The 72,089-nt window shown below is 37.9% G+C and overlaps 1 protein-coding gene across 1 annotated transcript; it reads left to right on the top strand.

The window, feature by feature from the left end:
• Nucleotides 1-753: 753 nt before the first annotated feature.
• LOC128661522 (zinc finger protein GLI3-like) lies at nt 754-32,380 on the top strand. The gene is given in 11 exon segments (XM_053715771.1): nt 754-768; nt 23,642-23,716; nt 23,719-23,774; nt 24,689-24,854; nt 25,929-25,982; nt 25,984-26,044; nt 26,047-26,225; nt 28,200-28,314; nt 28,317-28,481; nt 28,484-28,525; nt 30,096-32,380. Coding segments are annotated over 11 exon segments (3,183 nt in total). The 3' UTR covers nt 32,351-32,380.
• Nucleotides 32,381-72,089: the final 39,709 nt, after the last annotated feature.

Below are 72,089 nucleotides of genomic sequence, written 5' to 3' on the forward strand. Positions count from 1 at the left end.
ACCTACACCTCTCCTCTGCATACAAAGGAAACCAGAAGTGTAGTTATTTTTCTTGAGAGGTTCTGGGCTGGAGGATATGGCCTTAGATGTCGATAGGATCACTGCCGCGCCAAACTTCAAAGCAGTGTTACCGGCTACTTGAATGACCCCAGCTGAAGTGGCCGATAAACGTCCAGTGCTAGATACTACCGTCGGCGGCATAGCGCTGTAAGCTTCTGCTGTGAGCTCCAAAGAGGCTGCAGCCTCAGCAATACCCATACACGGGACTTCTTCATTAGGACGCTGCTCTCCAGTCAGCGGTGTGAAGTTAGGGGGTAGCGACATTTTGTCTCGCCACTGCTTATCTATGCCCAATGGAGCTGGAAAGCACCTCTCCAGAGTGATGTCTGTGTTTGCATGCAGATGAGTCTCGTGCAAAGGGAACTCCACATGAGCCGGTGCCGTGCATGTTATCTGCCCCACGGGGACAGTCAGCTGCCCCGCAGTAGCTTGCTCCGCAGATTCAGCTCCCGTCTCAGTGGACAGTATTTTTTCAGCTAGTAAGGCGGTCTCACCATTTTCATAGGTAATTATGTCCGCCATCTGTTTAATATCCGATCGTACGCCTCCTCCAAGCTGATCTCTGATTACCAGCGTCAAGTCAGTAAAGTTAGAGCACATCTTCACCTCCAAATCCTCTAGGCACTTCAGCACCATTTCATATGAGATTGCCATATTTGTTTCAATAGTAAATGGTTCCGTATAAGGCAAGCTATGGATATAGTTCAAGTACTACTCCTACCTCGTGGTCGCGATAGATGATACAGGCCCAGACCAAAATTATCGTAGGAAATGTCTAAGATCACATGTAACTAATCTTCCAGTAGACAGCACACTCCTTTCATAAATAGAAGTCCAGCACTTAACCCAGAAATATAAATTCTGTGCCCTTATTAATCTAATATTCATAAATTCTGCAGGAGCACACAAGATATACGTCTTGGCTCCTCTGTAGTTGGCTCCGTCCCCTGTAAATATTTTTTTATTTTTTGTACTTTAGTTAGTTTATTTCATTGTAGTTATTTGTAGGTATTGTATTTAATTAATGTATTGATAGTGTAGTGTTAGGTTTAATTGTAGGTAATTGTAGGTATTTTATTTAATTAATTTATTGATAGTGTAGTGTTAGGTTTAATTATAACTTAGGTTAGGATTTATTTTACAGGTAAATTTGTAATTATTTTAACTATTTTAGCTATTAAATAGTTCTTAACTATTTAATAGCTATTGTACCTGGTTAAAATAAATACAAAGTTACCTGTAAAATAAATATTAATCCTAAAATAGCTATAATATAATTATAATTTATATTGTAGCTATATTAGGATTTATTTTACAGGTAAGTATTTAGCTTTAAATAGGAATAATTTATTTAATAAGAGTTAATTAATTTTGTTAGATTAAAATTATATTTAATTTAGGGGGGTGTTAGTGTTAGGGTTAGACTTAGCTTTAGGGGTTAATACATTTATTAGAATAGCGGTGAGCTCAAATCGGCAGATTAGGGGTTAATAATTGAAGTTAGGTGTCAGCGATGTTAGGGAGGGCAGATTAGGGGTTAATACTATTTATTATAGGGTTAGTGAGGCGGATTAGGGGTTAATAACTTTATAATAATAGCGGTGCGGTCCGCAAGGCAGATTAGGGGTTAATAAGTGTAGGCAGGTGGAGGCGACGTTGTGGGGGCAGATTAGGGGTTAATAAATATAATATAGGGGTCGGCGGTGTTAGGGGCAGCAGATTAGGGGTACATAGGGATAATGTAAGTAGCGGCGGTTTACGGAGCGGCAGATTAGGGGTTAATAATAATATGCAGTGGTCAGCGATAGCGGGGGCGGCAGATTAGGGGTTAATAAGTGTAAGGTTAGGGGTGTTTAGACTCGGGGTACATGTTAGAGTGTTAGGTGCAGACGTAGGAAGTGTTTCCGCATAGCAAACAATGGGGCTGCGTTAGGAGCTGAACGCGGCTTTTTTGCAGGTGTTAGGTTTTTTTTCAGCTCAAACAGCCCCATTGTTTCCTATGGGGGAATTGTGCACGAGCACGTTTTTGAGGCTGGCCGCGTCCGTAAGCAACTCTGGTATCGAGAGTTGAAGTTGCGTTAAATATGCTATACGCTCCTTTTTTGGAGCCTAACGCAGCCTTTATGTGGACTCTCAATACCAGAGTTATTTTTATGGCGCGGCCAGAAAAAAGCCAGCGTTAGCTTTTCGGGTCGTTACCGACAAAACTCTAAATCTAGCCGTTAGGGTTTATTTTACAGGTAAGTATTTAGTTTTAAATAGGAATAATTTATTTAAGTATAGTGTAGTGTTAGGTGTTATTGTAACTTAGGTTAGTTTTTATTTTACAGGTAATTTTCTCTTTATTTTAACTAGGTAGGTATTAAATAGTTAATAACTATTTAATAGCTATTGTACCTAGTTAAAATAAATTGAAAGTTGCCTGTAAAATAAAAATAAATCCTAAAATAGCTACAATATAATTATTATTTATATTGTAGCTATATTAGGGTTTATTTTACCGGTAAGTATTTAGCTTTAAATAGGAATCATTTATTTAATAAGAGTTAATTTATTTCATTAGATAATAATTATATTTAACTTAGGGGGGTGTTAGTGTTAAGGTTAGACTTAGCTTTAGGGGTTAATAACTTTATTGTAGTAGCGGCGAGGTCCGGTCGGCAGATTAGGGGTTAATACTTGAAGTTAGGTGTCAGTGATGTTAGGGAGGGCAGATTAGGGGTTAATACTATTTATTATAGGGTTATTGAGGTGGGAGTGAGGCGGATTAGGGGTTAATAACTTTATTATAGTAGCTGTGAGGTCCGGTCGGCAGATTAGGGGTTAATAAGTGTAGGTAGGTGGAGGCGACGTTGGGGGCAGCAGATTAGGGGTTAATAAATATAATATAGGGGTCGGCGGTGTTAGGGGCAGCAGATTAGGGGTTCATAGGGATAACGTAGGTTGCGGCGGTGTACGGAGCGGCAGATTAGGGGTTAAAAAAATATGCAGGGGTTAGCGATAGCGGGGGTGGCAGATTAGGGGTTAATAAGGGTAAGGTTAGGGGTGTTTAGACTCGGGGTACAGGTTAGGGTGTTAGGTGCAGACATAGGAAGTGTTTCCCCATAGGAAACAATGGGGCTGCGTTAGGAGCTGAACGCTGCTTTTTTGCAGGTATTAGGGTTTTTTTCAGCTCAAAATGCCCCATTGTTTTCTATGGGGGAATCGTGCACGAGCACGTTTTTGAAGCTGGCCGCGTCCATAAGCACCGCTGGTATTTAGAGTTGCAGTTGCGGTACATATGCTATACACTGCCTTTTTGGAGCCTAACGCAGCCCTTCTGTGAACTCTAAATACCAGCGGTATTTAAAAGCTGCGGGGGAAAAATACACGTGTAGCTAACGCACCCCTTTGGCCGCAGAACTCTAAATCTAGCCGATAGGCAGCTAAGTATATATAGCCCAAGAAATGTAATATACTTTATAATATTTAAACCTCTACATTTCTGCTTGTTACTAAGCTACTACAGACAGCCTCTTATCACATGCTTTTTTCTCCAACATTGGTGTGTCCAGTCCATGGCGTCATCCTTACTTGTGGGAATATCTCTTCCCCAACAGGAAATGGCAAAGAGTCCCAGCAAAGCTGGCCATATAGTCCCTCCCAGGCTCCGCCCACCCCAGTCATTCTCTTTGCCGTTGCACAGGCAACATCTCCACGGAGATGGTTAAGAGTATGTGGTGGACTCACTCCGTTGGTGGCTAACCCAGGATCACCTATCCCAGGGAATGAGCTTCTGCTGTCCAGAGTGGGTCATCGTCACGACCGACGCCAGCCTAGTGGGCTGGGGCGCGGTCTGGGAATCCCTGAAAGCTCAGGGACTGTGGTCTCGGGAAGAGTCTCTTCTCCTGATAAACATTCTGGAACTAAGAGCGATATTCAATGCTCTCAAGGCTTGGCCTCAGCTAGCAAAGGCCAGATTCATAAGATTCCAATCAGACAACATGACGACTGTTGCGTATCTCAATCATCAGGGGGGAACTAGGAGTTCCCTGGCGATGAAAGAAGTGACCAAAATAATACAATGGGCGGAGAATCACTCCTGCCACCTATCTGCGATCCACATTCCAGGTGTGGAAAACTGGGAAGCGGATTATTTGAGTCGTCAGACATTCCATCCGGGGGAGTGGGAACTCCACCCGGAGATCTTTGCCCAGTTGACGCAACTATGGGGCATTCCAGATATGGATCTGATGGCGTCCCGTCAGAACTTCAAGGTTCCTTGCTACGGGTCCAGATCCAGGGATCCCAAGGCGACTCTAGTGGATGCACTAGTAGCGCCTTGGACCTTCAACCTAGCTTATGTGTTTCCACCGTTTCCTCTCATTCCCAGGCTGGTAGCCAGGATCAAACAGGAGAGGGCCTCGGTGATCTTGATAGCTCCTGCGTGGCCACGCAGGACTTGGTATGCAGACCTGGTGAATATGTCATCGGTTCCACCATGGAAGATACCTTTGAGACAGGACCTTCTTGTTCAGGGTCCATTCGAACATCCAAATCTGGTCTCCCTCCAGCTGACGGCTTGGAGATTGAACGCTTGATTCTATGAAAGCGTGGGTTTTCAGATTCCGTGATAGATACTCTGGTTCAAGCCAGAAAACCGGTAACTAGAAAGATTTACCATAAAATATGGAAAAGATATATCTGCTAGTGTGAATCCAAGGGATTCCCATGGAATAAGATAAAGATTCCTAGGATTCTTTCCTTTCTACAAGAAGTTTTGGATAAAGGATTATCTGCAAGTTCTCTAAAGGGACAGATTTCTGCTTTATCTGTCCTACTACACAAACGACTGGCAGTTGTGCCAGATGTTCAAGCATTTGTTCAGGCTTTGGTTCGGATCAAGCCTGTTTACAGACCTTTGACTCCTCCCTGGAGTTTAAATCTAGTTCTTTCAGTTCTTCAAGGGGTTCCGTTTGAACCTTTACATTCCGTAGATATTAAGTTGTTATCTTTGAAAGTTTTGTTTTTGGTTGCTATTTCTTCTGCTAGAAGGTGTTTCTGAGTTATCTGCTCTACAATGTACTCCACCCTATCTGGTGTTCCATTCAGATAAGTTTGTTTTGCGTACTAAGCCTGGTTTTCTACCAAAGGTTGTTTCCAACAAAAATATTAATCAGGAGATAGTTGTACCTTCTTTGTGTCCGAATCCAGTTTCAAAGAAGGAACGTTTGCTACACAATTTAGATGTAGTCCGTGCTCTAAAATTCTACTTAGAAGCTACGAAAGACTTCTTCTCTGTTTGTCGTCTATTTTGGTAAAAGGAGAGGTCAAAAAGCATCTTCTACCTCTCTTTCTTTTTGGATTAAAAGCATCATCCGATTGGCTTATGAGACTGCCGGACGGCAGCCTCCTGAAAGAATCACAGCTCACTCCACTAGGGCTGTAGCTTCCACATGGCTCTTCAAGAACGAGGCTTCTATTGATCAGATATGTAAGACAGCGACTTGGTCTTCACTGCACACTTTTGCCAAATTTTACAAATTTGATACTTTTGCTTCTTCGGAGGCTATTTTTGGGAGAAAGGTTTTGCAAGCCGTGGTGCCTTCCGTTTAGGTGACCTGATTTGCTCCCTCCCTTCATCCGTGTCCTAAAGCTTTGGTATTGGTTCCCACAAGTAAGGATGACGCCGTGGACCGGACACACCAATGTTGGAGAAAACAGCATTTATGCTTACCTGATAAATTACTTTCTCCAACGGTGTGTCCGGTCCACGGCCCGCCCTGGTTTTTTAATCAGGTCCGATGAATTATTTTCTCTAACTACAGTCACCACGACACCATATGGTTTCTTCTATTTTTTCCTCCTGTCCGTCGGTCGAATGACTGGGGTGGGCGGACCCTGGGAGGGACTATATGGCCAGCTTTGCTGGGACTCTTTGCCATTTCCTGTTGGGGAAGAGATATTCCCACAAGTAAGGATGACGCCGTGGACCGGACACACCGTTGGAGAAAGTAATTTATCAGGTAAGCATAAATTCTGTTTTTATTTGCTTTTCACAAGACACTGCTAATTCATGTGGGATATATAGATAACATTGTGCTCACGCCCGTGGTTTGTGGATAACACTGCACTAATTACACTAAGATGTAAGTCAATAGATAATAAATAAATAGTCATGTGATCCGGGGATGTCAAAAGAGGCATAGATACAAGGTAAAAGTATATTAATATAACAATGTTGGTTATGCAAAACTGGGGAATGGGTAATAAAGGGAGTATCTATCTTTTTAAACAATAAAAATGATGGAGTTGACTGTCCCTTTAAGTCAAATGGAAAATATAAATATAATTAATTTATTACGGCTATATTTGAAAATCAGCATTTGTTAGTATAGTATTATAGCACATTAGCTCCCATGAAGCAGTGACTCATGATAGACTTGTAAATTGGACATTTTGAGTTGCATGATCTTAATTTACCAGCATGTTGTATTTGGACTTAAATTGATATTAAACAGTAAGATTTGAATGCAAAATGTTTAATTATGTGTAGTAAAAAAACAACTTTGCATTATACTATCATTATTTATTTTGCCCCCTTTTCCCATTGTATTAAATGTAAAAAATAGATCTTTTCTATTTGTGTTTCAGCTTTACGCAAAGTCAGTGTACAAAGTTGTAATCTTGCAAAGTTTAAAATTGATTTTTGTTTAAATGCAATCTAAAGGTGGATAGTGCAGTTATGGACTGACTGAAAGGCTGTCTATAAATAACCTCATACAACTTTATTCAACTATTATTCAGTCAGTGTTCAAGTTTCAGCTTAATCATAGAATTGTAGAATCATCTGATATTTGCTTTCATTTCTCTGTGTGTTAATTGAACTGATTGATATAACTATTAATTTGCCACTTCATACTTACGTTATGGAATCGAAACAAAAAATGTCTCTAGATTTTTTTTTACATTTTTTTGTTTGGAGATTAACTCATTCCTTATAAATAAAATTATGCATAACAAAAATGGTATTTAGAGAAGAAAATATTTACATAGGACAGTGTGAAACATATTTCCACATATAACGAAACTTCAAATTTCACGATAAAAGAAGACTAAAAATGTTACTTGGCAAAAATAGCTATTTTAGCTACATTGTGCCACCAATAGGTGAGATGGAAATATTACTAGTATATAAGCTATTTCTAAACTTCTGGCCTAAAATTCTTCATTTACTAATTAAAAACTATATTCTGTAAATATCTGTTGATAGTTGGACTTGCCCAATGGACAGTCCAAGAAAAAAAAATAATTAAGAACACATAGAAATTATTTTAATTGTATCTTCTAGAAACCACAATTAGAAACTATTGCATCATGAACACCAGATTTTTTAATACCGAGATGGTTAAATAAACATAACTGACTGAAGAATACAAAACTTGTTTCTTTCTGTTAAAGTCATAAGCAATGAAAATTGCATGTTTAATAAACAATATACTGAAAAAATACTGTTATCTTTAAATAATTTGATGATTGGAAATGGAAACAGACACTAAAACTCATTTATATGTAATAATACTCATCATTAACACAATAAGACTATGTTTACATAGGAGGCCGTTTTTAATTAAAGGGACAGTCTAGTCAAAATTAAACTTTCATGATTCAGACAGAGCATGCAATTTTTTTGTCATCAAATTTGCTTTGTTCTTTTGATATTCTTTGTTGAAAGTTAAACCTAAGCTCTTGAAGGCAGCATGTTGACAGTTTTTAACAGCTAGACAGCGCTAGTTCATGTGTGCCATAAAGATTACATTGTGCTCACTCGTGTGGAGTTATTTATGAGTCAGCGTCAATTGGGTACAATGCAAGTCTGTCAAAAGAACTGAAATAAGGGGACAGTCTTCAGAGGCTTAGATACAAAGTAATCACCAAGGTAAAAATTATATTAATATAACCATGTTTGTTTTCCAAATTTGGGAATGGGTAACAAAGGGATTATCTATCTTTTTAAACTATAAGATTTCTAGAGTAGACTGTCCCTTTAAAGGCAGAAAAACCTGGGGTTAGAATATACGTTAAATCACTAATGTATCACTAGTGTATTAGATCCCTTTATTATTGTACTTTTGTTTGCAGCACAGAACCATAAACCCACACAACCTGGTTGAACCTGGTTGCTGGATGGTGGCTACACACATTTGCCATTCTTGATAGGCTCAGTGGGCATATTCAGCTAAGTGCCATTAATGCATTGCTTCTCTGAAAGTGACATTTTTTTTTTTTTAATATCTTTATTAATTCCAGCAACAACAGAGAAAAAAAAGTAAATACATGTCAAGTTGTATTTCATTGTGCCATGCAAGGCCTTCATACATATACAAAAACAGAAATATAAAGAATAACAATAGTGAGTGATACCAAGCAAACATAACAAGACAAGTAAATACTAATACCTGACTTTTAGGATCTGATCAATTATATCGCTGGAAATTTTATAAATATTTAAACCACTAATGAACCGGGGGAAAGAAGAAAGGAGAAAAAAAGAAGAGAGAAGAAAAAAAAAAAAAAAAAGAAAAAAAAAAGTGGAAAGAAAGAAAATTAAAAGAAATAATAATAAAAAAAAAATAATCTATACTATACACTTTCTCTCTCTCCCCCCCCTCCCACCCCCTCTGCCCACCCCCCACCTCTCTTACTAGCCCCACCTCTTCTCTTTCTCTACTTATTATTTCACAATTACTATTTCATAATGTTATCTCCTGGGGACCCGATATCCATGTTGACGGGAATACTTCTAATATAACCAATTCCAAGAAAGCTATAGAATTTAAGAAGGGTTGTAAAATACGTCTTTGAATCTGTAATGGGTAAGAAATAATTAGTGGAGACCAATCCAGAAGAAAGGCCCTGACCTTACGTTCAGCTATAAATTTAGTATGAAAGGATTCAAATAAAATTTGGAACTGGATTTCTTTAAGGAACCCTGTGATTCTAGGAGCTGTATGATCTTTCCAGCCTTTAGTGATTAACTGTCTCGCAATTATAATAATTGTGTTAAATATCTTTATCACCCTCTTAGGGCGTAACTCAGCATTAGTTAGAAAAACTACCTCATCAGCCGTGAATGGTGCCATATCTCTATAGATTTTACTATACCAGAATCTTATCTTTTGCCAATATTGTTGAATCTTTGGACAAAACCAAAACATATGGAGAATATCCGCCCTATCCATGGAACATCTTGGGCAGGCATAATTCTGAGAAGGATAGAATCTGGCCATTTTATCTGGGGAAAGATAATAATTATTGACTAATTTTAAGTGCGCTTCTTTCCATGATATGGAAACTTGTAATTTTTCTAACTCTGTGAAGCTTCGCTCAATCCTGTTCTCCTCTAATTCTGGCAAATATTTCTTCCAGAAGTTATATAGTTTATCTACGCATAATTCACCCTGTCTAGCCAGAAGGATATCATAGATCAATGATATCGAAGACTGACCCAGAGAGAATTGCCGGATAATATTTTTAATGTCCATCCAATCCCTTAGAAATTCAGAATTCCATTTTTGTGTAAATATATAATGCCGTAGTTGAAAATAAGTAAATAGATTCAAACAATGTAAATTAAACCTTTGAAATAATAATTCTGAGGGTAATAACTGATTATCATCAAATAACTGATAAACATAAGTCAGTCCAGCTTCGGCCCATAATCTAAACACTCTCTGATTTATGCCCGGAGTAAATTCAGGATTACCTACTATAGGGAGATATTCCGAAAAAAATGGGGAGATTTTTAATATTCGACAAATTTTTTGCCAAGCTATAATAACATTTTTAAGGGAAATTAGTTTACTAAGATTTGAAGGTAACTTTAGTACCGGGCAATGGAGAACAGCTTTCAATGAGAAAGGGGAGATCAGGAATGATTCTAGCTCTGTTGTCACGAACTTATCTACCCCTGTGATCCAATCGAGGGCCAGTTTGACTAAGCTAGCCAAGTTGTAAAGCCTAAAGTCTGGTAAGGCCAGCCCTGCCCTAGGACGTTTCTGCATCAGTTTACTAAGACTAATCCTTGGCTTCTTATTACCCCATATAAATTTAGATAACCAAGACTGTACATTACCAATATCTTTATTGGTCATAAATAGCGGGAGATTCTGGAGAAGATATAGAACTCTAGGGAAGATAATAGTTTTAATCAGATTGATTCTAGCAGTCAATGAGATAGGAAGCGAGGCCCAGTTTTCAAGATCATTTTTAATTTTTTGTAATATCGGAGGAAAATTTAACTTGTACCAGATTGTTGGGTTTCTATGAAAGGTAATACCTAGATATCGAAAGAACTCAACCACTTTAAAAGGCTGATCTTCCCAGTTGGATCCTTTCTTATCTACCCAGAGGAGTTCACTCTTATCGAAATTTATTTTATATCCTGAGAAGGAGGAAATTTTTTTAAATAATTGTAACAATATAGGGATGGAATATTGCGCCTTATCCAAGAATATTAACAAATCATCCGCATATAAGAGGGTATTTAAGCTAAAGGAACCGAGTTGAATCCCTAATAGCCTATCCCGCAATAGGATAGCAAAAGGCTCCAATGCTAAATTAAAAAGCAAAGGGGAGAGGGGACACCCTTGTCTTGTCCCTCTTTTAAGTGAAATATATGGGGAAGAATGGCCATTGATGCAGAGAAATGAAATCGGGTTTTTATATAAATTCCTGACAAATTCCAGAAACTGATTCTTGAATCCAAACCGTTCCAATGCTGTAAATAAATAGTTCCAGTTCACTGCATCAAAGGCCTTCTCAGCATCTACTGTTAAAATAGCTGCTTCAGAAATCTTTTTAAATTGTTCGTTCTTGGGATCTAAATTCCATGCATAATCTAGAAATGTAGTCACTTGACGTATATTCTTAAGAGAATTCCTATCCCTCATAAATCCAGTTTGATCTGGATGGATAATCCCATCTAATAACTTGGCCAGCCTAATCGAGTTAATAGCAGTCAGCAATTTATAATCAGCATTGAGTACTGATATAGGCCTATACGACCCTGGATCTTCCGGGTCCTTACCTTTCTTTAACCCCTTAAGGACCAGCGACGTACCCTGTATGTCGCTGGCCTTTTTTTGGGACTTGATTGTTTTATATCACGGTCTTGCCACCAGCGTTGAGACTGCTCTATTCCACAAAGCCTGCTGGAGGGAGGGAATTAATACCGTGTTCTTGCTAGACTTGTGCCATTATGTCCTGAAAAAACCCTTAACGACCAGTGACATATAGGGTCATTGTGGTCATTAAGGGGTTAAGATCAGGGATATACGCGCAGCCGAAAAATAATTAGACATTGAATTACCAGCAGAAAAATAGTAATTAAAAAGGTTCACTAATGATAATTTTACTTCTTCCTTCAGAATTTTGTAAAATTCTATCGGTATAGCATCCGGTCCTGGTGATTTATTAAGATTAGCTGATTGTATAGCCTCAAGAACTTCCTCCTCTGAGATAGGTCTGTTAAGCTCTGATAAATTCTCCTCCGAAATATTGGGGAGATTGACACTCGCCCAGAAGTTTAATGCGTTGTCCGCATTAACCTGTGTTTCTGCGTAAAGCCGTTGAAATACGTTAAAAAATGTCTGACTAATATCCTCTGTATTAGTATACTTTATGTTCCCCATTTTAATAGTCGAGATAATATTCTTACTTTTTCTCACCTTGGCTACTTTAGCCAGAAATTTGGCTGAGGCCCCATAATGACCTCTAAATTGATAATTTATTTTCAATTCATCTTCCTGTGACCTTTGTTTGAAAAAGATATCTCTTTCCCTTTTCAATTTACAATATCTATCCCAGTTATCTCTTGTCTGATCGACATAGAATTTTCTAAGAGCATTTCTAACTTGTGCTGTTAACTGTGATTCTTGCTCCAGCTTTTTCTTCTTCCAAGTGGATAAATAAAGCTTAATTTCCCCCCTTAATACAGCTTTCGCTGCTTCCCAGAATACCTCTGGTTTACTAAATTGCCCTATATTGAAGGTAACATAGTCCTTCCACTTCTGTTTTAACCAATTGCTGAACTTAGGACTATCCGTCAAAAATCGAGGAAAAAAAAAAGACGTATTCTGGGCCTTAGGGGGGGAGATGGCCACCAATATGAAAGAGATTACCGCATGATCAGAGATAACAATATCATAGATATTTGCTTCTGATCTACATAAGGCAAGTGGTTTAGAGATTAAGAACATATCAATTCTCGAGAATGTCATGTGGGATTTAGACTCACATGAAAAACTACGCAATTCTGGATTTTTAAATCTCCATATATCAATTAATTTTAATTCATGACAAAAAGACTTAAAATATTTTGCTACTTTGTTATTTTCACGTAGGTTTTTTGAGGACAATCTGTCTAAAATGGGACATAACGTCATATTAAAATCCCCCCCTAAAACTAAATTAGCTGCTGAAAACAGAAATAATTTACTTCTAATATTTTCCCAGAAAATAGGAGAAAAAGAATTGGGACCATATATATTGCAGATGACAAAATTGCACCTATTAATCTGAATATGTAGTATCAGGTATCTTCCCTCTGGGTCAATCTCCTTCTTCACAATATTGTAGTCTAGATTTTTATGAAACAAGATAGCTACCCCTGATTTTCTTTTAACTCCTGGAGCTGCAACACATTCCCCTACCCATTTACACTTTAATTTCATAGCTTCTGCCAGATTCAAATGTGTTTCCTGCAACATCACAATATCGGGATTAAACTTCACCAGATGTTTAATAATCAATTTGCGTTTTCTAGGCGACGTAATGCCCCCTACATTCCAAGAAAGCATATTAATCCTAACTGCCATTAAATATATTGAAAATATAGGTGCACTGATAAGCTATTTTTAAGCTATGGTCTAAATTAACTTAACCCCAGAGGTGGGAGGGGGAAGAGAGGGGCGAAGAGGGCCGGCGAGAGAGAAAAAAAAAAAAAAAAAGGGGAAACCCTACATAATAAAAAGAAAACTGCCCATCCTATACCTGTGAAATATTCAATTTTAAAATAATAAGTGCTCAACAACAATATAAATTCTTTTTTCCATTTAACGCTATCAGTGTGCACTGCAACCCTCAAGGACATATCTATAATCATCATAGTAAGCACAAAAAAAAAAGAGAAAACACACAAAAAATCAGCGCATACCCAGACACATAGCGCATCTATCTTACTTAACATAGTTTCAATTTTAAAATAGTAAGTGCTCAACAACAATATACATTCTTTTTTCCATTTAACGCCATCAGTGTGCACTGCAAACATCAAAAACATATCTATAATCATCATAGTAAGCACAAAATAAAAAAAATAAAAAAAAAACGCACAAAAAATCAGCGCGTACCCAGACACATAGCGCATCTATCTTACTTAACATAATTTCCCCTATCTAGACCTAAATTAATTTCCCTAGTATATTACAGGGTACTAATAAATTCGTGGGCCTCTTGGGGATTATTAAGGATTCGTCTAACCCCATTTTCTTCTAACATAATCTTTGCGGGGTACACAACCCAGGCTTTAAACCCTTTATCAATAATCTTAGTACATAGCGGGATCATCTGTTTTCTTTTGGTAGATGTTTCTATTGAGAAATCTTGAAACATTAATAGCTTGTTTTTTTCAAACACAAATTCCCCCATCTTTCTATATGCTTTTAACAGGTTTACTTTATCCTGGAATCTAAGCAACTTAAAAATGCACATTCTGCTTCTATCGCCCCTAGCCATATTTGTTCTACTGTATCCGACCCTATGAGCTCTTTCTACCTCTAAGGGTAGTTGTTGTTCAGGGAAACCTAAAGCTTTGGGTAATAATAAAGAAGTGACCTTTATAAGATCTTCGTACTCAGGGGACTCAGGAAGACCAATGATTCTTATATTATTCCGTCTGGAGCGATCCTCAAGATCCTCCAGACGGAATTGTAGACCAGTAATCTTGCCATCATGATCTTGGATTACTTTATCTTGGACATTGACCCGGTCCTCTAAGTCAGAGATCCTATTTTCCGCCTCTAGTATCCTTGAGGCGAATTGCTTGACCTCGTTTGATAGGGAGATAATATCTGTTGAAATACTGCTGAGCTCCTTCTTAATAATATCAAATTGAGGGGTAAAAACATCGGTTAATTGAGACACTAAACTACCAATGTCCACGTGGGATATAGCCCCCTCTGATACGGGGTCCAATGAGGTATCCGCACTCCTAACCTTTCTATCCTTGCCTTTGGGTGGCATTATGGGGGAACTCTGTTTCGTGTGTATAATATATCTTTCCATATATTCTGTGAATACTGATAGTGGGTGTGAAAAGCAATACAATAAAAGAAAATGTGAAAAAAGTGAGCAAATCCAAGGGGGACTAGAGTCCCTAATAAGAGTAAAAAACTGTAAGTTAAGCTTAAAGTTCAAGTGTATGTGTGTGTTGTTTGTTTTTTTTTGTTTTTTTTTTATTATAAGCGTGACTGTGTATTAAACTATAAGTGTGTATTTATAAGAGTTAGTGTAGTTACGGCCTAATATCTCACCCAATTTATAATTGTGGAAAGCGGGCACCTGTGAGGATCAGCAACTAATATATATATAGAAATTAATTAATAAGGGCTATATCCCTTAAACATTCATAATTTAACCAGGATATCTTAAGCATTATAGTGAATCATTTCTCAAATGCAATTAATAAACTTATGCTAACAAAAGAGTAAAAAAAATTGCATATACCCAACTATATCAACAAAAAAAAAGGGTCAATTTATTTAACTAAATTTAAGCAATTACTCAGCCGTCTAAATCCCTCTCTCTCTTCTCTCCTAAAGAGGGAGACTGTTAAACAGAAAATAAATGCACCATTCTTGAAACGTGTAATATATCATATAATATGCCACGTGAGGAGAAAAGCCAGATTGCCCAGGCCTAGTCTCTTAGCTCTCTATAAGCCTCCAGGTAGCGTAGAAATAACCTAGATTATGAGAAACACCATTTTCAAAATGGTCAGGAACCGATGTACTGTTGCGCCTTGTATCTTAGGGTAAAGTTCAGCTTTATGAACTAATTGTGGCAGTTCTAAATACCATCAGTTGTAATCAGTCCTGCTATACTTTGGCACCTTGATGTAAGAAATACTCCTAATTCTTCTTTAGGGAACACTTCAGGCTCTTGTTACCCCTAGACCATCGAAAGGGAAATAGGTGAGTAGGAGAAGGGGGGCGGAAAGAGAGTTCACCAAATAGAAGAAATGTCACTTCTCCCTAGCTTATGTCAATTCAGTCCCTCAAATGGGTCACTTAGCCTCATCCACCTCCTGTGAATCTTCAGCTCCCAGGAGCCAAGATACCCCATATATGTACGCTATGCCTGTAAGCCAGGTGTGCCTTATTAGGTATAAAGAAACATTTGGCAGTCCGCTTTGAAAACCTTGTAGAGGTAAAGCCGGGGTTCCTTCCCGCTATCGGTCAGTCAGGCCAAACAAACAAGCAGCTGTGACGCTCTTCACCGCGAGGAGGGCACGCTCCCCACAGATCTCTCTGCAGGCAGACTACCCCCTCCTACAAGCGGCTACTCCAGTCAGCAAGGCCAACCACTTCACGGGTAATATCTCTCTTACCCGACTTTACTGTCCTTCTCCTTCAATCTGACGGTTTTTCTCTGCGGTAGTTGCGGTATCCACTGCCGGGCTTTACCGCCAGTAAAGGGCTTCCTCTGCTCAGACCAGGGACGTGCAGTCATAGGAGGCAGGGGAGGCACTGCTTCCCCTGCCATATGGGGCCAAAGTTTAGTTAAATTTTAATTAAGAAAAAATTGTAAAAAAAAACACAAAATTTTTTTCCACCCATGTAATGCTATGGAGAGGCATAATACAGGACTGCATCTCTTCATAGCAAAACATGGATACATTTCTTCAATAGCAGCAGCGCCACCCACTGGTGGTAACTTCAAACTACCTGAAGCAAAAATAATGACCAATAGGAGGCATCCCTCATGATGCCTCTTAGGGAGAGAGCCAATCAGAGAAGTAAAACTCTTCTTGGCATTATTAGTTATGCAGGATGCAGGGCTGGCCCTCTCTGATGTTCACTTCCTGTTACTGTGATCCAGTCTGGGACCCTCCCACTAGCACAGGCTTCACTAGAAACAAGAGGGGAGAATAAGGACTGCAGGAAGAAGTGCACAGTAAGGGATAAGGTTTATAGCTTTACTCATTCTGTTAAATGATAGTGTTAATATTAATGCTTTTATTGTGATCTGTAAGCTTTCTGCTTATTAACAATGTTGACTGTTGTGACTGAGGAGTGCTGGTAATGATTATAGCTTCCCACATTTTGCTGGCAGTTTATTTTAACTTTTTATTGTGAATATTTTGTTTTTAATGTGATCTGGTAATTTGCTGCTTTTTAACCAGTTAACAACATTGACTGCAGAGCCTGCTTTATTACTACAGCTCTCAGTAAGTATTGTGTTGTCACTAGCTGGTGCCCTTGTGCAGAAAAGAAAAGCTAGTGCCTTTTTTATGCAGGAACCTCTCCTGGTCTGTATAATAAATGCTTTATTACTACAGCTCTCAGTATGTATTGTGTTGTCACTAGCTGGTGCCCTTGTGCAAAAAAGCAAATGCTAGTGCCTTTTTTATGCAGGAACCTCTCCTGGTCTGTATAATAAATGATGCTTTATTACTACAGCTCTCAGTAAGTATTGTGTTGTCACTAGCTGGTGCCCTTGTGCAAAAAAGCAAATGCTAGTGCCTTTTTTATGCAGGAACCTCTCCTGGTCTGTATAGTAAAGTATGCTTTATTACTACAGCTCTCAGTACGTATTGTGTTGTCACTAGCTGGTGCCCTTGTGCAAAAAAGGAAATGCTAGTGCCTTTTTTATGCAGGAACCTCTCCTGGTCTGTATAGTAAAGTATGCTTTATTACTACAGCTCTCAGTACGTATTGTGTTGTCACTAGCTGGTGCCCTTGTGCAAAAAAGGAAAAGCTAGTGCCTTTTGTATGCAGGAACCTCTTCTGGTCTGTATAATAAATGCTTTATTACTACAGCTCTCAGTATTGTGTTGTCACTAGCTGGTGCCCTTGTGCAGAAAAAGAAAAGCTAGTGCCTTTTTTATGCAGGAACCTCTCCTGGTCTGTATAATAAATGCTTTATTACTACAGCTCTCAGTATTGTGTTGTCACTAGCTGGTGCCCTTGTGCAAAAAAGTAAATGCTAGTGCCTTTTTTATGCAGGAACCTCTCCTGGTCTGTATAATAAATGATTCTTTATTACTACAGATCTCAGTAAGTATTGTGTTGTCACTAGCTGGTGCCCTTGTGCAAAAAAGTAAATGCTAGTGCCTTTTTTATGCAGGAACCTCTCCTGGTCTGTATAATAAATGATGCTTTATTACTACAGCTCTCAGTAAGTATTGTGTTGTCACTAGCTGGTGCCATTGTGCAAAAAAGGAAATGCTAGTGCCTTTTTTATGTAGGAACCTCTCCTGGTCTGTATAATAAATGCTTTATTACTACAGCTCTCAGTAAGTATTGTGTTGTCACTAGCTGGTGCCCTTGTGCAAAAAAGGAAATGCTAGTGCCTTTTTTATGCAGGGACCTCTCCTGGTCTGTATAATAAATGCTTTATTACTACAGCTCTCAGTAAGTATTGTGTTGTCACTAGCTGGTGCCCTTGTGCAAAAAAGGAAATGCTAGTGCCTTTTTTATGCAGGAACCTCTCCTGGTCTGTATAATAAATGTTTTATTACTACAGCTCTCAGTATTGTGTTGTCACTAGCTGGTGCCCTTGTGCAAAAAAGGAAATGCTAGTGCCTTTTTTATGCAGGAACCTCTCCTGGTCTGTATAATAAATGATGCTTTATTACTACAGCTCTCAGTAAGTATTGTGTTGTCACTAGCTGGTGCCATTGTGCAAAAAAGGAAATGCTAGTGCCTTTTTTATGTAGGAACCTCTCCTGGTCTGTATAATAAATGCTTTATTACTACAGCTCTCAGTAAGTATTGTGTTGTCACTAGCTGGTGCCCTTGTGCAAAAAAGGAAATGCTAGTGCCTTTTTTATGCAGGGACCTCTCCTGGTCTGTATAATAAATGCTTTATTACTACAGCTCTCAGTAAGTATTGTGTTGTCACTAGCTGGTGCCCTTGTGCAAAAAAGGAAATGCTAGTGCCTTTTTTATGCAGGAACCTCTCCTGGTCTGTATAATAAATGCTTTATTACTACAGCTCTCAGTAAGTATTGTGTTGTCACTAGCTGGTGCCCTTGTGCAAAAAAGGAAATGCTAGTGCCTTTTTTATGCAGGAACCTCTCCTGGTCTGTATAATAAATGATGCTTTATTACTACAGCTCTCAGTAAGTATTGTGTTGTCACTAGCTGGTGCCCTTGTGCAGAAAAAGAAATGCTAGTGCCTTTTTTATGCAGGAACCTCTCCTGGTCTGTATAATAAATGCTTTATTACTACAGCTCTCAGTAAGTATTGTGTTGTCACTAGCTGGTGCCCTTGTGCAAAAAAGGAAATGCTAGTGCCTTTTTTATGCAGGAACCTCTCCTGGTCTGTATAATAAATGCTTTATTACTAGGGATGGGCGAATGTTTCGCAACATTCGAAAAACGGCACGAATTTTAACACATTCGTTCGTTCGAATCGAATTTCGAATGTTTACATAACATTCTAACATTCGATTTTCGAATATTCGGTTTCGAATTTCACGATTACATTCGAAAATATTCGAATTCGAAAAATTCGAATTTAGATTGTAATAGTATTTCTAATGCTTTTTCTTTAAATGTAATATTCGAATTATGCAATATTCGAATTCGAAAAATTCGAATTTAGATTGTAATAGTATTTCTAATGCTTTTTCTTTAAATGTAATATTCGAATTATCCAATACGTGTATTCGAATTCGAAAAATTCGAATTTAGATTGTAATAGTATTTCTAATGCTTTTTCTTTAAATGTAATATTCGAATTATGCAATATTCGAATTCGAAAAATTCGAATTTAGATTGTAATAGTATTTCTAATGCTTTTTCTTTAAATGTAATATTCGAATTATGCAATACGTGTATTCGAATTCGAAAAATTTGAATTTAGGTTGTAATAGTATTTCTAATGCTTTTTCTTTAAATGTAATATTCGAATTATGCAATACGTGTATTCGAATTCGAAAAATTCGAATTTAGATTGTAATAGTATTTCTAATGCTTTTTCTTTAAATGTAATATTCGAATTATGCAATACGTGTATTCGAATTCGAAAAATTCGAATTTAGATTGTAATAGTATTTCTAATGCTTTTAAATGTAATATTCGAATTATGCAATATTCGAATTAGAAAAATTCGAATTTATATTCGAATTAGAAAAATTCGAATTTATATTCGAATTCGAAAAATTCGAATTTCGAATGTAGACATTCGATATAATTATAAACATTCGAATTCGAAAGTGACATTCGAAAACTGTAAATAACATTCGATTTTCGAATTTTTAAGAATATTCGTTCTTATCGACATTCGAATTTAGAATTCGAATTTCGGTAATAACATTCGTTCTACATTCGAAAATTTGCACATTCGCCCATCCCTATTTATTACTACAGCTCTCAGTAAGTATTGTGTTGTCACTAGCTGGTGCCCTTGTGCAAAAAAGGAAATGCTAGTGCCTTTTTTATGCAGGAACCTCTCCTGGTCTGTATAATAAATGATTCTTTATTACTACAGCTCTCAGTAAGTATTGTGTTGTCACTAGCTGGTGCCCTTGTGCAAAAAAGGAAATGCTAGTGCCTTTTTTATGCAGGAACCTCTCCTGGTCTGTATAATAAATGATTCTTTATTACTACAGCTCTCAGTAAGTATTGTGTTGTCACTAGCTGGTGCCCTTGTGCAAAAAAGGAAATGCTAGTGCCTTTTTTATGCAGGAACCTCTCCTGGTCTGTATAATAAATGATTCTTTATTACTACAGCTCTCAGTAAGTATTGTGTTGTCACTAGCTGGTGCCCTTGTGCAAAAAAGGAAATGCTAGTGCCTTTTTATGCAGGGACCTCTTCTGGTTTGTATAATAAATGATGCTTTATTACTACAGCTCTCAGTAAGTATTGTGTTGTCACTAGCTGGTGCCCTTGTGCAAAAAAGTAAATGCTAGTGCCTTTTTTATGCAGGAACCTCTCCTGGTCTGTATAATAAATGCTTTATTACTACAGCTCTCAGTAATTATTGTGTTGTCACTAGCTGGTGCCCTTGTGCAGAAAAAGAAAAGCTAGTGCCTTTTTTATGCAGGAACCTCTCCTGGTCTGTATAGTAAAGTATGCTTTATTACTACAGCTCTCAGTAAGTATTGTGTTGTCACTAGCTGGTGCCCTTGTGCAGAAAAAGAAAAGCTAGTGCCTTTTTTATGCAGGAACCTCTCCTGGTCTGTATAATAAATGATTCTTTATTACTACAGCTCTCAGTAAGTATTGTGTTGTCACTAGCTGGTGCCCTTGTGCAAAAAAGGAAATGCTAGTGCATTTTTTATGTAGGAACCTCTCCTGGTCTGTATAATAAATGCTTTTTTACTACAGCTCTCAGTAATTATTGTGTTGTCACTAGCTGGTGCCCTTGTGCAAAAAAGCAAATGCTAGTGCCTTTTTTATGCAGGGACCTCTCCTGGTCTGTATAGTAAAGTATGCTTTATTACTACAGCTCTCAGTAAGTATTGTGTTGTCACTAGCTGGTGCCCTTGTGCAAAAAAGCAAATGCTAGTGCTTTTTTATGCAGGAACCTCTTCTGGTCTGTATAATAAACAATGTACATTCCCTCCTGTAAAACAGTCAGTGCTGAGTACACTCCTATGTCACCCAAGATATAAGGTGAGATCTACTGGGTCTAGACACTTCTGAGTATCTTAGTTATGTGCACTGAAAACTAAAGAGAACAAAACTGTGCTGATTTTGTTTCTATGTATGTGGATTAGATAGACTGATTGATTTAAGGTCAGCACTTCACTCTGTCATCCTAATGTTGTTTTCCTTCAATAAATACAGTTTTTTAATGCAGTTTCCCATGCTTTTGGGTTTTCCTGTTTATAACACCTCATCTCATCTGTCTGTCATTTATTAAAAAGCATAGTTTTTATATTTTTAGTATTAAAAAATTATTTTATATGATATATTATTATTAGTGGTTTTCATATTAAATCCACAAGTGAGCTGTGATATCTCTCAGTGAATGTATGGGGGCAGGGAGTCTTGCATCTTGCCTGGTATATTGTGGCATTTAGCTGGCATTCATGTGAGTAGGGGAACTGATTGGAAGATTTAATATGGTATATGATGAGTGGCATAAATGAGGGAAGGGAGTCATGTGGCAGAAAAATGTAATAAGTGGTTGTAAAAGGCCCTTAATCTTAATCAAATGTAGTGTATTACTGGCACACAGTAAGTAGGAGCAGGGGGGCACTCCATCTTGACAAGTACAACTGGCATATAATATAAATAAAACATTTTATTCAACTATTATATATTTAACTCATGTAAAAGTCACGTGGAAGTGTGTATGTGTGTGTATCTGAGTGTGTGTGTGCTTGTCTGTATATATTTGTGGATTAGCCAGCCTCTTAGTGTGTATTCCTGTGGGTGCTTGTGTATGTGTGAGTGATGATGTATGTGGCTTCTTGTCTGTGCTTTTTGGGTGCCTGTTTGTGTGCATGTGGTGCCTGGTTTTGTGTATGTTGTTTCCTATGTGTATATGGTATCTGATAGTGCTTGCGTGTCTGTCTGTGTGAGTCTTCTTGTATATCTGAGTGTATATTTCTGTGTGTGATTCTGTATGTGTCTGTTTCTGTGTGTGTCACTGTGTGTGTTAGTGCCTCTGTATGTCCTAGTGTGTTTCTGTGTGTTTGTGAGTGTGTTTCTATGTATGTGTGGGGGCCCTGAATAATGGTTTTGTAAGGGGCTGTACAAGGATGTCAGTAGTATGTTAGGACTGTACATGGATGTCAGCAGTTTTCTGGAAATGTACATGATGTCAGCAGTATGCTAGGGCTATGCATTGTTAGAAAAAATAAAATATATGTTTTTTTCCATTAAAATTCTTTTTTTATAGCGTTATTTCTATCATTTTCTTAGGTGCTTTACTTCCCTTGTAATTTAACTATTAGATATAGAATTTCATAGTGGGCAGGGTTTTAGTACTTGGGCCACTGAATTGTACTCGCCCCCTGGTTCCAAAATTGCCAGTCATCCCCTGCATTTTTATGCATAAGTTGCATTAGGGCAGTGATTTTTAACCTTTTTTTTGCCGTGGCACACTTTTTTACATTAAAAAAATCCTGTGGCACACCACCATCCCAAAATTTAAAAAAAATCACACATTGTAGCCTAATACAGCATATATATATATATATACACATACACACAAAACACACACTGTATGTATTGTGCTGTTACACAAACTACCCCTGCACTGGGATTAAAAAACAAGCAAAGTTAAAAAATATGTCACACTGTTGTCAGTCTGCCGTGGCACACCTGAGGATCTCTCACGGCACACCTAGTGTGCCACGGCACACTGGTTGAAAAACACTGCATTAGGGAGTTTCTGGTTTTAACATGTGGGTCAGATTGTTTGGAGCCTTCTTTGTGTGCTTGCAAGTATTTCATCCTGAATGGGTCAGAATTCAGTCTACACCAAAATCGCTATTATTTAAAAAGATAGATAACACCTTTATTACCCATTCCCCAGCTTTGCACAATTAACAATTGTATATTAATATACTTTATAACCGTTTAATCTCTAAATTTCTGACTGTTTAAGCCACTACAGACAGCCTCTTATCACATGCTTTTTTATTAGCTTTTTTACAAAAAGAGACTGCTAATTTATGTGTGTCATATAGATAACATTGTGCTCTCTCCTGTGGGGTTGTGCAGGACACAGCACTAACTGGCTAAAATGCAAGTCAATAGATAAAAATAAATAAATAAATAGCCCTGAGATAAGGGGACTGTCTACAGAGGCTTAAATACAAGATATTAGATACTATTCTAATCATCATTGTGTAACCGGCTATTTTAATCGTAAATTTAAGTTTCCTCTATTAGGTTCATATATGTGCTTCTCAGGCTATCATAGCCACTGCCTCACTAGCCTCTGAGCTCACTGCACGTCACTGGCTCAGACGTAGACTGCGTCTGTAAAACTTGCAACCGGCCCCAGGGATTCGGATAGCGCAAGCAACTTTTAGCCGGGGGAGATTTCCTAGCTCCCTTCTCTAGAGCGCCGTGAGCCGTGCAGCGTGTCTAACGGCTCCGCCCCACCGGAAGTCCTCTAGTTTCCCATGTCTTCTCTCCTCTGAAAGTGACATTAATCATGTAACTTAAACCCTGTTTACAAACATCAACGTAGACTTTAATGGTTAGTTTATTAGAAAAATAATTTTTTAAAGAATTGTGATCAACCCCATAAATTATATGCAACACATGTGCAATAAGAAATTGTTTTTAATATGTGTTTTGTTTATTTTCCCTATCTACAGCACATATATATGATCACATTCATTGAGAGAAAAAAGAATTGTATGTAGATGGCTGGGACTGTTCAAGAGAGCAAAAATCCATTCAAGCTCAGTACATGTTGTGTAGTTCAACATGAGACGACACACGGGAGAAAAACCACACAAATGCACTAGTAGTATGCTGTAGATTGCCGTGTCCATTTTATAGATATAGGGTATAGTATTTTACAATTTTTTTTTATTATTATACACAGAAGAAGTTCTAGCTACATAATGTAGTGGAGAACAATATTGCGCTTACGCTAGCACTAATATATTCAGATAATACCAGCACACAAAAATTACAGATGCAGCGGAATCCTAATGCAACCTCACAAGAGGCTCATTTTCATAAGCTCCAATGGAGCCTCGTTTTCATGCCCACAGCCACCAGCAAACCACCTAGCGCAGTGCAGGGGGCAAAATTGCGCAGCGTTGGGCAGCAATAAGAAAAATATATATGTCATGCTTATATACATATATATTTATGTTTATATGAGTATATACACATATAAACACATGAATATATATGTATATAAGCATATACATTACATATATTTTATAGAGAAAACACAGTCCCACATTGAACCCTCCATGTAAAGGCACTTTTCAGTGGCGTTTTTTTCTTACATCCCACATCCCCTCACTTTAATAATCCCTTATAGCGGCTTTCAAGCAGTTTAAAAAAAAAAAAAAGGTCAGTTATTAATTTGATGTTACTGTACTGTCCTTTTTATTTTGGGGAAATTGGGGCAACTTGTTTTCATTAACCAGAGGTCTTATCTCTGGTTAATGGTTTTATAGCGCAGTGTAAAAGTGAGCTCACAGTAGGCCACTTGTAATGGCTGGCTATTTAACATTCGCTGGTAAAGGGACAAATTTGCCCATAGAGTGGAGACTTTTAGATTCTTGACTGTTTTCTGTTCAGATGCTTCATCTGCCCTAAGCAGTGCTTCCTAATGATTTGATGTACCCACCGATAACATGAGAAATGTAAAGAAGAGGCACTATGCTAACACTTGACAAATAAGTAATATTTCTTACGATCTCACCTACAGTTTGAAGGTTGCGCGAAGGGCCTACTCCAGACTTGAAAACTTGAAGACCCACTTGAGATCCCACACTGGAGAAAAACCATATGTCTGTGAGCACGAAGGCTGCAACAAGGCTTTTTCTAATGCCTCCGACAGAGCCAAGTACCAAAATCGAACTCATTCAAATGAGGTAATCTATACAAAAAACATATTCATCACTAAGATATTATTAATAAATATAAAAAACGGATAGTTTTTCCTTTTATTTTGCATTATAGTGTTGGGTTAAAGGGCAAATTAATGACATTGAGATTGTACTACTAAAAATGTTTAAGTAACTATATCAAAAAGAAATTGCAATATGCTTTCATTAATTTACTTTGCTCCTCTTTCCTGTAAATTCTAAACTTAAAATTTGGAATTTCCCCCGCACTGTCGGATCGGTCCGACAGGACATTTGTTAAATTGGCCTCTTTGCATTGGGTGAGAGCTAACAAAGATAAATACCCCACTTTGGCGAAATTTTCAAAACCCTACTTATGCATCTCATGCACATCAACACCATCTGAGTGCCTCTCTCTGCTGTCTGGAAATATAGGCAACAAATAGAGAACCAACCTTAGCCAGGAGCATGTGGACATGTTGAGATTTTTGCATTTCAATGCAAAATTTCTGAAAGAGTGAATAACAATGTTAAAAAACAGTGATAGTCTACTTGTTTCTTCTAGTTCTACCTCTTTTCAAACGGTTTGTTTTGCTTAATTTATAAAATTGTGCACTGCTGCTAAAAAAATTGGACAAACAGTTGTGTTAATGTAAAGTTTTAGTCTGAAGTTTATATTTGTAACACTCAGTATGTGGATTTTTGTTTTTAAATATAGGAAACAATTATTGATTCATTTTTTAATTCCGATATAGTCGATTAATCGAAAAAATAATCGGCTGATTAATTGATTATGAAAATAATCGTTAGTTGCCAGCCCTACTATAAAATTATTTATTCAAAATATTTATTTTTATTTCTATTAAAGGAACATAAAATTAATAAAATGAAAAGACAATAAGAATTCAAAATTCATTAGAGGATTTTAATATTATGATTTTGGTTCCCCTTTAATTGTGTGTTTAAACCCTTCAAAGGGGCTTAAACGTGTTACTAGAGTTTTTGACGCATTTGTTTGTATAGAAGCCCTGGTAGAGAAACACTTTCAGAAAATATACAAAATGTTCCTTTCTCCATTTTTGTCTTTTATGTGTTTTGCAGAAACCATATGTGTGCAAGATCCCTGGCTGTACAAAACGCTACACAGATCCTAGCTTCACTGCGAAAACCTGTAAAGACAGTTCATGGTCCAGAGGCCCACGTCACCAAGAAGCAGCAAGAGACATTCCCCCAAGACCTCCACCTCCAAGGGAACCAGGGAGCATTCACAGTCGCCGGTCGCCAGGCCCATCAAATTCAGGGGGATCACACGGAGACCACAGGGCCACCTCAGGTAACACTACCTCAAAGCATGAAGAATGCCTTCAAGTAAAATCTGTTAAGACTGAAAAACCAATGGTATGTAGCTGATTACTTCTAGTGAAAAGCATTATGGCAGAAAGTGACATTAACTATTATATAAAATGGTTGGGTTTTTCCTCATAAAGTGTTTAATATTGCATATAAAAATGCAATACTTTCATTATTCATTTTGTCTGCTTTTCCTGTAATTTACCTCTTTATTTTTCCCACATTTCTCTCAGAAAGGAGAGTGGAGTGAATACCACCATCTTTAGAACTATGATCTTGCCCATGCTACAGAGTGGCTGCTTAATCGGTGCAGGAGCTCATTTTATATAGCCCTAGTTAGCAACAGCAAAGGAAATAAGATCAACATATCAAGATGCTTTTCAAGGGATATGTCCCTGAATTGCAATGTAAAAATTCTACATTGTTAGTAGCAAAGGGTCAGGTATCAAACTTGAGAGCTGCAGCACAACATTAGTGGGACTAAAGTAATAGCGGCAACTATTATTTTCTAAGGGCGCGCTATAACAATATTGACAGCGTTTTATGTCTATCACTAATATGTGCAATAGGTTGCGGTGCAGCTGAATACTCTTTTTTTGTAGCAACACTTGAAAGATGTTGTGTCATGCAACAGCTTGTAGGCAGTCAAAACACAATGTGGTTGATAATAAAGGAATTATCTTTGGCAATGAGTTGATCTCATCCTGCAGTTAACCTTAGTGTGACCAGTGACATGCCGCACAAGCATAAATACAAAAGTTTTCTTTTTCTCCATACAGCTACATCTGATTTTATAAAAAGCACAAGGGTTGTGGAGCAAGCACCATTTTCAGAGGTATTTTACAGCAAAAGCAGAAAATAAATAATGAATTCACAGTGCAGTTATTTTTTTTTCTAAATTAAACACATTTATGGGGGCGTAACAATTGAAATTTATTGTCAACTTACCAGATATCTAAAATATTTTCACCAAACATTTTACTAGACAAAAAACGTGAGTAACTTGTTTATCAGGTGTATATAAATGTCTGGCATTATTATCATGTAAAAGTGTAACTAATGCATTCATTCTCATGCTCTTGCAATTGTCTTCTGAATACAATAAACTTCCAGCAGAGTTGGTAGGAAATAAAGCAGTGAACAAACCCTGACATGTACATTTTATCAAGTCTATGATTAAGCGTCACTAGTGGACTGGAAAAGCGTCAGGTTATCCATAACCTAGGAGTAAATCACAATCCTTTAGAAAAATATCCATAAACTGATTTTCTGTTGAAAAACCATAATTTTCATAAAAGGATTGCAATAGACCCCTAGTGCTTTGCATGTTTGTGGGTTTTTAAAATATTTTTTCAATAAAATTGGACTTTTTTCAATAAAATTGGACTTTTTTCAATAAAATTGGACTTTTAAAGTTTATCGCATTCTGTAAAGTTTGACCATTTTGTGTTCATTTTGAGATGCACATTTGATCTCCTATAACATTCTATATATCTTTAGATATTAGATATTTGCATTTCTATCTTCATTTAGAACAATAACTATATTTTATGTGTCTTCTGTCTGATATTCTTAATTTTTTTGCTCACCCTTCCTAAGGACAGTGGGTAATAAGGGGAGGGGATTATCTATTACATCAATATTACGTGTCCTGTAGAGTTACTCAACTTGCATATTATTCTTTCATGCATTATTTGTTGCACGTAATAGACAGTAATGCATTCATACCAATTCATTTACATTAGCATGCATTCAATAACCATTGCCATAATATGTTGTAAGTTAGATATCTAGAAATGTTAAGGTGACATCATGATGATAATAATTGCTACTTACCAGAATAATTAGAACAACATTGTTGTAAATGGAAATTCATCGGTCATTGAAAAAAATCAGTTATGTTTTCATCTAAAAATTGTTGTAATATCATGGCTTGATATGTAGCCCTGTGTTACATTTACATGTTTGCCCTACTCGTATTGCTCAGATCTAATGACTAGTCTGCTATTTGTTTCTGTCTAGACATCTCAGCCAAGCCCTGGTGGTAAGTCTTCATGCAGCAGCGAGCAGTCCCCCATCAGCAACTATACCAACAGTGGCATCGAGCTTACTCTAAACAGCCGAGGCAGTGTAGGAGACTCAGTGCCCTGGATGAAACCCCTATCATGGACGCTACCATCTCGACAGCAACCACAGGACTTGGTTTACACGGCAGGAGAATCATGACAGGAACCAAATGGATGGAGCAAGTCAAAGTAGAGAGGATTAAACAGGTTAATGGAATGCTTCCAAGACTGAACCCAGTTCCCCTTCAAAAGCACCAACTCTCCCACCAATCACTGGAAATGGTAAGAATGGTAAAATACAAACAAAATATTTTATGAGCGTGCCTTAAAGGGACATAAGCCCCCAATTTTTTTTGTCATGAGTTTACGTGACATTTTTAGAATTTTTAACCACTTTCCACTTTACTTCAGTTATCTAATTTGTTGTGCTCTTTGTATCCTTTGTTGGAAAGCATACCTAGGTAGGATAAGTCGCAGCAATGCACATGGTGGCTGCACACATATCTCTCCTATCATTCGCTCTCCCAATATGTTCACCTAGCTCCATGTACTGCATTGCTGCTACTTCAAGAGAGGGTACTAATAGAATGTAACCATTTTTTATAATAGAAGTAAATTTGAAAGTGGTTTAAATTTATTTGCTTTACCTGAACCATAAAATGTTGGGTTTCTTTCCATTTTATGTTTCCACAATATTTTATTTACAGATATATTAAAATGACATAAAACCCAAATGTTTTCTTTTTATGATTTAGATTTTATACAACTTTCCTATTTATTTCTTTTATCTAATTTGTTTTGTTCCCTTTGTATCCTTTGCTGAAAAGTATACCTAGGTAGCTGCTGATTGCTGGCTGCACATATATGCCTCTTGTCATTTGCTTTCAGCTAGCTCCCAGTAGCGCATTACTGCTTCTTCAACAAAGGATACCAGGAGTTTGCTACTGAAAATAAAGTCTTTTATTTGTTAATTTATTTTTGTAATTTTAGTAATGTATTGATTGATACAGACGTATTTGCTGTTTTTGTAAGGAACAGCTATTATTATCATCACAAGCAAATCTTACCCAGCTGTCGCCATAAGCCTGGACTACAGCGAATCATGTTCGCCCGACATATAATAAATCTACCCCTTTATGTTAAGGGGATTCTTATTTCTGCAGGCACAATTTCACAGTTTTGAGAACTACAATATGTGATAATTTCTTCTAGATAGAAAAATTGCCCAAAATATTCTGACAGAATCCTCTGGGAGAACATGACGTGAACGGATTAATGGAATTAATTTACCAAAAAATTTAAACATTACAGCCATGAATATACAGACAGCATCTTGCCATATAATTAAAAACTAATCTATATTTCAGGATTAATAACTTTTAGATGATAATGTATCTTAAATAGAAACTATCTTTAGATTTAGATAGAATTTTACTCAAAAATCATTTTGTTAAAAAAAAAAAAAAGATTTAAATTAAAAAAAATCTGATTTAAATTGAAAAAAAAATCTGATTTAAATTAAAAAAAATCAGCTTAAAAAAAAATTACAATAGGAATACATTGATTGCCATATTATTATTTTTTAAATATACATGTTGATAATAATAAATACACTTGTGCATTGATCATGAAGCTTTTAACATCTTAATTCTGCTCTAAATTATGCAATGCAACATTAGAGCAAAATAAACATGACACAAATATACTGTAAACAAAAGACAAAATTGAAAGCTATAAATAACAATTAATGTTATCATTTGATCTGATTAATTTTGTAAACAAAAACAAACATTTAATAGCTATATTTATATAAATATGTTTATGTATTTTTTATTTGTTTTGGTTTTTGTAGGTTTGCAAATGAGCAGCAACAACAATTTGGGAGGATCAATGACTATTCTTCCGAACCGAAATGAGCTTTCTAGCATGGACATCACAGTGCTAAACATGTTAAACAACAGAAGGGACAGCAATACTAGCACAATAAGTTCAGCGTATTTAAGCAGCCGTAGGTCTTCTGGAATTTCACCTTGTTTATCCAGTAGAAGATCAAGTGAAGCTTCCCAACCTGAGACAAGAGTTCAGAACATAAGTGTTGCAGACTCGTACGATCCTATCTCTACTGATGCGTCAAGACGGTCAAGTGAAGCAAGTCAGTGTGATGGGTTACCAAGTCTCTTGAGTCTTACTCCAGCTCAGCAGTACAGGTTGAAAGCTAAATATGCTGCTGCTACAGGAGGGCCCCCACCAACTCCACTTCCAAATATGGAAAGAATGAGCCTGAAAACAAGAATGGCACTGATGGGTGATTCAAGAGATAGTCGGTTATCTCCACTCCCTTCAGTTAATGTTCCTAGAAGATGTAGTGATGGTGGAGTAGGAACTTATGGAAGAAGACATTTATTGCCAAATGAGTTGCAAGGAAATGGGATGCGAAGAGCTAGCGACCCTGTAAAAATGGTTTCAGAAAACTTTTCTAATGCTAGAGTCCAGCGTTTCAACAGTCTTAACAGCATCTTCCCTGCTGATGTGGTACCTATGGAAAGGCGAAACTTAAGTCTCCAAAATTATACCAGAAATGGGTTTTCCCCATGTCCTCCAAGTATAAGTGAAAACGTAGCCCTGGAGGCTCTTATTATGGAAGCTGAAGGAAATCTAGATGACGTGGATCTTCTGCCAGATGACATGGTTCAATATCTTAATGCTCAGAACCAAAATGCTTATGACAACTCACAGAACAGTGACGCAGATAAGCTGCAGCACAGTGCAGCAGTAAGTAATGGTAATAACTTTGAACAGCCTAATTTAATTAATAACTCAATAAATCAGTCATTCCACAATTTGGAGCAAGTAGATCAAGCAGAAAATAAAAATGACCTACCAATTCAATGGAATGAAGTTAGTTCTGGCAGTGCAGACCATTCCCCTTCTCGATCCAGGTATGGACAGCGTTTTGCCATGCAGCCAAATCAACCTTTTGGATTGTACAATAACATGATGGTTCATCCACAGAAAACTGTGCTTCCACAACAAAAACACCATCATGTGCAATACAACCCTCAAGTCATACAACACAACCTTAACCTTTATAATAATAATAATACAGTGAACAGTCATCCAAGCAAAGGACAGCAATATATTAACAACTCAATCAAACCTTCTTTGGGTTCTTCTGTCATAGGAAATTCCTGCAATCCAGCATCCCGAGGGCAAAAGTTAACAAACAGCAACTTGCAAATGAATACCAGTCAACAGAATTTTATACCGTCCATGCATTATAGTGAGCAATTGTCAGATATAGTTGAAGCAATTCAGAATCAATACCTTATTAACCAGGAATATATGCAACAGATGGCAACTGAGCACATGATCAATGGCATGCATTTGTTAGGAGTAAATAGATCTAACCAGGCAGTCTTGGAACAAAGTGGCTCCACCTCCGAAACTTCACAGAGTTTCCCATCAGTGCCTCAACACATTGGGAATCCTCAGTCAACTGCCACACGGAATTATCAGTCATGTGGCAACATCGGTGGAAATAATAGGTCAGATGTGCAAAGGAACAACGTGTCATATCCTCAGCAACAAATAAATGATACAAGCCAGCAAATTTACAGAGTGAATGGTATTAAGGTAGAAAGTCAACCACAACATAACTGTGCAGGCACCCAAAACTTTTCTGGTCAGTTCTATGACCATACAATGGGATATATACAACAAAACGGAAAATCTGTTTCTCTCTCTGCTACAGAAGCCAACTGTCTTCTACAGGAAACTAATAAAACTGATTCCTCAGAGCTTCTGTCACCTGGAGCTAACCAGGTAACAAGCACAGTTGATAGCATTGACAGCAGCAGTTTAGATGGCGTACAGATTGATTTTGATGCAATTATAGATGATGGTGACCATGCTAGCTTAATTTCTGGAGTTCTGAGTCCAAGCATCATCCAGAATCTCTCACGTAATTCTTCGCGTCTTACCACTCCACGAGCGTCTCTTACATTCCCAGCTATGCCAGTCAGCACAAATAACATGGCGATTGGGGACATGAGTTCTTTGCTGACTTCCCTTGCTGAAGAAAGCAAGTTCCTTGCTGTTATGCAATAGAGTGGAAGAGGAAAAATGTGTAAATGAACAAGGAAGCAAATTTTTTTTTTTTAAACTATGCATGTGCGTATTTTAATAATCTCATCCAAACTAAATAGGATGAATTCCAAGTACATTCCTTTTATGGAATACCGACGCAAACCCTAAAGTGTTGTAGGGAGAAATAGTCTTCCATTTCAACTCTGGATCAGTATTGTTAGCCCAAAACCAAGTCTCTTTAGTGTAAATGTGTGATATCATTGCATGTTTGAAATGTTAAAAAAAATGCAAAGTTGAGTTATGTTTATTTGTCCTTTTAGATGATTGATATTGCTTATGTATATTGTAATGGGAGCAGAGATATTTTTGTAATTCACCATATCAACTTGACCCAACTAGCTCTTAATTACACAGATTGTTGGAAAGTTACTGTAAAATGAAGTTACGCATTGGAACCACATCAGTTCACATGTATTTTTTTATTCAATGCAAACAACAGCATTTTTGTTTCATTGTAAATGTATTTGTGTCACGTTAATATTGTCAAGAACAGCATGCATTATGAATGGTACGAAAGGTTATTATTAATGTACAAAATGTTTAAGATTTTGGTTTTATATTCTTTTTTCTTCTTCACCTAAATATATAATTGAGCTTGTATTGCAAACAGGCAATCAGTTAGGATGGTTATTCATTAGCAATGGGACTCTTTATAGCAGAGGCAATCATTTGAAATTGTATGGCATTAAAATGTCAAACATTGATTCTTCTACCCAGTGGAAAAATAGTCTTTGTAGAGCCAAGACATATACTAGATTATATTATTGCCCTGAAAATTGAAATGTTTTTCTTGTAGAAAGGGAATGATCCACTTGCCTATGTTTTTTTTTTGTATTATTATTAATATTTTTGTATTAAAAAAACACAGAGTGTTTGCTACACTTGTATAGGGAAAACAGGTACAGTACTTGATTTCAAGAATCACTTTGGTCTGCGTAACCCAAACACAACTTCAGTAATTATGTTGTGGAAAAAAAGGTACTCGTTTTATGTTTTTGTACCCATTGTTGTTAAATGATGTTTGTTTTTTATGTTCATATTGTATCATTTTATTGTTCATTACACAGCAGTGTTGTAGGACATTCTTGAAATGTGCCTTATTTTGTGTTGAATCGTTTAATGGGGACCAAGAATATTGCCAAATTGTAGTTTTGCTACTTTTCCAGTGCTTTAGTTCAGCAGATAGCACACCACTGTTACAAGCATATGAACTCATACGCATTTCACATCTGTGTTTGCACATTTTTCAACAGAGAGAAAAGCCTATTATGGCTCATACTGCAAACATGATGAAAATTTTTATTTGACACTTTTTTTATATTGAAGTGTGTACTCCTTTTTTTATCATGTAAATAAATACCTTCACGTGCAGTAGGGGTAGAACTTATGACAGTGAAAGCCCTGTTAGCCATGGTTCAATATACACATGCAGCAGTCTAATAGTCTTAAACCTTGGGCCTGCCTGAAGGATCTGTAGCACTATGTACACAGTAACTGTACTTTTTGCTCTCAGAACCACTTAGCTTTTTTGTAACAAAAAAAGAAAGACAAAAAAAATTCTTACATCAATAAAAAATACTTTGTACATAAATGTGTTTTTTTTTTTATTTGCTTTTATAAATCTAAAGTTGCTCATTAAAGGTAAGACTGTACTACATTTAGCTGGATTTTCCATGCAGCGAATCTGACAGCTGCAAGATTGCTTAAAGGGACATGAACCCCAAAAATGAGGCATATATGTGCAGCCACCAATCAGCAGCTCCTAAGCCTTCCTAGGTATCCTTTTTTAACAAAGGATACCAAGAGAACAAAACAAATTAGGTAATAGAAGTAAACTGGAAAGGTGTTAAAGATTAAACTTATTCACTTGACCTCTCATAGTGGACTAATTTCCCACTCACAAAGATGGCCATTCAATTGACCTAACCCTTTGAGTGCTAAGCACTTTCCCACCTGGGTGCTAAGATTTTTTAATGTTTTTTTTATTTTTGTATTTTTTGAACAAATTTTTTTTTCCAGACCCCCAAGACCTACTGTTGGAAAGGTTAGGCAATTAACTTTCCAATGGTGGGTCTTGGGGGGTCTGTAGCTGCTTAGATGCCTGAGATACAGGCCTCTAAGCAGCATGCCCCCTGCTCCTATACTTAACATTAAGCATAAATAAAGTTGCGCGGTGACGTCATCACGTTATTGCGCGTGACGTCACCACGCAAAACGGAAAGCTCCGGCGATGCCTGTCACTCTACAGGCACGATCGCCGGGGTAGGAGCGGGTGGGAGCCCTAGATCTCCCTCAAGTTGGGAGAGTGCTAGCGACGGCTCTGAGCCGTCGTTAGCACCAGAGTGGGAAACTCTGCGACAGCTCAGAGCCGTCGTTAGCACTCAAGGGGCTAATCTTCAGCCATCAATGTTCTGTTTCTCAGTTTACTAACTGTTCATTCCCACTATCAGACCAACATCTCTTGAAATGCATCATCACTACACCAGCTTTACACCCACCATCTAACCCTTCAAATATTCTCCATAGAAATGTACACACCATAAACACAGAACTACTCTTTCACACTCTGGTCTCAAAGTACTGGCACTGGGGCCATATGCGGCCCTCAAGATAGTTTAATTTGGCCCTCCCTTTGTTTATTAGGTAAAGTATTAACTTGGCCCCATCCCATTTTCTTAAGGTTCTAAGAGGTATACTGTGTATGTCTATTTTGGAATACAGCTCCTACCATGCACTACTACTTGGGTAAATGACACATCAGGTTTATAGTATATCAAGTCTCAGAGCACTCACTGTGTTCAAGTGGCCCCCATGAGAAAAGAACGCTTGGCCAGAGGCCCCCGGATACAATTCCTGCTTTAAACCCTCTTCTCTCTGCAATCTCCTCCCTTTCCTGTCCTGAGGAATCTATCTCTCTGTATATTTCCATTCTGACCTCCACCCTTGACAAAATAGGTCCTCCTTCCATAGCTTGCACCTGACGAAAGCACCCCCAACCTTGGCACACACATATGACACGCTACTTGCAAAAATGCACCCAAATTTCAGAATGGCTCTGGAGAACTTGCTCCTCTGCTGATTTCTTCTATTACTAATTTATGCTGCTTTTCTACTCCTCCACCCTTAACTCCTCCTAACAAAACTACTTTGCAACTATTATTTTATCTATGTCCTAATCCTAAGCATCTTTTCTTCACTTTTAATACCCTCCTGTGCCCTCCCTCTCCTCTCATTACCACTTTTCTCATGGCACATAACTTTTATAATACACTTCAAAAACAAAATTGACTCCATCCATTTCATACTCAGCCTCCCCAAAAACTCAATACATTTACTTCTGTTACAGACTAGGAGGTTTCGGCTCTCCCATCTTCCCATCTCACTTCCTGTTCCCTCACAACTGCTACCTACTCTTTCCCCTACTCTTACACCATCATATGGAACTCCTTGCTTGCTCAGTCAGACTTACCTCTAGTCTCAATAATTTCAAGTGTTCCTTAACAACACATATGTTCAAGGATACAGCTTGCTTTAAGATGTCTCTACTACTCATGTTTCTCTGCCCCTCTTCTTTCCCATGTACTTCCTTCAGAATTTAAAGGGACATGAAACCCAAATCTTTTCTTTCATAATTTAGAAAGATCATGCAGTTTTAAGCAACTTTCTAATTCACTCCTATTATATAATTTGTTTAATTCTCTTGATATCCTTCCTTGAAAAGCATATTTTATTAGGCTCAGTAGCTGCTGATTGGTGGCAGCACATATATGCCTGTTGTGATTGGCTCACCCATGTGCATTGCTATTTCTTCAACAAAGGATATCTAAAGAATACAGCAAATTAGATAATAAAAGTACATTGGAATATTGTTTATAATTGTATTCTCTACCTGAATCATGAAAGAATATTTTTAAGTTTAATGTCCCTTTAAGCTTACGAGTCCACCTGTCCTGTTAATAACTTTATGTAAAGATGGTTTACAGCTATCCTTATGATTTATGTACATTTCTTATTATTATTGTACTCCATAACTGTTTACTTAATGTTACATAATATTTTGGCGCTTTATTAATAAATGATAATAATAAGAAGATTACATGATTTACCTGAATCTACCTGAAAGGGGATTTAATGTCCCTTTAAGCACTAAATAAATGCTAGATAGGAATATGTATTATAAGCAAGGATTAACTACTGTATAATATGTGTATATATATATATATATATATATATATATATATATTTTATTATTTTAGTTTAAATATTGAAAAAATAAGTGTAAAGAAATGGGTGCGGCCATGTTGCAACTTAGGTTTTCTTCCCTGCTGAAAGTTATAAATGGGTCACTCAAGTGTGCAACCAATGACTGAATAAAACAGGATTAGGCCTGGAGTCTGCTCTTCCAATGTTAACAAGAACTGAAAAGCCCACAATTTTTAGATTTAAACGTCAGAGGAGACAAAATAAATAACTTAAAGGGACACTGAATCCAAATTTTTTTCTTTCATGATTCAGAATGAGCATGCAATTTTAAGCAACTTTCTAAATTATCATTTTTTCTTCTTTATTTGAAAAAGAAGGCATCTAAGCTAAGGAGCCAGACAAATTGTGGTTCAGCCCCTGGACAGCACTTGTTTATTGGTGGGTGAATTTATCCACCAATCAGCAAGAACAACCCAGGTTGTTCACCAAAAATGGGCCGGCATCTAAATTTACATTCTTGCTTTTCAAATAAAGATACCAAGAGAATGAAGACAATTAGATAATAGGAGTAAATTAGAAAGTTCCTTAAAATTGCATGCTCTATCTGAATCAGAAAACAAACAATTTGGGTTCAGTGCCCCTTGAAGTATTTTTACTACATATAAATAAACATTTTATATTATAATCACAAAGGGCTAGATTACAAATGGAGCACTATATATTGCTTTCATGAAAGTGATATTAGCGCTCCACTTTGTAAAACCAACGCACGATAATGTGCACTGGTATTACAAGTTGGCCGCAACGCAAACGCGACCTCGTGTTTGCACTGCTAGAAAGCATTGCGCTCACAAGAGTGTGCTTCCATAGGCTCCTATGGGAGCCTTGTTCTGATGCCGTCACAGGAGGCATCAGAACTTCAGCGCCAGCAAAGGGGGTAAGTTGCGCAATAATCAAATATATGTATATGCTGATATACATATATATGTGTTAATATGTGTATATGCACATATTAACACATAAATATATATATGTATATAAGCATATTTATATATATTTACTGGGGACACACTGTTCCCATTGACCGCAATGTAGAGGCACTTTTCAGTAACGTTTTTTTCTAACACCCCACTCCCACCAACTTTAACCCCAAAATACTGCCTAGTGCAGTAGATTTATTAAAAAAAACAAAATGTATGCTTACTTGATACATTTCTTTCTTTCCGGATATGGTGAGTCCACGGGATTATCAATTACTGTTGGGAATATCACTCCTGGTCAGCAGGAGGAGGCAAAGAGCACCACAGCAAAGCTGTTAAGTATCACTCCCCTTCCCACAATCCCCAGTCATTCAACCGAAGGAAAAAGGAGTAACACAAGGTGTAGAGGTGCCTGAGGTTTAGTAAATAAACCTCTTAAAACAAAGGGCGGAGCCGTGGACTCACCATATCCGGAAATAAAGAAATTTATCAAGTAAGCATACATTTTCTTTTCTAAGATTTGGTGAGTTCACGGGATCATCAATTACTGTTGGGAATCAATACCCAAGCCAGAGGACACAGATGATTAGGGAGGGACAAGACAGGTCGCCTAAACAGAAGGCACCACTGCTTGAAGAACCTTTCTCCCAAAAGAAGCCTCAGCCGAGGCAAAAGTATCAAATTAATAAAATTTGGAAAAAGTATGCAAAGAGGACCAAGTTGCAGCCTTGCAAATCTGTTCCACAGAAGCCTCATTTTTGAAAGCACAAGAAGAAGAAACAGCCCTAGTAGAATGAGCTTTGATTCTCTCTGGAGGCTGCTGACCAGCAGTCTCATACGCCAAACGAATAATTCTTCTCAACCAGAGAGAAAGAGAAGTAGCAGTAGCTTTCTGACCTTTGCTTTTCCCAGAAAAGCAAACAAACAATGCAGAAGACTGACGAAAGTCCTTAGTCGCCTGCAAATAGACATCCAGGTTGTGCAACAAACGTTCATTATGAGAAGAAGGATTAGGACAGAGAAAAGTAACAACAATTTCCTGATTAATATTTCTATCTAAAACAACCTTAGGAAGAAAACCAAACTTGGTACGAAGAACTCCCTCATCTGCATTAAATATGAGATAAGGCGAATCGCACTGCAAAGTTGAGAGATTAGAAACTCTCCGAACAGAAGAGATAGCAGTAATAAACAAAACCTTCCAAGATAACAACTTAATATCTATGGAATGCATTGGCTCAAACGGAGCCTGCTGCAAAACTTTACGAACAAGGTTAAGGCTCCAGGGAGGAGCAACAGATTTAAACACAGGCCTGATTCTGACCAAGGCCTGAAAAAAAGATTGCACATCTGGCACCTCCGCCAGACGCTTGTGCAGCAAAATAGATAAGGCAGAGATTTGACCTTTCAGAGTACTGACAGACAAACCCTTCTCCAGACCTTCCTGGAGAAAGGATAAAATTCTTGGAATCCTGACCCTACTCCAAGAGTATCCCTTGGATTCACACCAATGAAGAGTCCACAGCTGCATTCATTACTTTTGGGAATTTAGAACATGGCCACCAGGAGGAGGCAAAGACACCCCAGCCAAAGGCTTAAATACTCCTCCCACTTTCCTCATCCCCCAGTCATTCTTTGCCTTTCGTCCCAGGAGGTTCGCAGAGAAGTGTCAGAATTTACGATTTGTCTTTTATGGAGGGTAGTACTCTTCGGCATGGGACTGGAGTTTTAAGTAATCCTGTCAGCCTCTCAGTGAGAGCTTGGATGAAAGTTAGAGTCCGGAGATGCAGGGAGAGTCTTTCTGCGAAACCATCCCGACTCATTTTTAAGAGCTCCATAAGCATTCAGCATTGACGAGTTTCACTGCCTGCTTCTCTCAAGTCCATGGCAGAGAGAGGCTACTATCTGTCACACTTGAAGGGCCGTGTTCCTGTTCCGCGGCGTAGATTCCGGTAAGATCATTTCATTTTACTTTTCTCATGACTGGTTTGTATTACAAATGTTTTCCCAAGAGGCTACCACCTTGCGGGACCAACTAGAGTAATCAGGTCTCAGTGAGGCTCCTTTTGTATCTTGGAATCAAGGGTTAATATCTTCTACGGGGGTTATATGAACAGGGGTTTTTTTAATCATGTTTGTTATGTGATTCGACCTGCTTATGTTTAGTGTTACTTAGGCTCATGGTTTTGTGGGACATAAATGCCTTGGAAGTGACGCGGCCTTTGCGGTTGGGCGCTTTTTCTGGACTGTACGGCTTACCTTGTGACCGGGCGTGGTCATGTTTTTGACTCTCCAGTTCTGCATTCCTGACAATGTGACGGCGGAGAAATTCTGATCCGCTGGTGTCTGGTGCATAGGAGGTGGTGAGTGCCCCAGCCATTGTGGGTGTAAGGCGCCGTTTAGATTTTTTTCTTATTTGGTCCATTTTTTTGTATTCATATCCCAGTTATGGAGGATCCTGATGTTGAGATTGAAGTGGTCTCTGATTCAGATTCTACTTATTGCAATGAATAGAAATCGGCCCAGATGAAACATGACAGTCAGTTATGTTCCATATGCCGTGCTAGAGGGCTCAATTCCTCTGGATCAGGGAAACTTGGGGCCACTGAGCCATCCGCCTAAATAGGATGAATTCCAAGTACATTCCTTTTATGGAATACCGACGCAAACCCTAAAGTGTTGTAGGGAGAAATAGTCTTCCATTTCAACTCTGGATCAGTATTGTTAGCCCAAAACCAAGTCTCTTTAGTGTAAATGTGTGATATCATTGCATGTTTGAAATGTTAAAAAAAATGCAAAGTTGAGTTATGTTTATTTGTCCTTTTAGATGATTGATATTGCTTATGTATATTGTAATGGGAGCAGAGATATTTTTGTAATTCACCATATCAACTTGACCCAACTAGCTCTTAATTACACAGATTGTTGGAAAGTTACTGTAAAATGAAGTTACGCATTGGAACCACATCAGTTCACATGTATTTTTTTATTCAATGCAAACAACAGCATTTTTGTTTCATTGTAAATGTATTTGTGTCACGTTAATATTGTCAAAAACAGCATGCATTATGAATGATACGAAAGGTTATTATTAATGTACAAAATGTTTAAGATTTTGGTTTTATATTCTTTTTTCTTCTTCACCTAAATATATAATTGAGCTTGTATCGCAAACAGGCAATCAGTTAGGATGGTTATTCATTAGCAATGGGACTCTTTATAGCAGAGGCAATCATTTGAAATTGTATGGCATTAAAATGTCAAACATTGATTCTTCTACCCAGTGGAAAAATAGTCTTTGTAGAGCCAAGACATATACTAGATTATATTATTGCCCTGAAAATTGAAATGTTTTTCTTGTAGAAAGGGAATGATCCACTTGCCTATGTTTTTTTTTTGTATTATTATTAATATTTTTGTATTAAAAAAACACAGAGTGTTTGCTACACTTGTATAGGGAAAACAGGTACAGTACTTGATTTCAAGAATCACTTTGGTCTGCGTAACCCAAACACAACTTCAGTAATTATGTTGTGGAAAAAAAGGTACTCGTTTTATGTTTTTGTACCCATTGTTGTTAAATGATGTTTGTTTTTTATGTTCATATTGTATCATTTTATTGTTCATTACACAGCAGTGTTGTAGGACATTCTTGAAATGTGCCTTATTTTGTGTTGAATCGTTTAATGGGGACCAAGAATATTGCCAAATTGTAGTTTTGCTACTTTTCCAGTGCTTTAGTTCAGCAGATAGCACACCACTGTTACAAGCATATGAACTCATACGCATTTCACATCTGTGTTTGCACATTTTTCAACAGAGAGAAAAGCCTATTATGGCTCATACTGCAAACATGATGAAAATTTTTATTTGACACTTTTTTTATATTGAAGTGTGTACTCCTTTTTTTATCATGTAAATAAATACCTTCACGTGCAGTAGGGGTAGAACTTATGACAGTGAAAGCCCTGTTAGCCATGGTTCAATATACACATGCAGCAGTCTAATAGTCTTAAACCTTGGGCCTGCCTGAAGGATCTGTAGCACTATGTACACAGTAACTGTACTTTTTGCTCTCAGAACCACTTAGCTTTTTTGTAACAAAAAAAGAAAGACAAAAAAAATTCTTACATCAATAAAAAATACTTTGTACATAAATGTGTTTTTTTTTTATTTGCTTTTATAAATCTAAAGTTGCTCATTAAAGGTAAGACTGTACTACATTTAGCTGGATTTTCCATGCAGCGAATCTGACAGCTGCAAGATTGCTTAAAGGGACATGAACCCCAAAAATGAGGCATATATGTGCAGCCACCAATCAGCAGCTCCTAAGCCTTCCTAGGTATCCTTTTTTAACAAAGGATACCAAGAGAACAAAACAAATTAGGTAATAGAAGTAAACTGGAAAGGTGTTAAAGATTAAACTTATTCACTTGACCTCTCATAGTGGACTAATTTCCCACTCACAAAGATGGCCATTCAATTGACCTAACCCTTTGAGTGCTAAGCACTTTCCCACCTGGGTGCTAAGATTTTTTAATGTTTTTTTTATTTTTGAATTTTTTGAACAAATTTTTTTTTTCCAGACCCCCAAGACCTACTGTTGGAAAGGTTAGGCAATTAACTTTCCAATGGTGGGTCTTGGGGGGTCTGTAGCTGCTTAGATGCCTGAGATACAGGCCTCTAAGCAGCATGCCCCCTGCTCCTATACTTAACATTAAGCATAAATAAAGTTGGGCGGTGACGTCATCACGTTATTGCGCGTGACGTCACCACGCAAAACGGAAAGCTCCGGCGATGCCTGTCACTCTACAGGCACGATCGCCGGGGTAGGAGCGGGTGGGAGCCCTAGATCTCCCTCAAGTTGGGAGAGTGCTAGCGATGGCTCTGAGCCGTCGTTAGCACCAGAGTGGGAAACTCTGCGACAGCTCAGAGCCGTCGTTAGCACTCAAGGGGCTAATCTTCAGCCATCAATGTTCTGTTTCTCAGTTTACTAACTGTCCATTCCCACTATCAGACCAACATCTCTTGAAATGCATCATCACTACACCAGCTTTACACCCACCATCTAACCCTTCAAATATTCTCCATAGAAATGTACACACCATAAACACAGAACTACTCTTTCACACTCTGGTCTCAAAGTACTGGCACTGGGGCCATATGCGGCCCTCAAGATAGTTTAATTTGGCCCTCCCTTTGTTTATTAGGTAAAGTATTAACTTGGCCCCATCCCATTTTCTTAAGGTTCTAAGAGGTATACTGTGTATGTCTATTTTGGAATACAGCTCCTACCATGCACTACTACTTGGGTAAATGACACATCAGGTTTATAGTATATAAAGTCTCAGAGCACTCACTGTGTTCAAGTGGCCCCCATGAGAAAAGAACGCTTGGCCAGAGGCCCCCGGATACAATTCCTGCTTTAAACCCTCTTCTCTCTGCAATCTCCTCCCTTTCCTGTCCTGAGGAATCTATCTCTCTGTATATTTCCATTCTGACCTCCACCCTTGACAAAATAGGTCCTCCTTCCATAGCTTGCACCTGACGAAAGCACCCCCAACCTTGGCACACACATATGACACGCTACTTGCAAAAATGCACCCAAATTTCAGAATGGCTCTGGAGAACTTGCTCCTCTGCTGATTTCTTCTATTACTAATTTATGCTGCTTTTCTACTCCTCCACCCTTAACTCCTCCTAACAAAACTACTTTGCAACTATTATTTTATCTATGTCCTAATCCTAAGCATCTTTTCTTCACTTTTAATACCCTCCTGTGCCCTCCCTCTCCTCTCATTACCACTTTTCTCATGGCACATAACTTTTATAATACACTTCAAAAACAAAATTGACTCCATCCATTTCATACTCAGCCTCCCCAAAAACTCAATACATTTACTTCTGTTACAGACTAGGAGGTTTCGGCTCTCCCATCTTCCCATCTCACTTCCTGTTCCCTCACAACTTCTACCTACTCTTTCCCCTACTCTTACACCATCATATGGAACTCCTTGCTTGCTCAGTCAGACTTACCTCTAGTCTCAATAATTTCAAGTGTTCCTTAACAACACATATGTTCAAGGATACAGCTTGCTTTAAGATGTCTCTACTACTCATGTTTCTCTGTCCCTCTTCTTTCCCATGTACTTCCTTCAGAATTTAAAGGGACATGAAACCCAAATCTTTTCTTTCATAATTTAGAAAGATCATGCAGTTTTAAGCAACTTTCTAATTCACTCCTATTATATAATTTGTTTAATTCTCTTGATATCCTTCCTTGAAAAGCATATTTTATTAGGCTCAGTAGCTGCTGATTGGTGGCTGCACATATATGCCTGTTGTGATTGGCTCACCCATGTGCATTGCTATTTCTTCAACAAAGGATATCAAAAGAATACAGCAAATTAGATAATAAAAGTACATTGGAATATTGTTTATAATTGTATTCTCTACCTGAATCATGAAAGAATATTTTTAAGTTTAATGTCCCTTTAAGCTTACGAGTCCACCTGTCCTGTTAATAACTTTATGTAAAGATGGTTTACAGCTACCCTTATGATTTATGTACATTTCTTCTTATTATTGTACTCCATAACTGTTTACTTAATGTTACATAATATTTTGGCGCTTTATTAATAAATGATAATAAGAAGAAGATTACATGATTTACCTGAATCTACCTGAAAGGGGATTTCATGTCCCTTTAAGCACTAAATAAATGCTAGATAGGAATATGTATTATAAGCAAGGATTAACTACTGTATAATATGTATATTATAAATGGGTCACTCAAGTGTGCAACCAATGACTGAATAAAACAGGATTAGGCCTGGAGTCTGCTCTTCCAATGTTAACAAGAACTGAAAAGCCCACAATTTTTAGATTTAAACGTCAGAGGAGACAAAATAAATAACTTAAAGGGACACTGAATCCAAATTTTTTTCTTTCATGATTCAGAATGAGCATGCAATTTTAAGCAACTTTCTAAATTATCATTTTTTCTTCTTTATTTGAAAAAGAAGGCATCTAAGCTAAGGAGCCAGACAAATTGTGGTTCAGCCCCTGGACAGCACTTGTTTATTGGTGGGTGAATTTATCCACCAATCAGCAAGAACAACCCAGGTTGTTCACCAAAAATGGGCCGGCATCTAAATTTACATTCTTGCTTTTCAAATAAAGATACCAAGAGAATGAAGACAATTAGATAATAGGAGTAAATTAGAAAGTTCCTTAAAATTGCATGCTCTATCTGAATCAGAAAACAAACAATTTGGGTTCAGTGCCCCTTGAAGTATTTTTACTACATATAAATAAACATTTTATATTATAATCACAAAGGGCTAGATTACAAATGGAGCACTATATATTGCTTTCATGAAAGTGATATTAGCGCTCCACTTTGTAAAACCAACGCACGATAATGTGCACTGGTATTACAAGTTGGCCGCAACGCAAACGCGACCTCTAGTTTGCATTGCTAGGAAGCATTGCGCTCACAAGAGTGTGCTTCCATAGGCTCCTATGGGAGCCTTGTTCTGATGCCGTCACAGGAGGCATCAGAACTTCAGCGCCAGCAAAGGGGGTAAGTTGCGCAATAATCAAATATATGTATATGCTGATATACATATATATGTGTTAATATGTGTATATGCACATATTAACACATAAATATATATATGTATATAAGCATATTTATATATATTTACTGGGGACACACTGTTCCCATTGACTGCAATGTAGAGGCACTTTTCAGGAACGTTTTTTTCTAACACCCCACTCCCACCAACTTTAACCCCAAAATACTGCCTAGTGCAGTAAATTTATTAAAAAAACCAAAATGTATGCTTACTTGATACATTTCTTTCTTTCCGGATATGGTGAGTCCACGGGATTATCAATTACTGTTGGGAATTTCACTCCTGGTCAGCAGGAGGAGGCAAAGAGCACCACAGCAAAGCTGTTAAGTATCACTCCCCTTCCCACAATCCCCAGTCATTCAACCGAAGGAAAAAGGAGTAACACAAGGTGTAGAGGTGCCTGAGGTTTAGTAAAAAAACCTCTTAAAACAAAGGGCGGAGCCGTGGACTCACCATATCCGGAAATAAAGAAATTTATCAAGTAAGCATACATTTTCTTTTCTAAGATTTGGTGAGTTCACGGGATCATCAATTACTGTTGGGAATCAATACCCAAGCCAGAGGACACAGATGATTAGGGAGGGACAAGACAGGTCGCCTAAACAGAAGGCACCACTGCTTGAAGAACCTTTCTCCCAAAAGAAGCCTCAGCCGAGGCAAAAGTATCAAATTAATAAAATTTGGAAAAAGTATGCAAAGAGGACCAAGTTGCAGCCTTGCAAATCTGTTCCACAGAAGCCTCATTTTTGAAAGCACAAGAAGAAGAAACAGCCCTAGTAGAATGAGCTTTGATTCTCTCAGGAGGCTGCTGACCAGCAGTCTCATACGCCAAACGAATAATTCTTCTCAACCAGAGAGAAAGAGAAGTAGCAGTAGCTTTCTGACCTTTGCTTTTCCCAGAAAAGCAAACAAACAATGCAGAAGACTGACGAAAGTCCTTAGTCGCCTGCAAATAGACATCCAGGTTGTGCAACAAACATTCCTTATGAGAAGAAGGATTAGGACAGAGAAAAGTAACAACAATTTCCTGATTAATATTTCTATCTAAAACAACCTTAGGAAGAAAACCAAACTTGGTACGAAGAACTCCCTCATCTGCATTAAATATGAGATAAGGCGAATCGCACTGCAAAGTTGAGAGATTAGAAACTCTCCGAACAGAAGAGATAGCAGTAATAAACAAAACCTTCCAAGATAACAACTTAATATCTATGGAATGCATTGGCTCAAACGGAGCCTGCTGCAAAACTTTACGAACAAGGTTAAGGCTCCAGGGAGGAGCAACAGATTTAAACACAGGCCTGATTCTGACCAAGGCCTGAAAAAAAGATTGCACATCTGGCACCTCCGCCAGACGCTTGTGCAGCAAAATAGATAAGGCAGAGATTTGACCTTTCAGAGTACTGACAGACAAACCCTTCTCCAGACCTTCCTGGAGAAAGGATAAAATTCTTGGAATCCTGACCCTACTCCAAGAGTATCCCTTGGATTCACACCAATGAAGAGTCCACAGCTGCATTCATTACTTTTGGGAATTCAGAACATGGCCACCAGGAGGAGGCAAAGACACCCCAGCCAAAGGCTTAAATACTCCTCCCACTTTCCTCATCCCCCAGTCATTCTTTGCCTTTCGTCCCAGGAGGTTCGCAGAGAAGTGTCAGAATTTACGATTTGTCTTTTATGGAGGGTAGTACTCTTCGGCATGGGACTGGAGTTTTAAGTAATCCTGTCAGCCTCTCAGTGAGAGCTTGGATGAAAGTTAGAGTCCGGAGATGCAGGGAGAGTCTTTCTGCGAAACCATCCCAACTCATTTTTAAGAGCTCCATAAGCATTCAGCATTGACGAGTTTCACTGCCTGCTTCTCTCAAGTCCATGGCAGAGAGAGGCTACTATCTGTCACACTTGAAGGGCCGTGTTCCTGTTCCGCGGCGTAGATTCCGGTTAGATCATTTCATTTTACTTTTCTCATGACTGGTTTGTATTACAAATGTTTTCCCAAGAGGCTACCACCTTGCGGGACCAACTAGAGTAATCAGGTCTCAGTGAGGCTCCTTTTGTATCTTGGAATCAAGGGTTAATATCTTCTACGGGGGTTATATGAACAGGGTTTTTTTTAATCATGTTTGTTATGTGATTCGACCTGCTTATGTTTAGTGTTACTTAGGCTCATGGTTTTGTGGGACATAAATGCCTTGGAAGTGACGCGGCCTTTGCGGTTGGGCGCTTTTTCTGGACTGTACGGCTTACCTTGTGACCGGGCGTGGTCATGTTTTTGACTCTCCAGTTCCGCATTCCTGACAATGTGACGGCGGAGAAATTCTGATCCGCTGGTGTCTGGTGCATAGGAGGTGGTGAGTGCCCCAGCCATTGTGGGTGTAAGGCGCCGTTTAGATTTTTTTCTTATTTGGTCCATTTTTTTGTATTCATATCCTAGTTATGGAGGATCCTGATGTTGAGATTGAAGTGGTCTCTGATTCAGATTCTACTTATTGCAATGAATAGAAATCGGCCCAGATGAAACATGACAGTCAGTTATGTTCCATATGCCGTGCTAGAGGGCTCAATTCCTCTGGATCAGGGAAACTTGGGGCCACTGAGCCATCCACCTCTGGGGGGGCTGTTCCTTGAGTGGCGAGTTCCCTACCACTTACTATTGCTACACATGCAGGGGACCCAGATTATGCTTATCCTTCCCTGGATGGGGGTTTGTTTCCTCCAGAGGTTGCTCCACGTTTCCATATTAAAATCCTGATGGCGATCGCACATCTGCAGCTTCCAGATGTCTGTTTAAGGTTATGTTCGTGTCCAGTCAACCCGGGCCCCCCAGGCATGGGGTGGTCCGTTCAGCTCTTCGGGAAGCGACTGTTCCTAAAGCTCCTGTTGAAGTGTGCTGTGCTTTTCGTTATAGACTGGCGTGCCTTCGTGTTCTGTTACGGCACATTTTGGCGTTGGACTATCCCATCCTTAATGGATATAGGAGTCCTGAGTCTTCTTCTTCAAATAGTTCACATAATTAAATATAAGGGGAAGAAGTAATCTTTTTATAGTCTGGTTATTGAGTATCCTTTCCAATCTGAGCTTGGATGAGCAGGTGCAGGTGTGTCTGTTCCTTTTAGGCGAAAACCTAAGGGTTGCCTTTTCTTTTATTTAATCCGGTTAGGATGTCTTTTATTTGTTTTTTAAAGCTCATGTTTGGTTACATATTCCTTCGAGAGTTTTCCTTATGGAATCGATACTTGTGATTTCTTGATCGCACTGTTTACTTCTACGGAAGTTGTTCTGGGGACACGTTTAGTCCTATGTGTTGTCTGTCATTTATTTCTCCCTCCCTGGGGGGTGAATATTGCGTCCTTGACAGTAATGGCTATGGTTCAGACTGGTTCTGATTGGGTTCAGCTCCTTCTGTCTTGAGGCCTCTTTCAGACATGTGGCGCCTGTACTGTCTGGCAGGTCCGGATAGGTCGCTGAGTGTTTGCTTTATTTTTTTGTGCTTTTCTTAGCTTGTTTTTATAAGTGTCAGCTAAGCATTCTGGTTCAGTCCTCAGCAGCCTTTGAGCTGGTCGTTTGGGACTCGGTGGAGTTCTAGTGCGTCACACTCCGTTGGTTCCGATATCGTCGGGATTTGAGTGTTTCCTTCCCCGCGTGGGTTAAGGATTTGGAGGTTTTCCAGCGTCATTGCTGCCGTTATTGGCTGTCTTGCCCTTTTAGGGTTATTAGAATTGTCTTTTGGACTTGTTCCTTCTTGAGGACTGTTCCTTCGGCTTGAGATCTCTGGACTTTGTCCGTTTCTCCTTAGAGGTTGACCTTGAGGTCTTGTCCTACTCTGAGGGTTAGTCGTTCTCTATTAGGAATGATAGGCTATGTGGTTTCCTTATCCTGGCTCAGTCTAGGGGCTGTTTCCGGGGTTTGGGTTGCTATGCATTCTTTTTCACTTGGATATAGTCCTCTGGTTTTGTACTCTGAGGAGATTATGGATCTAGCCTTTGTTACCTCACTCTTCGGGTGACTTCTTCCCCGATATGTCCCCTTGGTCCTGGAAATTTGGGATACGCCTGATGGGCTTAGAATCTTCACGGCTCTGTCGTGCCCTAGCTCCTTTAGACCCGTTTTGCAGATTATTTTTATCCCTTGTGTAGTCTGTTTTTATTCGGACGGGGTATGGTGTTCCCTGGGGTATTGTTTGTCTAAACAATTCTGGGACTCGGGCCTTTGTTTGTCTGGATCTTTCTGGGCCTAAGCCGGCTGGTCTGATTGGTGGTTAGCCCCATGGTTTCGCTATATGGATCCTGCTGTGGTGCAGGTTCTTTTTCTTCATGGCCTTATCTGGTATTTTTCTGGATTTATAGATCCTGTGGCTGGTCGGGAGCTCCATTTCTCCAGGGAACATAGGCTATAACTCTTGGTTTCACCAGTTTAGCTACTAGCAGCTTGGCCAGGAGTGCTGTGTACTTAGGCTCCTCATGGCCTGCCTTGTTCTTGAATAGTATGTGCTTCCCTTCTTGGGGAGTTTCCTTTTCGTTTTCATCAGTGGCGCCTGGATGTTTTTCATTCGGCTCAAATTAGGGCTTTGGCCTTGTGAGTGTGTGCACTGTTTAGTTGTCTGTGCCCTTCCCTTGGAGGGGTTGTTTTGCCTTTCTTAAAGATGTGGGGTTTTCCTCTCTTTGGAGGGTGATGGTCCTGTCCTGTGTGCAGGTGGTTGGAACAGGTGGTTTATCCTGTATAAGAGAGCAGTCCGCTTTTCTGCAATGGTTCTGTTCCATCTGTGGTTGCAGTCTCCATGTTAGAGCATAGGGTTCTTCTGCGTTTTTAGGCCTATCTATATGGGGTTCTCTTTGGGAGTACCTGTTGTAGGTGCTGTATTGAGTCTGACATATAGTGTTGGGCTAGATTTCATAGGGCTTTTCTGCCTTGTTTCGGGCTACCTCTATGGGAAACTCCTTGGGAGTACCTGTTTGTGGGTACTTTTGGATGGCACCCGAGCTCTGTTGGGGTGACTGAGGCCATCCCATTACGCCCTTTTATCTGGGGGCTGGGGGCTGGTGTTCTTTCTGTACCTCTGTCCTTCAGACCTGCCTGTTGCTTGGGCTGGTCCGGTGTTCCCACCACTTGGGTGATGTTAGCAGTCCGTTGGTTGGTGTTGGTTATCTATCTTCAGATGCTTTTTACTTGCCTGCAAGTATTTTATTTTCAGAGTCATCCCGGTATGACTGCAGCGTGTGGTGTCAGAGCTTGCTCTCTGGGTTTGATGCACGTGTTTAATGGGAGTTTTTCCATATTCCGAGTTTTTGGCGACTTGGGCCCCTGGTTTCAGTCGTTTTTTTTGGGGCGGTTGCTCTAATTTTTCGGAGAACTTTTCTTCTCTGTTCTGATTCCCGGTCTCAACCTGGTGGTTCTGTACAGTTTGGGGTTTGGGCATTGCCTTCGCTTGTTTTCAGGATCTCTTAGGGTCTCTATGAACTTGGCTCGCTGTTTGGGGTCTTCCAGGAATCCTTGTTTGTTCTTCCATGTCCTCTCCCCTTTGGGAGTTTTAAGTTGTCATTCCCCTTTCTCTTGTAAGGGGGTACGGTTGTGGACCGACCTTGGGGCGATAGGTCTACTGGAGGAGTGTTGGCTCAGTTGAGGCTGTTTTCTGCGTTTTTTGTTTGTGGGATTTTTTGTTGGGTTGTGGTTTTAGGCCTTGTGCCCTCAAAATGGGCCGCCTGTTGTTCCCTCCTATTTTAGCATTCAGTGTCTTCTATAGCTTGGGTATTGTTTTCCCAAAAGTAATGAATGCAGCTGTGGACTCTTTCCATTTATGAAGAAAAACATAACTTATGCTTACCTGATAATTTTCTTTTCTTCAGATGGAAAGAGTCCACAGCTCCCCACTCGTGTTTTTATGTGGGGCGGCCGTAATTTTTGATCTTCTGGCACCTTTTCACCCTGATATTTCTTCTACTGTTCCTTGTTCCTCGGCAGAATGACTGGGGGATGAGGGAAGTGTAGAAGTATTTAAGCCTTTGGCTGGGGTGTCTTTGCCTCCTCCTGGTGACCAGGTTCTGAATTCCCAAAAGTAATGAATGCAGCTGTGGACTCTTTCGTTTTGAAGAAAAGAAAATTATCAGGTAAGCATAATTTAAGTTATTTACGCCATATCTTATGGTAAATCTTTCTAGTAACAGGCTTATGAGCCTGCTCAATGACCGACTCGGAAAATCCACGCTTAAATAAAATTAAGCTTTCAATCTCCAAGCAGTCAGTTTCAGAGGTTTGGATGAAGAAAAGGACCCTGAAGTAGAAGGTCCTTTCTCAACGGTGGTAGAGATGACATTTCCACTAGGTCTGCATACCAGATCCTGTGAGGCCACGCAGGAGCTAATAGAATCACCGAAGCCCTCTCCTGCTTGATCCGAACAATGACTCATGGAAGGAGAGCAAACAGAGGAAAAAGGTATGCAAACCTGATGTTCCAAGGAACTGCAGAGCATCTATCAGGAAGGCCTGAGGATCCCTCGACCTCGAACTGTACCTTGGAAGCTTGGTGTTCTGGTGAGACACCATCAGATCCAATTCCGGTAGCCCCTATTTGGAGGTTAACCTGAAGAACACCTCCGGATGGAGTTCTCACTCCTCGGGATGGAAAGTCTGTCTGCTTAATAAATCTGCTTCCCAATTGTCCACTCCTGGAATGTGGATGGCAGACAGACAGCAATTGTGATCTTCCGCCCACTGAATTATTCGAGCCACCTCCTTCATGGCTAAGGAACTCCGAGTTCCCCCCTGGTGGTTGATGTAAGCCACTGAGCTTATGTTGTCTGACTGGTACCTGATAAACTGGGCTAAGGCAAGCTAAAGCCAAGCGATCAAGGCATTGAAGATCGCTCTCAACTCCAATATGTTTATGGGGAGAGCAGATTCCTTTTGAGACCACAGTCCCTGTGCCTTCAAAGAGTCCCAAACCACTCCCCAGTCCATCAGGCTGGTGTCCGTGGTCACAATAACCCATGAGGGTGTCAGATTCTCTCTCTTTAAGCCCAACCCACTCTACCTTTAAATCCTGCTCACACCCTCATACAGGTGCTTAGTATTTTGTTAGATGAGCCTGACACTAGTAGCTTCACTGAGCTTTCCCTAACCTTGGGAATAATTCCTACTCTCAAAGCAAGTAGTACTTGAACCTATGTTTTCTACATTTTCTCTACCTTCATGTGGACTGTATAGTTTTGCCTTCTGTATCTCTGGAGCCAATTTTGTATGAACAAACATGAGTTCTTACTAACACACTGCAGCAGCAAGTCAAGCAAGCTTTTTCTTCAAAATGAACTACTATCTCTGATAACAAGTACCAAAATATCACAAACAGAAAAAAGGAAATGAAATAAATGTGATATGATGAGAAAAACCCAAGAAAATGAGTTATATATATGGTGCCATTAATATATGTAAAACCGTGAAAATTAATATAGGTAAAGTTCATATAAGGATATGTATACTCTTCCTGGCACTCTTCAGTCTTCTGTGTGGTCTCTTTAGATCCTCATAAAAAAGAAGAAGAAATATGCCACATAGCGTAATTCTGTAACTTTGTTGCAATATAAAACTTGTGTCTGTGCAAATGGTTACTCACATGCGGTGGCGCTATAGCCAAGCTCAGGTAAAAGCGCACACCCACTTTTATACTGTTGGGTAAACAGATTCTTGTACCGGTTGTTCAGATTAAGGAATTTATTAAAATACAATATATAAAATATATAAAATAGCGTCACCAGACCTGCTTACATCACCTCATGTAATAAGTATTTAGGCAATACAATGTAGTAATTGCTCAATATGAGCTTAACAGATTACTAGAAACCGTGGTAAGGAGTGTAGAAACTGAACCACACAACCTCCCCCAGAAAGTCCAGTTGCTGTTGCTCTTCTTATTGGTGTGCAGGTATTATGGAAGGCGCCAGAGAACAATAAATCCAACGTACGTTTCGCAATAAGCTTTATCAAGGATGGTGTGCGCATGTCCAGAAACTCAATATAAGTCACTCAAAATTCTTAGACCGGATATCCGGTACACAGTCCTCCATCTTTAAAATGGGCAAGCATTAAGATTTGTGGTCATCAAAAAAACTCCAAGTGGGAATATTCAAAGTGAGGGCACTTACCAATATATGCATAAACATTGTTAAGGGTAGATATTAGCCAAAGGGATGTTCAAATTAATTATACGAACATATTTCATTCTACCAATATATAAAGTACAGAAATATATTCACAGTTAATGTGTGATATGTTAATACGGAGCATAAAAAAGTAAATACAGACCGTAGAAAAGTTAAACATCTTAAAAATATTTTAAAATTCTTTCATATTCGTATTATTCTCTTTATTAAAATCAAATCATATGCGTTTTGTAAATAAAATATATCCTATTAATAGTGTTCCTAGGGTAATTGATATACAGATAATTTACAAGTGTAAATGTCTAACTAATACCAGATATTATAATTTGGTTTTGGATCATATTTATAGACTTATTATTTATGTTTTCCAATAATCCATTAATATCGATGATAAGTGGTTTTATGCTTCATTTATTACCTAAGAAATACTTAAAAAATACTTATTAGAGAGAATTTACTGAAAAATTAAAGGATATGTTGGTTGGTATGTAAGTTGTTTATAAAAAATGATGGAGTTCGAAATCCTTATTAAGGCCATTTGGTATCAGACTGTCCATAATATGGATCCATTTCATCTCCAGACGACCTAATAGATTCTGTATGTCACCTCCTTTCCACCCATATTCTACCTTTCTGATGCCCAGGAACTCAAGATCTTCTACTCTTCTGTTGTGTTTTTTATCAAAATGGGCCGATAATGTATGTTTTAGAAAACCTTTCCTTATATTATATATATATGTTCATTCAGTCTAGTTTTCAAAAGCCTGGAGGTGCGTCCTATGTAAATTAGATTACACGTGCAACGTAACAGATATATTACATTTTTACTGTTGCATGTGATAACTTGATTAATATTGTAATTCCTATTCCCATCCATTGAATAAAATTTGTTGCAAATTTTGGGACCCTTTTTCATTTCTTTACAGGCATTGCAGAACTGGCACCTTCTAAAACCTTCTTGTAAAACTGGTAACCAGTTTTTTGAATTAATACCCTCTGTCTTTTTTATTATTTTATGGGTCAGTTGTACTTTTAAATTTGGAACCTTTTTAAACATTATATATGGTTTATCATTTATAAGTTCAGATAGACTTGGGTCTCTAAATAGGATTCCCCAATGTTTTTGTATAATTTCTCTGACTTCTTTACTTTGGGTACTGTGTTGTAAAATAAGTCTACTTGTTGAATTGTCTGTTTTAGATACCCAGTTACTACTTTGTTTATACTGAAGTAGATTTTTTCTGTTCAAGTTTGCCACCTCTTCTATTTTTTCTTCTAAAAACTCCTTAGAGTAGTTCTTCTCTATAAATCTTTCTTTTAATATTTTCGATTGAGTGTGAAAGACCGCTTCATCCCTACAATTGCGCCTAAGGCGCATGAATTGTCCCTTTGGTATATTATTTAGCCAGTGTCTTTGATGACAACTATTTAAATTGATATAGTTATTTACATCAATACTCTTGAAGAATTTTTTTGTTTTTAATCTCTCCTTTTCTATATATATTTCCAAATCAAGGAACTCTACTTTGGTTCTGCTCTGATTCCATGTAAGGGTTATATTAAACTCATTGCCTTTTAGATGTTCTTTAAATTCGTTCAATTGGCCCTCCGTTCCTGACCAAATCAGGAACAGATCGTCTATGTAACGACGATAGGACACCAGATATTGCGCCCAGGGGGAATTGAAGATAAATAAATTTTCCCAATTGGCCATGTATAAGTTGGCATAGCTGGGCGCAAATCTGGTGCCCATCGCCGTTCCACTTATCTGTAAATAATATGTTTTATTAAACCAAAAGTAATTAGTCTCTAGGATGATCCTAATACCATCCAAAATAAATTGTAACTGTTTAGGATCAAGGGTCGTGTCCTCTTTTAGGATGTCACGTACTGAAGTAATCCCTAATTCAGTGTCTATTATGGTGTATAGGGATGTGACATCTCCGGTGACCAGCATCCACTCTTTATTCCATTGAATGTCTTCCAAATGATTTAGTATACTGATGGTGTCTTTCAGATAGGATTTTGTATTCTTAACATATGTTTGTAGGAATGAATCTATGTATGCTGATAAATTGCTGGTGTGTGAATTTACCCCAGACACAATGGGCCTCCCTGGAGGGTTTATGGGATCTTTATGGATTTTAGGGAGTATGTAGAAACTGGCAGTTTTGGGGAATTGGTTGCATAGATATTGATACTCCTTCTTATTTAAAATACCTTCTTTTAATCCTTCGTTCAAATATTTCTCGATTCTTTTTCTATAAACAAAAACAGGATTTGAGTCTAATTTTTTATATGTGTTTAAATCATTCAGTTGTCTGAGACACTCTTCATTATACTTTTCACTGTCCATTATAACAGTGCCGCCGCCCTTATCGGCCGGCTTCACCACTATCTTGTCATTGTTCTGTAATTCTTTTAGTGCTATTTGTTCCTCCTTAGTCAGATTTGAAGTGTAGTTGGTTTTGAGATGTTTAATGTCTCTGTGAACTAATTCTAAAAACATTTCCATTGGGGCTGACCTATGTTGCGTAGGATTAAATGTTGACCTATTTCTGACTTCTGCATGTTTATATTTATTCGAGTCGGGAATCTTATTGTTCACAATAGGACTATTGAGAAAGTATTTTTTAATACACAAATTACGTATAAATTTCTGCACTCCTATATAGGTATCAAATTTATTGATTCTATAGCTGGGTGCGAAATTAAGACCCCTGTCTAAAACTGAAATTCGTGCTTTTGTTAGTTCTATCTTAGATAGGTTGAAAATACCTTTTCCTGTCTTTTCATTGTTATTTTTAGTTATTGCAAATTTATTGTTATGGATTATTTTATTCTTTTTTCTTAGTACTCTGTTCTGTCCATATTCCTTCTCCTTTTGTTGAACAGATCCGAGTTTGTTCGGTTGTATTTTCTTTTGCCTGCTTCTAAAAAAACCTCCTCATCTTCCTCTGAACTGAATTTATTTAGATCCTCAAATCTGTTATATGTTGGGACATCTTCCTGATAATAGACTCTTTGTTTTTTAAAGGGATTTCTGGGTTGCTGCCAGTCATTACCTTCCTTTCTTTCTTGTTCTATACGATGGTAATTTCCCTTATGTTGTGCATAGTTGCTGTTCCCTGACTGGTATTGTTTATTTTTGTACCCTTGTCTGGAGTCATTTTCATTGTTGTGGGAATAGTAGTTTTCTCTCTCTCTATGGGCCAGAGTATGGTAGTGATGTTTGTTTTTATTACCATTATTATATGTATTCCTATTGTTATGTCCTGTTCTAAATTCACTATATTTATTCTCTAGAACAGTTTTTCCTTTCCCATAATTATAATTATTTGCTCTCATATTCTTGATTTTAAAGTTCCTTTCCTTTCTTTCTTTGTAATCCTCATGATCTCTAAAATATTTCTTTCTCTTGGTATTTTTTATTTCTTTCTTTAAGGTATCCAAATTCTCAGCTATTTTTTGTGACAATTCATCATAACTTTTATTGTTCATATGTGGAATTATTTTTTGCTCTAACATATTGATTTCTTCATTCGCTTCATCTAACAGTTTTTTTCTCTCACTTATAATTAGATTCATGAGTTTTTTGGTACATTCCTCTAAAATGTGATTCCATTTTGTTATGAACATTAAATTATCTTGTCCAAATGTGGGATTTTTTTAATATTCTCAAACCCCTCGGTGTGATTTGTTCCTTTAAATACTTTTCTAATGTAACTATTTCAAGATGGTATTTAATCTCCTTGGACATGAGTTTTTCTACTTCCCTTAACATGTTCTCCAGAGAGTCAATGGTATTCTCGGAGTTATCAAAAAAATCATCCGCACATGATGTAGTTGTGTGTCTATTCAAAAATAGAGACATATTGGTATCTTTTAATCTTTAATGGATCTAATCTCGCTAAGTTGGAATTTACCTGCGACTTTATATTTCTAAAACAACTTGAAATAACTAAGGTGACTCGGATGTGAAATATGTATAAAAATAAATGTGAATATAAATATAAATATAAATATAAGTAAAAGTACAAAAAATCTATCTGTAGCTTTCTATGGTATTCACTAGTGGATACAGTTATTAAGTGTGTATATACCTGATTCTACAAATGAGGCATAGTGTGTTGCTTAAAAATGTGTCTATAATCCGAATATGAAAGAACCTATTATCCTGAAATTCACACTAACCCTCTGTGTGACTTCGTACTGTCTACACAAGTGCTAAAATAAGTGTATAATGTAAGATATAAATATACCTTAATAGCAAAAACAATACAAAAATAAGTGCGATACAGTAATAAGAGAACCTACATAGAGTTCATTATGATCGCTCGTGATAATAGTCAAAAAGTGCTACACACTATTATAACATTAAAAGATATCTATATTGACTAAGCAATATGACCTCAGGTGCACAAAAAACGTGATATAGAGACGTGGTATAAAAACAGAAATGATAACAAGTACCAAAATATCACAAACAGAAAAAAGGAAATGAAATAAATGTGATATGATGAGAAAAACCCAAGAAAATGAGTTATATATATGGTGCCATTAATATATGTAAAACCGTGAAAATTAATATAGGTAAAGTTCATATAAGGATATGTATACTCTTCCTGGCACTCTTCAGTCTTCTGTGTGGTCTCTTTAGATCCTCATAAAAAAGAAGAAGAAATATGCCACATAGCGTAATTCTGTAACTTTGTTGCAATATAAAACTTGTGTCTGTGCAAATGGTTACTCACATGCGGTGGAGCTATAGCCAAGCTCAGGTAAAAGCGCACACCCACTTTTATACTGTTGGGTAAACAGATTCTTGTACCGGTTGTTCAGATTAAGGAATTTATTAAAATACAATATATAAAATATATAAAATAGCGTCACCAGACCTGCTTACATCACCTCATGTAATAAGTATTTAGGCAATACAATGTAGTAATTGCTCAATATGAGCTTAACAGATTACTAGAAACCATGGTAAGGAGTGTAGAAACTGAACCACACAACCTCCCCCAGAAAGTCCAGTTGCTGTTGCTCTTCTTATTGGTGTGCAGGTATTATGGAAGGCGCCAGAGAACAATAAATCCAACGTACGTTTCGCAATAAGCTTTATCAAGGATGGTGTGCGCATGTCCAGAAACTCAATATAAGTCACTCAAAATTCTTAGACCGGATATCCGGTACACAGTCCTCCATCTTTAAAATGGGCAAGCATTAAGATTTGTGGTCATCAAAAAAACTCCAAGTGGGAATATTCAAAGTGAGGGCACTTACCAATATATGCATAAACATTGTTAAGGGTAGATATTAGCCAAAGGGATGTTCAAATTAATTATACGAACATATTTCATTCTACCAATATATAAAGTACAGAAATATATTCACAGTTAATGTGTGATATGTTAATACAGAGCATAAAAAAGTAAATACAGAACGTAGAAAAGTTGATTGATATACAGATAATTTACAAGTGTAAATGTCTAACTAATACCAGATATTATAATTTGGTTTTGGATCATATTTATAGACATTTATTACCTAAGAAATACTTAAAAAATACTTATTAGAGAGAATTTACTGAAAAATTAAAGGATATGTTGGTTGGTATGACTGAAAAATTAAAGGATATGTTGGTTGGTATGGTACCAACCAACATATCCTTTAATTTTTCAATAAATTCTCTCTAATAAGTATTTTTTAAGTATTTCTTAGGTAATAAATGAAGCATAAAACCACTTATCATCGATATTAATGGATTATTGGAAAACATAAATAATAAGTCTATAAATATGATCCAAAACCAAATTATAATATCTGGTATTAGTTAGACATTTACACTTGTAAATTATCTGTATATCAATTACCCTAGGAACACTATTAATAGGATATATTTTATTTACAAAACGCATATGATTCTATTTTAATAAAGAGAATAATACGAATATGAAAGAATTTTAAAATATTTTTAAGATGTTTAACTTTTCTACGTTCTGTATTTACTTTTTTATGCTCCGTATTAACATATCACACATTAACTGTGAATATATTTCTGTACTTTATATATTGGTAGAATGAAATATGTTCGTATAATTAATTTGAACATCCCTTTGGCTAATATCTACCCTTAACAATGTTTATGCATATATTGGTAAGTGCCCTCACTTTGAATATTCCCACTTGGAGTTTTTTTGATGACCACAAATCTTAATGCTTGCCCATTTTAAAGATGGAGGACTGTGTACCGGATATCCGGTCTAAGAATTTTGAGTGACTTATATTGAGTTTCTGGACATGCGCACACCATCCTTGATAAAGCTTATTGCGAAACGTACGTTGGATTTATTGTTCTCTGGCGCCTTCCATAATACCTGCACACCAATAAGAAGAGCAACAGCAACTGGACTTTCTGGGGGAGGTTGTGTGGTTCAGTTTCTACACTCCTTACCACGGTTTCTAGTAATCTGTTAAGCTCATATTGAGCAATTACTACATTGTATTGCCTAAATACTTATTACATGAGGTGATGTAAGCAGGTCTGGTGACGCTATTTTATATATTTTATATATTGTATTTTAATAAATTCCTTAATCTGAACAACCGGTACAAGAATCTGTTTACCCAACAGTATAAAAGTGGGTGTGCGCTTTTACCTGAGCTTGGCTATAGCTCCACCGCATGTGAGTAACCATTTGCACAGACACAAGTTTTATATTGCAACAAAGTTACAGAATTACGCTATGTGGCATATTTCTTCTTCTTTTTTATGAGGATCTAAAGAGACCACACAGAAGACTGAAGAGTGCCAGGAAGAGTATACATATCCTTATATGAACTTTACCTATATTAATTTTCACGGTTTTACATATATTAATGGCACCATATATATAACTCATTTTCTTGGGTTTTTCTCATCATATCACATTTATTTCATTTCCTTTTTTCTGTTTGTGATATTTTGGTACTTGTTATCATTTCTGTTTTTATACCACGTCTCTATATCACGTTTTTTGTGCACCTGAGGTCATATTGCTTAGTCAATATAGATATCTTTTAATGTTATAATAGTGTGTAGCACTTTTTGACTATTATCACGAGCGATCATAATGAACTCTATGTAGGTTCTCTTATTACTGTATCGCACTTATTTTTGTATTGTTTTTGCTATTAAGGTATATTTATATCTTACATTATACACTTATTTTAGCACTTGTGTAGACAGTACGAAGTCACACAGAGGGTTAGTGTGAATTTCAGGATAATAGGTTCTTTCATATTCGGATTATAGACACATTTTTAAGCAACACACTATGCCTCATTTGTAGAATCAGGTATATACACACTTAATAACTGTATCCACTAGTGAATACCATAGAAAGCTACAGATAGATTTTTTGTACTTTTACTTATATTTATATTTATATTTATATTCACATTTATTTTTATACATATTTCACATCCGAGTCACCTTAGTTATTTCAAGTTGTTTTAGAAATATAAAGTCGCAGGTAAATTCCAACTTAGCGAGATTAGATCCATTAAAGATTAAAAGATACCAATATGTCTCTATTTTTGAATAGACGCACAACTACATCATGTGCGGATGATTTTTTTGATAACTCCGAGAATACCATTGACTCTCTGGAGAACATGTTAAGGGAAGTAGAAAAACTCATGTCCACGGAGATTAAATACCATCTTGAAATAGTTACATTAGAAAAGTATTTAAAGGAACAAATCACACCGAGGGGTTTGAGAATATTAAAAAATCCCACATTTGGACAAGATAATTTAATGTTCATAACAAAATGGAATCACATTTTAGAGGAATGTACCAAAAAACTCATGAATCTAATTATAAGTGAGAGAAAAAAACTGTTAGATGAAGCGAATGAAGAAATCAATATGTTAGAGCAAAAAATAATTCCACATATGAACAATAAAAGTTATGATGAATTATCACAAAAAATAGCTGAGAATTTGGATACCTTAAAGAAAGAAATAAAAAATACCAAGAGAAAGAAATATTTTAGAGATCATGAGGATTACAAAGAAAGAAAGGAAAGGAACTTTAAAATCAAGAATATGAGAGCAAATAATTATAATAATGGGAAAGGAAAAACTGTTCTAGAGAATAAATATAGTGAATTTAGAACAGGACATAACAATAGGAATACATATAATAATGGTAATAAAAACAAACATCACTACCATACTCTGGCCCATAGAGAGAGAGAAAACTACTATTCCCACAACAATGAAAATGACTCCAGACAAGGGTACAAAAATAAACAATACCAGTCAGGGAACAGCAACTATGCACAACATAAGGGAAATTACCATTGTATAGAAACAGAAAGAAAGGAAGATAATGACTGGCAGCAACCCAGAAATCCCTTTAAAAAACAAAGAGTCTATTATCAGGAAGATGTCCCAACATATAACAGATTTGAGGATCTAAATAGATTCAGTTCAGAGGAAGATGAGGAGGTTTTTTTAGAAGCAGGCAAAAGAAAATACAACCGAACAAACTCGGATCTGTTCAACAAAAGGAGAAGGAATATGGACAGAACAGAGTACTAAGAAAAAAGAATAAAATAATCCATAACAATAAATTTGCAATAACTAAAAATAACAATGAAAAGACAGGAAAAGGTATTTTCAACCTATCTAAGATAGAACTAACAAAAGCACAAATTTCAGTTTTAGACAGGGGTCTTAATTTCGCACCCAGCTATAGAATCAATAAATTTGATACCTATATAGGAGTGCAGAAATTTATACGTAATTTGTGAATTAAAAAATACTTTCTCAATAGTCCTATTGTGAACAATAAGATTCCCGACTCGAATAAATATAAACATGCAGAAGTCAGAAATAGGTCAACATTTAATCCTACGCAACATAGGTCAGCCCCAATGGAAATGTTTTTAGAATTAGTTCACAGAGACATTAAACATCTCAAAACCAACTACACTTCAAATCTGACTAAGGAGGAACAAATAGCACTAAAAGAATTACAGAACAATGACAAGATAGTGGTGAAGCCGGCCGATAAGGGCGGCGGCACTGTTATAATGGACAGTGAAAAGTATAATGAAGAGTGTCTCAGACAACTGAATGATTTAAACACATATAAAAAATTAGACTCAAATCCTGTTTTTGTTTATAGAAAAAGAATTGAGAAATATTTGAACGAAGGATTAAAAGAAGGTATTTTAAATAAGAAGGAGTATCAATATCTATGCAACCAATTCCCCAAAACTGCCAGTTTCTACATACTCCCTAAAATCCATAAAGATCCCATAAACCCTCCAGGGAGGCCCATTGTGTCTGGGGTAAATTCACACACCAGCAATTTATCAGCATACATAGATTCATTCCTACAAACATATGTTAAGAATACAAAATCCTATCTGAAAGACACCATCAGTATACTAAATCATTTGGAAGACATTCAATGGAATAAAGAGTGGATGCTGGTCACCGGAGATGTCACATCCCTATACACCATAATAGACACTGAATTAGGGATTACTTCAGTACATGACATCCTAAAAGAGGACACGACCCTTGATCCTAAACAGTTACAATTTATTTTGGATGGTATTAGGATCATCCTAGAGACTAATTACTTTTGGTTTAATAAAACATATTATTTACAGATAAGTGGAACGGCGATGGGCACCAGATTTGCGCCCAGCTATGCCAACTTATACATGGCCAATTGGGAAAATTTATTTATCTTCAATTCCCCCTGGGCGCAATATCTGGTGTCCTATCGTCGTTACATAGACGATCTGTTCCTGATTTGGTCAGGAACGGAGGGCCAATTGAACGAATTTAAAGAACATCTAAAAGGCAATGAGTTTAATATAACCCTTACATGGAATCAGAGCAGAACCAAAGTAGAGTTCCTTGATTTGGAAATATATATAGAAAAGGAGAGATTAAAAACAAAAAATTTCTTCAAGAGTATTGATGTAAATAACTATATCAATTTAAATAGTTGTCATCAAAGACACTGGCTAAATAATATACCAAAGGGACAATTCATGCGCCTTAGGCGCAATTGTAGGGATGAAGCGGTCTTTCACACTCAATCGAAAATATTAAAAGAAAGATTTATAGAGAAGAACTACTCTAAGGAGTTTTTAGAAGAAAAAATAGAAGAGGTGGCAAACTTGAACAGAAAAAATCTACTTCAGTATAAACAAAGTAGTAACTGGGTATCTAAAACAGACAATTCAACAAGTAGACTTATTTTACAACACAGTACCCAAAGTAAAGAAGTCAGAGAAATTATACAAAAACATTGGGGAATCCTATTTAGAGACCCAAGTCTATCTGAACTTATAAATGATAAACCATATATAATGTTTAAAAAGGTTCCAAATTTAAAAGTACAACTGACCCATAAAATAATAAAAAAGACAGAGGGTATTAATTCAAAAAACTGGTTACCAGTTTTACAAGAAGGTTTTAGAAGGTGCCAGTTCTGCAATGCCTGTAAAGAAATGAAAAAGGGTCCCAAAATTTGCAACAAATTTTATTCAATGGATGGGAATAGGAATTACAATATTAATCAAGTTATCACATGCAACAGTAAAAATGTAATATATCTGTTACGTTGCACGTGTAATCTAATTTACATAGGACGCACCTCCAGGCTTTTGAAAACTAGACTGAATGAACATATATATAATATAAGGAAAGGTTTTCTAAAACATACATTATCGGCCCATTTTGATAAAAAACACAACAGAAGAGTAGAAGATCTTGAGTTCCTGGGCATCAGAAAGGTAGAATATGGGTGGAAAGGAGGTGACATACAGAATCTATTAGGTCGTCTGGAGATGAAATGGATCCATATTATGGACAGTCTGATACCAAATGGCCTTAATAAGGATTTCGAACTCCATCATTTTTTATAAACAACTTACATACCAACCAACATATCCTTTAATTTTTCAGTAAATGCTCTCTAATAAGTATTTTTTAAGTATTTCTTAGGTAATAAATGAAGCATAAAACCACTTATCATCGATATTAATGGATTATTGGAAAACATAAATAATAAGTCTATAAATATGATCCAAAACCAAATTATAATATCTGGTATTAGTTAGACATTTATACTTGTAAATTATCTGTATATCAATTACCCTAGGAACACTATAAATAGGATATATTTTATTTACAAAACGCATATGATTCTATTTTAATAAAGAGAATAATACGAATATGAAAGAATTTTAAAATATTTTTAAGATGTTTAACTTTTCTACGTTCTGTATTTACTTTTTTATGCTCCGTATTAACATATCACACATTAACTGTGAATATATTTCTGTACTTTATATATTGGTAGAATGAAATATGTTCGTATAATTAATTTGAACATCCCTTTGGCTAATATCTACCCTTAACAATGTTTATGCATATATTGGTAAGTGCCCTCACTTTGAATATTCCCACTTGGAGTTTTTTTGATGACCACAAATCTTAATGCTTGCCCATTTTAAAGATGGAGGACTGTGTACCGGATATCCGGTCTAAGAATTTTGAGTGACTTATATTGAGTTTCTGGACATGCGCACACCATCCTTGATAAAGCTTATTGCGAAACGTACGTTGGATTTATTGTTCTCTGGCGCCTTCCATAATACCTGCACACCAATAAGAAGAGCAACAGCAACTGGACTTTCTGGGGGAGGTTGTGTGGTTCAGTTTCTACACTCCTTACCACGGTTTCTAGTAATCTGTTAAGCTCATATTGAGCAATTACTACATTGTATTGCCTAAATACTTATTACATGAGGTGATGTAAGCAGGTCTGGTGACGCTATTTTATATATTTTATATATTGTATTTTAATAAATTCCTTAATCTGAACAACCGGTACAAGAATCTGTTTACCCAACAGTATAAAAGTGGGTGTGCGCTTTTACCTGAGCTTGGCTATAGCGCCACCGCATGTGAGTAACCATTTGCACAGACACAAGTTTTATATTGCAACAAAGTTACAGAATTACGCTATGTGGCATATTTCTTCTTCTTTTTTATGAGGATCTAAAGAGACCACACAGAAGACTGAAGAGTGCCAGGAAGAGTATACATATCCTTATATGAACTTTACCTATATTAATTTTCACGGTTTTACATATATTAATGGCACCATATATATAACTCATTTTCTTGGGTTTTTCTCATCATATCACATTTATTTAATTTGTACTATCTCTGCCAAAGTGTTTGTTTCCTTCTAACTACAGGGAGAGTCCACAGCTGCATTTATTACTTGTGGGAATACAGAACCTGGCCACCAGGAGGAGGCAAAGACACCCCAGCCAAAAGCTTAAATACCTCCCCCACTTCCCTCATCCCCCAGTCATTCTTTGCCTTTCGTCACTGGAGGTTGGCAGAGAAGTGTCAGAAGATACGGAGTAGTTCCTTATGGAGGGTAGTATTCTTCGAGATGGGACTGGAGTTTGAAGTAGTGTTGTCAGCCTCTCAGTGAGAGCATTGATGAAAGTGTCTGGAGATGCAGGGAGAGTCTTTCTGTGAAATCATCCAGACTCATATTAACAGCTCCTTAAGCAATCAGCATTGACAAGTTTTGCTGCCTGCTTTCTTCACTCAAGTCCATGTCAGAAGCACTGCTACAATCAAGGACCGTGTTGCTGTTCCACGGCATAGATTCCGGTAAGATCGTTTCATTTTTTACACATGTTAACGAAAGACGACAGGGTCTCATTGGGATTCATTTATCTTTATGGAATCAAGGGTTAATATCTCCTGAGGGGGATTATTGAACAGTGGGGTCTTGTCAATCATGTTTGTTATGTGATTTTGAATGCGTATGTGTAGGAGACATTTTGGGCTCATAGGCTGATACGGAACATACAGGTTAAAGAGCTGCGCAGTTTTATTAAGCTGGCACGCTTATCCTTAGCAGGGGCAGTCCTGCATGAGGCACCAAGTGACTGGGAGTAGTCACGTCTTGTTTTCCATTTCCGATACCTGACCGAGTGGCTGTGGAGAAGAGTTCATTTCTCTACCTGTCTGGGTTATAGGAGGTGGTGAGTGCCCCAGCCATTGGGGGTTTAAGGTGCCAGTTGTTTTTTTGGCTAAAATTTTTAATTAGAATTATGGAGGATTCTGATATACTAGAGGATTCCTCTGATACAGATTTTAATACTTGCGTATGTTGTGAGGAGGCCTGGGTAGACCAGCCCGCTTGATTATGTTCCGTATGCCACAATAGGGTGTTCTCTTTAAACAATGTTGAGATGTTAGAGACCTCTGAGCCGTCTACCTCTGAGGATTTCTCGTCCCATGAGGTGCGTTCCCTAGTATCTTCTCCTACACATGCAGTTCCCCTAAGTATCATTACTCCTTCGTCTGAAGGAGACTTTTTTCCAACAAAGGTTACTGCGCGTTTTTGCATGGCCATCTCTATGGCTTTAGCGAGTTTGCCTCTTCTTGCTGCGTGCAAGCGAAGGGTTAATCTGTGCTCTCCTACCCATGGGCTGTCGTGTAAAATGACGATTGTGCCCGATCAGTCATCTGGGGATGCGGTTCCCTCTGAAGCTTCAGAGATAGAACCTCCGGGATCGGAGTCACCTGATTTGACTCCTCCGACTGAGGAGGATATGGCATTTAGATTTAGAATGGCATGCCTGCATTTACTTCTGAGGGAGGTTTTGGTGATGTTAGAGGTTCCCAGTCCTGATCCGTCAGGTGGACCTCAGTCCTCTAAATAAGATAACGATCTTGATTAGACGAGTGGAGAGGGTTGTATCCTCTTCTTTATCGTCTATATGTATATAGTTATAGAATCCCAGTCCCGAGCTCTATGGGGGGGTTGTGTTGTATAACAGGACCTGTTTGTTTTAGTTTGCACACCCTTTTTGACATTCCTTTTTATCCAGTTAATTATTTAATTTCCAAACCGTTTTGGATAGTTTTTGTTTTAGAGCTCGGGGTTCTTGTGAAGGAAGAAGTTTAGTCACTTGGGTTGTTTTTGGTTGTATCGACTTTGATGGTCGTGATGGTTGGAGTCTTCTGATGAAAGCTTCTAGATCTCTGTTCGGGGTGATGATTCCCTCGATTATCTAGAGATAAAAATTAAGCCTCTGAGCTTATTTTCCTTATTTTGTTTATTCTCAGTTTTCCTAGCACTGCTGGAACTTAAGAATTTGCCATTGGTTTATGTTTTTTATGACAAGATGTGTCGTACCCTTGATGACGGGCAGGACCTGTTTTGGGTAACAGTTAAGTTTGTTCTTCCCTGGACCTGGTTTTTCTGGATGGGCACTTGTTGCTGGATCATATGGGTCTGGGGGTCCTAGAGGCCGGAGTTGAGTTTTTCATTCCGTCTTTCTGGACTAGGTGACTTTTGGAGTCTTGAACTGGTACTCTTCGCAGTGTCAGTATATGGTTGGTGACTAGTCCAGTAAGGGGAGGGGTTTCCCGTCAGTTTTGGTCCTATGATTTTTAAGCAGAGCTTATTAGATCTCTTTGTTCAGTGAGAATACACGGCTCAATCCTATCTGGAGTGGGCGTCAATGAGACTGTTGCTCCATGTTTGCCCACAAGTTCGTAATCATGGTTAGAGTCTTTGCTGCCATGAGAGTTCCCTTGTTGCAGGGATCTACCGGGTTAGGGTCTCTTTGCGTCTTGGGATCTTTTCTTCCAGGGCGAATCGCGAGGGGTAGCTTGGACCTAACCGAGAGAAGGTTTGGAGGACTCCCTCTTTTCTTCTCGAGAGCAGCTAGCTTGTCCTGACTTGCTTCTCGACCCTGGAGTATTCTTCTTCCCCTCTAGAATGCGCTGGTGAAGGGCTTCTCTAACTAGTGCTTGTTGGAAGGGGCAGCCTGCAAGGATAGCCTGTTGGTTAGCTTAGCTGCCTGGCAAGCGGAAGGTTGCAGATGGATACCAGCTGCGCTTCTTTTCTCTGGTATGTGTTTTCACAAAAAAGTTTTTGCTCTCTGTTTGTGCTCCAGTTCCAGAGGTTTATTGTTCATCCAGGTGTTCAGTAGTTTTTGCTAGGGCTCTGCCTGCGGCTAGGCAGGCAAGTCAATTCCTTGCTCCTTTTGGGGTTGGATTTATCCTTCAGGAGTTACATCGGGTTACAAATGGAAATAGGTTCTTCCTTTTTTGGGGAATCTTACCTTGAGGTTCCTGTCAGACTTCAACAGAATAGACAGTTTTTTTCCTTTATGTTATTCATATCTGGGTGATAACTTTCTCCTTGCTGGTAGAGGAGTGTTTTCGCTGGTTCTAAGAGACAGCGGGACACGAGCCTCCTCAGAGTACAGTGTACATCTTTTGGGTCTCTGACATTAGATCCTAAGGTTTTGTTTGTTGGGCGGCTGCTTGGTCCTCCTAACATTCTTATTATTTTTATTTTTTGCTTCTGTCAAGGAAGCCTTTGGGAGTTTGGTTTTCTTGCAGGCTGTGGTGCCCTCAGTGTCCTCTGTAGCTGTGGACTCTCCCTGTATTTAGAAGGAAAACATAAATTATGACTTACCAGATAATTTCCTTTCCTTCAATACAGGGAGAGTCCACAGCTCCCGCCCGTGCTCTCCGTTGAGCAGCCCTAAATTTAAGTTGTTTTCTTCTGGCACCTTTTTCAACCTGATATTTCTCCTACTGTTCCTTGTTCCCTCAGCAGAATGACTGGGGGATGAGGGAAGTGGGGGAGGTATTTAAGCCTTTGGCTGGGGTGTCTTTGCCTCCTCCTGGTGGCCAGGTTCTGTATTCACACAAGTAATGAATGCAGCTGTGGACTCTCCCTGTATCGAAGGTTGCCACTGTAAACCCTGATGAATATACATTTTCTTTAAGAAAGCCTACAGCTTCTTGTCCATAGGGTCCTTGAAAGAGCAACAATCCTTAATAGGACTAGTAGTCCTCTTGGCCAGTGTAGAGATTGCCCCTTCCACCTTGGGGACCGTCTGCCATGACTCCTTAATGGAGTTGGCCACCGGGAACATCTTCCTAAAGACTGGAGAGAGAGAAAAAGGAATACCAGGTCTCTCCCATTCCTGGGCAATAATCTCCATAGCACGGTCTGGCACTGGAAACACCTCCCCAGGGGAGGGTACATCAAAGTATCTATTTAATTTGCTAGATTTCTTAAGGTTGACAACAACAGGAGTATCGGAGTCATCCAAATTAGACAAAACCTCCTTTAACAAACCACAAAGGTGTTCAAGCTTGAATCTGAAGAAAACCACTTCAGTATCAGAAGAAGGGATTAAATTATCCGAATCTGAGATATCACCCTCAGAGGCTACCAAAGTATTCTTCTCTTCCGATTTATGAGAAAGAGCAACTTGGTTACTGGATCAGAAACCTTACTATCTGATTTTCTCACTTTCCTCTTGCGTCTTCCTTGAAGCATGGGGATGGCAGCGCCTCAGATACCGCCGAGAATACCTGGGCAGCAATTTCTGCATACAAATATACTCCTCCAGGAGAAGCAAGGAACTGCAGGACACTGCACATGACATAGATAGAGCTTAGGACGTTTAAGGAGAAAGCTGTGGCATCGCCTGACCAGCATCAACCTGAGAGGGTGGTGGCTCAGTAATAAAGAGTTTATCTTTATACATTAATGTTCTTTCAACACACGAAGAACAAAAGGGGAAAGGAAGCTCTACTTGGGTATTTAAACAAAGTCTGCATTCAGCAGAAGGCATCAATTCTTGATCCATATTTGCATAAAATTGAAAGCAACAACAAAAAAAAATAGCATTCTTTTATTTCAAACACTTTCTCTTTAAGGACCTCCGTAATAAAAAAACTCTGACGATAACGTCTGTCAGCAGATCTTATGAAATAAAATGAAATGCTCAGATTTTATTTAAAGTTAAACCTCTTCGTCACCTCTACACCTCAGCATAATACTGAAGTGCTTACCTGCCCCCTCTGCAATTCGAACTATCAAGCGGCTCTTTATCTGACTCTTGATCCACACACAGCCGTTCCGGAAAATACAGCAGAGAAAATTACGATACAGTGAAAGCTGCGCCGTAATCTTGTCAAAAGCGCGTGCTTAGCCAACAATACCGCCTCAGCAAAAGGACCCGCCTCCTAAAATATGTCAGAGGCGGTCCTGGCGGCCATTAGTCAAATTAAGTCTTGCATCCGATAAAAAGGACTGAGTACACGAGGGGAAATAAATTTACCCATCCGTTTGCCCCTTAGATTGTTTCTCTAAGCGGGACCCCTGAAAAAAAAAATACCCCTACTGAGCCCCTACTGAGCCACCAGTGATTCAACTCAAACACTGTTCGCACTAAATCACCTCCTCTGAAACTTGCCCACACAGTGTCTGCTCCCTGCCGTTAACCTGATTCTTAAAGCAGGAACTAAGTCCCAATAAAGTGCAATTAGCTCAATGAGTGCCAGTGTTCTCCCATAATAAAGAAAATGGCACTTACCTGCACCTCTTGCTGTCCGGCAGGAGGACAGCTCACCCGGTGTGAGATGAAGCCACTCCTCACAGAGACCTACTCTGGCTTTCTATACAAGGACAGCAACCTGATAGGAAAACGCAGTGAAGCCCACCTCACAAGTTCCTAACTGCTTGAAAACTTAATTTTTACTTTCCTTTAATCCCCACTGAAAACAATCATGTTGGGGGCATTTTCTTCTAATGTAAAATCTACACATTTCTATTTCTGAAAATGTCCTCAGTTCCTTTTTTTCTTTTTCTTTCACCTTAATTAAAATCTTTAGCTATCAGGGTCACTCAATATATAAAATACTTATAGGGACAGTCAAGTCCCCAAAAACCTTTCATGATTTAAATAGGGAATGTAATTTTAAACAACTTTCCAATTTACTTTTATCACCAATTTTGCTTTGTTCTTTTGGTATTCTTAGTTGAAGGCTAAACCTAGGAGGTTCATATGCTAATTTCTTAGACCTTGAAAACTGCCTCTAATCTGAATTTGACAATTAGAGGGCATTAGTTCATGTGTTTCATATAGATAACAATGAGCTCATGCACGCAAAGTTACCCTGGAGTGAGCACTAATTGGCTAAAATGTAAGTCTGTCAAAAGAACTGAAATAAGGGGGCAGTCTGCAGAGGCTTAGATACAAGGTAATCACAGAGGTAAAAAGTGTATTTCTATAATAGTGTTGGTTATGCAAAACTGATAAATGGGTAATAAAGGGATTATCCTTCTTTTTAAACAACCAAAAATCTGGTGTTGGCTGTCCCTTTAATACATTTTACAAGTTGTTGCTAATATGATAAGTATACAGTACATCCAACTGGTGTTGAAACAAGTCACTTAATATTGAGTTTTGGAAGATTTCTTTATTATGTTTAAAAAATAAATAGTTGAGAGACTAATTTGTCTTGATAAAGGCCTCGTTGCAGGCTGAAACGCGTAGACCCTGAATGACATACCAGCCCGAGTTTTAAAATACGGTGAGCACTTTTCCTATTATATTTCTTCACTGCGCCTGTTTTGTGCAGCCTTAGTTCTTCTCTTTTTTTGCAGGTTTTTTTCATTGGATTCATTGCTGTATTTTGGATATCCTACCAACTTATTCACCCAGGAAACAGACCACACTTATGCTCTCTAGTCCGTGATCTCCACACTTCATTTGGGATTTGAACGCACTTCCCCTACTTGAGATAATATACTTGTTACTTTTTTGGAATCTTCCCTGGGACACATTTTTTTGGGACT

Source organism: Bombina bombina, chromosome 5 (genome assembly GCF_027579735.1).
Source record: "Bombina bombina isolate aBomBom1 chromosome 5, aBomBom1.pri, whole genome shotgun sequence".
Taxonomy (NCBI): domain Eukaryota; kingdom Metazoa; phylum Chordata; class Amphibia; order Anura; family Bombinatoridae; genus Bombina; species Bombina bombina.